Genomic DNA, 67,113 nt, shown 5'->3' with positions numbered 1-67,113 from the left:
TTGGTGTTGAGCTAATATTGTTGTGTTCTGGGAAAATACACAACGAGAACTTGTATTTGAGTTATGATAAGGGTTCAATTTAATCGTAACAGAAGCCAAGTCATCCCAAATTAAAACTTAATGAAGACTGTGATAGCAATGAGGTTGCAGCATGTAGTTCTCAAAGAACATGAGCTAATGTCTAGAGAATGAGAGTGAAGGAATGGCCCGGGATTTTGCTTCTGGCCCAGTCACCAATTCCATTTCTGGCCTCAGACAAATCATGTTAGGTAATATTTGCTATCCTGAAGAAAAAGGAAGCAATGTCCAAGTAAGAGTTGGTTGAAAAAAAAACCAAACTAGAGGATGGTTGCAGAACTTCAGAGTACTTTAGTCTTAAACCATAACATGCACCTAAATGTGGATGTAGAAGAAAAACAGCCAAGTTTGATCCTTCTTCCCTTGAGGTGAGATTTTCAAAGACATTGGACTAAATTAAAAACTCAAATTTCAACATTAATTTCTGGCGACGTTGCTCCTGTTTCACTCATATTTCTGAAAACCTTGCCTGTGATATGTCATTGCCTCAGTTTCCTTCCCTCTGACTTGGGAGAACTTCTATGCCAAAGCAGAGATATGTGTGTAGAAATTATTTATACAACCATTATGACACTAGCACTCTCTAAAAAATTTAATATTAAAACTAGAAAGTAACTTTATATTATCAGACAAAGGTGCTGTGAAGTTTAATTACTGACTTGCAAATACTCTGAGATATAATTTTCAGATCATGTTTATTACTGTTATTTTATTGACATAATTACACAGGTTGAAGTTATAGCCAGTATTTCTAGCTTAATATCAGCCTCTGGTTTTGAAAGGTGAAACATGGTCCTTGTTGCACTGTAGTCCTGAGGGTGTTTTTAGTGTTATAAAAAGGTATGGCAAAATTCAGGGCAATACCTCAGCAAGATCTACATCATACAATGTAATGCATAACTCATTAAAAGGATACTCTGGTGTCCCACTTGATCTGAGATTTCTTCTTCCCTCTTCACGTTGTACAGAACTTTTTATTGTTTTAATTTCAGTTATCCTATCTATATTTTTCTTTTTCATTACTCAAAAGCATTCTGTGTAGTGGCTGTAGACAAAAGACTGCAACATGTTAGTTGCTGAATGTTGTATCAACTCTTCTCTTGAGAGCTGTTATCAAGGAAGAAAAAAGAAGAAATGCTAAAATGTTGCTTTATGAAGTATGTAGTTAGTCTAATTTCCTTCTCTGAGCTGGAAGGATAGAAAAGAAATAGACACCAATAATCATATATTTGAGTATTTAAGATGCCTGACTGATAACACGGTGATCAGGTACTTCTGCCCTATTTGAGCTTTTTGAAGATTTTTAAAATATGTCTCTTACTTTCATAATGTTACAAGTGCTTCAGAGCAGACGAATATACTACTTACGTTGTTTTGCTCTTTTAAATACAGTCTTCAACTCATTCGTGTCCTTTTACAGCTATGCTGGCACTGCTCTGATCTCATGGATGGCTTACAATAAACCATGTTGTATAACAGCTCACTCTCTTCCTTCATAGTTGTTCCTACTCACCCTCTCGAGAATTATTGCTCAAACTCTCATCTTTGGTCACGAGTCTGCCCTTTTGCCTGAGCCAAACAGAATGAACTTCTGACCTTTTCAAATGCCTAGAAGACAGATCCAGTAGTTAGGGACTTGTGCACAGACACGTTCTTGTGAAACTGGGAGGGCTGCAAACTTGTCACCCAACAATAGAAATTGCCCATGTATGCACTGTTAATGTGAGTAAGACGAACACATCAAGAGGTAAGTTGCCTTGTACTCATGGCTGGTGAGAACACATCTACCAGACTGGATCCTGACAAAAGTCAATGAGCACAAGAACCTTTTACCCCATGAACTAGAGCTTGATATGACAACTGAAGTTTGAGAATATTTTGTCTTGAAAACTATGGACTGCAGTTGATTAGTCAGTTTTCACAGAACACTATCAGGGTATTCTGAGATATTCTCACTCAAGGATTAAGAAATGCCTTATGACAGAGCTGGGGGTCAGCGATATGGCCTAAGAGTAAATTTCCACCCTTTTCTATCAATGAAGTGATGTGAAAGCAAGAGGTATAGAGCTGAAAGGTCAGTTGTTGCTTTTGGGGTGGGTCGGGGGGGGGGGGGGGGGGGAGGGGAAGAGATTCCAGAAGAGAGGGGGAAAAAAGAAGATAAAACCCACCTGTTTATTCTATAGCAAGTGGAACATAGATTTAAAAATACCCCAAGCAATACTAGTCACATAGTCTTTCAAAAAAGGTTTATAAAAGGAGTATGGCCAACGCATACTATGGTAACAGCCAAAGATAAAAAATACTACTAATCTTTTAAAGAACCCAAAGTCAAAGAACCCAAACAACCCCCTCTAAGTTAAAAGTTATTGTATGTGTATTGCAGGGTGGAAGCAAACCAACACTAAAATCAAACCCCAAAGCCTTCATCTAGAAGGTTTCCAAAATTTATATTGCACATTTTACCATCTGGAGACAACTTCTTTCTCTGCTTATACTCACTCAGACTTTCAGTAACACCATGTGAATGCGTGTGATCACAGGCAAGCAGCGATCTAATAAACATGATGATATGCCTGCTGTCAACACTGGAGTCTACAGTTCTGCAGACACTCATTCCGGTTGAGACATTCAAGCATCTTGTGTCACACAAATCAAGCTGATCCTGACACTTCATCCTCTTACCCTGATCCAAACTTCAGATCACATAGTCACTTTAGTGTGAAAATTGCACGTAGTTCATGTGTAGGGCCAAGGTGTCAGGGATGATTTCACTACTTGGAACTTCCCGGGAAATGAGGTATGCACAGTGTTGTTAACAGAAATGGTGAATCAGTCTGGAAAGCAGATTTCTGCTTTTTCCTTACTATGCACCTAAGGGGGAAATGTGTGTTTCTTTTCCCTTGTCAGAGCAAAGTAGTACATCTCACTGTAACTGCCAACCATTCAGAATGCTGCTCGTTATTACATAATGAATGATGAATCTTAAATTACTGCAAGTTCACACTGATTACTGCTCCTCATTGCTATGTGTTATGCAATACACAGAAAAATAAGGAAATTTTTGAGCCTTCTTGCTCATCCTCCAAGGTCATTCCAGAGGAGAATAGCTGTTGCTGCAAATTCTGCCATCCCTATATCCTACTGCACCAGCTTCCCAGAAGTGGAATAGATTTATAAATGGTTTCCTGCTTCTGACAAGACTTCTTCGAAAAGTTTACAACTCTGCTTTGTTTGCAGTTTATTTCTTCCTGTACAAGTCTCTGCTCCCACCCTGGTATGGAAGTGGTGTTTTGCTAGCATGTGGGTATCCTGACAGAGGGAGAGGGGAATGAAAGAGGGAAATCACTGCACTTCCCTTTTCTGATCAGGGAACAAACTGGAAGTTTGATGGCTTTTGTTATTTCAGAGGTGAATTGGTCATGCTGCCCATTCCCAGCACTATGGCTCAGTCATTCTCTACCCTCTCCTCTACAAAGCTCAAAAACCCACAAAATCAAGATAATGCCCGTGGGTTGACTTCCCGCAGGCTTTTGATCAGATAGGAGAAAATAATGGTAGAATCCCTTTCTTTACAACACTAGACAACTCATTGACCTGGAAATCCCATAGTTCTGCAAAAACTGATCATTTCAGTGAGCAGGAGGGACCAAGGAGCTGCAGAAAAGCAACAGGCTCAAGTCAGCTGATGGCCACAGTGCTGCAGGTATGGCCAGCTAATCTGCAGATGGGTGCAAACCTCAGATGTCTTAGGGAATGAAATGAGATAAATTTGAGACAAGTTCTTGTAGGTGGAAGATAGAAGCTGATTGATTCTTTACAGGCAAGGTCTTCTCATCCATGCCTTGCCTGGAGAAGTTAAAATGCAATTCAAGTCCCTGCTGGCATAGCTACTGCAGAGAGCAGAACATTACAAGAAATAATAATAATAATAAAAAAAAAAACCTAACAACAAACTGAGGCTATATCTCACTTCCTCTTTTTCAAGCATATCTTTCTCTGCCAGCTTTTGAGACATTTCAGCTGTTACAGATTCAAGTTCACTGACCTTGCATGCCTACATTCATGTGCAGCGCACCTTGAACCCTTGCGTGAACTGCTCTGTGTCTGCTGGGCCAAGGTGTAGCTGCAGTTTGCATTCTGAAATAATGTGTAAAATTCTCCAGGTTGTTTCTTATTCTCTAGCCTACCTTTGGATGAAGCGTCATGGTCATTTTGATCACGTTTAGGTCTTAATGGGAGAGAAGCCTTTGACATAGCATTGGCTTTTACATGGCATTCAAAACAGTTTTTTAAAATTCTAATATTTTTGTCATGATATGCTTATAAACACTGCAAGTTTGCTATTAAGTAAGACAGAGGGACTAGAGGGAGCTCAGAGAAAGCTGCAAGAATGAAGAAGCTGGGCAAGTAAGGTCTCAGATAGAAACCTTAAAGAACTGGGTTGTGATTCCAGAGAGAAAGGGAGATTGGTGATTAACTGAGGATGGCTAAAAAAGAAGTTACATAAGAGACAAGCATCAGTTATTCCTTCTCATCATTATGGGCAGAAGAAATGGGTTTACAAGACAGCAGGGAGGGATTAGATCAAATATTAGGAAAAACTTCATAACCACCAGAAAAACTAAGCTGTGGAGCTGGTTGCCAGGGGAGGATGTGAATCACTATCAGTACCGATCTTTGTAGTTTAACAGCCATCTGTCACAGAATTAAATCCTCATTGCCGTGGTGTTAGATTAGGGTTAACATACTTAGTTGCCTCAGTTATTGTAGCTAGAGCGAGTCTTGCATAACTGGTATTCATAGTTATGAATAATCCAAGAGAAACCTGCTATTTTTTTGTTTATTTGAAGGGTTTTTTTAATGTTTTGTGGGGGTTTTGTTTGTTTTTCTTTTAATGTCCTCTGTCTATGAGGGACCGTGTAATAAAACAACTTTTTTTTCCCTCTTATTTATACATTGTTGAAAGCCATCAAAATATGGCAAATATAATGGAGTAGGAGGAGAATATGCCTCATGGTAATTTCAGTAAACCTCCAAGATCTGTGTACCCCAGTACGCTAAGTAAGCTGATACTCCCTTGTAAGAAAAGAGGTGCAGATATGCCTTGTCAGTCTAAATGACAACAGAAAGAAATGTCATGGTGAGGTGTCCCTTCTCTATTTATCAGTGCTTACCATTCAGTATTATCCAAACTGTTACATTTCAGCACCACCTTAATATATGGTAAAAAAGTGAGGATCTGTAAGGATGATATAGCAACGTGCTAAGAGATACTTCGAAAACATTCATCAGGTGTGGGAGAACTTTTTGAAGAAATTTTCTTACATGTGACAGTCCAATTCTATGAGAAAGACACAAGGCGCAAAACTTGTCCATGGGTAAATTTCTTGAACTAGTTTCACAAGTATCACTATTTGGACAGATATCTCTTCCTTTCTTCTCTGTTGCAAGTATGGATTATTATTTTTTCCCTTATTCAGGGCTTTAGTCCAGAAAGATACATATTTCTGGAAGGTACCAGAAGCTTTGTGGAGTAATCAAAAAGAACAAAGTTGACCAATTCTGATTTTTAAAGATGGTGCTAAAGAGTGGGAAAATAGAGAATTTGTAGGGAAAAAAAATATTTTCTTTACAGAGAAAACCCTTGCGTCTGTGTGAAGTCCTGGTTAAATGATGGAGCTAGACAGGGGTCAGACTCAGTATAACTAATAGACCATAGATATCCTGAACTCTCTGAGGAGGCTGGAATGGCTTTTTGTTTTATTGAGTTAATCTCAACTTTGGTCTTTCTACTAAGATCTGAAGACAGTTTCAGGATTTTAAATATGTAGTCTAAATTTAAAATAAAATCCTGAGCTTTCTAGAAAGACAGTTCAAACCTGTACTTGAAAATACATTGAATCTGATGGCTGGTTGGAAAGCAGCTAGGCAGAATTTATTCTCCCACAAAATCAGAAAATGTAGCATAATTATCATGGTTTAGCCCATTTACATACTCATGTTTACTTTCATATGTATAAATGTCATGTTGTTTTCCTTCAAAAGTTATTATGCCAGTACCTCCCTAAGGTGAAAAAATTGTCTGAGCTGAGAACTATTTCTATAGTACTTAGGTTTGTAAGGAGAGATTGCTTCCATGTTATTATGTCATTTCCTCAAATAAGGCTCTATGTTGCAAGATAGGGTAGTTAATTATGGTTCCCTTTTCTCTTCAGTCGTTCCTGAATTACTATGTTGTGTAATTACTCAGTTACTACTGTGTAATCAAAATAATAATATGTTTCTTACTTTTCTCATTACTACTGTAACCAATGCCACCAGAACCCCTACTTTTTGGTTCAGCATTTTACAGTGTTGAACCATCTGCAGAAAAACCACAGGCACAGGCTTATCCATGGGCCATGGGCCACCAGGAGTGAACACTTGACTTAACTCATCTTGTGCTGCTGCTCACACAGCGTGGTCAACACCATGACAACCACCTGGGTATCACTGACTTAACTATTTGACTGTGCTCAGGGCTAGGTCTTCTTCCAGTTCAAGCTTGGAACTGTGTAAGTATGACAACTAATTTCTAAGTCTCTAGAGATTAAAATCTTGGAGCAAGCAGAATAGGTCATTGAACTCACACAAGGTTTGACCCTTTTTCCAGTGGTTAATAGCTTTCCACTTATTCCAGAAGCAGCATATTGTTAATCTTTTAAGTTGGTGTGGTGGGTTGACCTGGGCTGGATGCCAATGCCCACCAAAGCCCCTGTGTCACAATTACAACAACAGAAATTCCTCATCATCATTCTACATTTCTCTCCCTAGCTATGTTCAGTCCATGTTTTCCTGTTACCTCTCCCAGTTACTATCCCTATCCCAAATTCCTCATGGCCAACACTGGGCACCAGAAAGGGCTGCAGTGGGCTGACCTTGGCTGAACACCAGGTGCTCACCAAGCTGACCTATCACTCCCCTCCTTGGCAGGAAAGGGCAAGAGAAAATAAGATGGAAAAAACTCAAGGGTCAAAATATAGGCAGTTTAATAAAGCAAAAGCAAAGGCTGCATGGAAGCAAAGGAAAATGGAAGATGTTACTCTCTACTTCCCATCAGCAGGCACGGTCCAGCCACTTTCTGAGAAGCAGGGCTTCCGTACGTGTAGCAGTTACTCCAGAAGACAAACATAACAATAAATGCCCCCTCCCTTCTTCAATCTTTTATATCTGAGCAGATGCCATATGATATGGAATATCCCTTGGTCAGTCTGGGTCAGCTGTCCTGGCTGTGTCCCTCCCCCCCAGGATCTTGCCCACCCCCAGCCTACTGGTGAGGGGGGAGTGGTGGAGAGGCAGCCTGGATGCTGGGCCAGCTGCTCCACAGTAGCCAAACCCTGGTGTGTTGTCACCACCTTTCCAGACACCAATATAAAGCACAGCACCATGAGGGCTGCTGAGAGGAAAATTAATTCCATCTCAGCTAGACCCAATACAGTTAAGAACAAGATCTAGACTGAGATCTGAACACCTTATTTTCAGCATCTAAATATTATGTATGCAGAGGAAGAAATTTCTGGGATAGGTGCTTAATTCACTTGTCCTAACATCATGCCCACTGACATTTGAGAAACCTCAGGGTACTGAGGACACCCGTGCTGATGGAGCTAGGGAACACCGGTACTATTCCTGACCAGCTGGAAGTTAAGTAGGATGAACCAGAACTTATCACATATCAATAGTCACATATGGTCCGGTACCAACATCCGAACTCACGTTAAAGTCCATGGAGACCTCTTCAATGTGTCAGGAGGCAATTTTCCATCAGGAAGAAAAAAAAAAAAAAGAAAGAAAAAAAAAAAAAGGCACTGCCAAAAGAGAGATATTCAGCCAACAAGCAAGAGTCCAATCACACTGCAGTTCGTTGCAGATCATGAGACAGCAGAACTCTGTGCATTCACAATAAGATTTGTTAACGGGCAACACACAGAGTAAAACAGAACCACAGCATCGTGCCTTTCCTAGCAGCCATGGTTAACTAAATCCCTTTTTGTATGCATAGTACTCAGGTTCTCCACTTGTCAAGGGGGAAAATATATAAGACCAAAAAAAAAAGCCTCCCAGATGTTGGTATTTGGTCTGCTTTTAGCTCAGCTTCTCCCATGATTAGGCTGATCAGGGCTTTACTTATTGTCTCCACCTGTGGTCAACAATACAATCAAAAGAACAGTTCGTGACCTTCCCAAGGTAAAAATAGGCTATGCAATGGCTTGAAAGAAATAAACATAATTTTTCAAAAGAGTGGGTTATACTTTAGGTTATACATTTCAGTGTGGCTTTAATTGCCCAAACTTCTTCCTGGACAAGAGTAATAACTAACTTTAATAGCGATTAGTGTTGGCTAATGAAATAACTATCCACATGCTTAATGAAATGCAAATTTTTCTTCATCAGTGACTTTTGCTTAGTGTCTGATGAGGAAAGCAGCAGTTTATTAGAGCACAGTTAGGAAAATAATACCTTACTGCTAGCATATATTTTCATTTCTTCAATGAAAATATAAAGGTAACTAATAACTGCTATTGCTGGGCTTTTTAGTTTGTTAACATTCTGTTGCTATATGTGATTATCTGTATTATATGTAATTGTACTAATAATTGTCTTATTCTTTATTAGGGTTTAGCATTCAATACCCAGGACATCTTTTGTTGCATGCTTTTCTGCCATTATTTGATATTAACATTAGACCAAAAAGCCTAACGTAATTGCATTTTTCCTAAATCTACCTCAAATCTATGGGAAATTGTCTTCTTATTTTCCATATTTTCTATTAATAATGTATATAAAGAATCAATAAACCACATACATTAACACAAAAATATCTTGGTCACAGTGTGACATCATGTCTCCTCTACACGTTTCATTTTCACTGTTATTCTCACCATTAAAAGGGAGAATAGAGGCACAGATGTTTTTGATAGCCACCTGAGTCCACTGTGTAAGGGTTTAGGAGCAAGCTCAGTCAGTACATCAACCTGAGCATCCACAAGAATTATTTAGGTTGGAAAAGACCTTTGAGATCATCATGTCCAACCATTCACCCAGCACTGCCAAGCCCACCACTAAACCATGTCCATAAGCACCGCATCTACACCTGTTTTTTAAACACTTCCAGGAATGGAGATTTCGCCGCCTCCCTGGGCAGCCTGTTCCGGTGCTTGACCACCTTTTCAGTGAAGAAGTTTTTCCTAACATCCAATCTAAACCTCGCCTGGTGGAACTTGAGGCTGTTTCTTCTTGTCCTGTTGCTTGTTATCTGGAGGAAGAGACCAACTCCCACCTGCCTACAACCTCCTTTCAGGCAGTTGCGGAGGGTGATAAGGTCCTCCCTAAGCCTCATTTACTCCAGACTAAGCAACTTCAGCTCCTTCAGCTGCTCCTCATAAGTCATGTTATCGTGGCTAAAATCAGAATTCCCCCAAGGACATCACCATCTTCTGTGTCCATGAGCAATATTGTGCCACTGAACCTTTCCAACCAATGTTCTCTTATCCACGTTCACTAAACCAGAGATTAGATGAATCCATATGAGAGAACGGCTCTGGGAGAGGGAACAGTTAAGGACAGGATGCTGCTTTTCAGATTATTCTGTATCAAGTACCCGTGGATTTGCTCCTTACCAAGGGCATAATTGAGATTCTTGTTCCCCCTGACTACCACTTTTTTTTGCCAGGAACTATTCCATTGATTTAGAAAAGTAGTACCATGTTTATACCTTATTCTTATTCCTCTCTTCAGTGAAGACATGTTGTAATTTTACAAGGTTTGTAACATTTGCACAGTGAAGATCATACTGAAGTTCATTGCAAAGGCATGGGAGGTAGTGGCAGCTTTTAATCTGTTTTCTAGAAGAAAAATATAGGAAGAAAATTTGCTCTTTTCTCCCATTAGCTTTTGAACTTCTCAAAAAATAATAAAAGGGGGCAGGAAGTAGAAGAATTAAACCCATTGTTCTTCCCAGTGTGACCAGAAAATTAATTAGTGGTATGGAAAAGAAAATAGCACATTTTTATAAACTATGCTTTTCCCCTCAAATTCTCATTTGTTTCAAAGGCCATTTACTTTGCCCACCCTTGAAGACAGCTCTGTTGGCAGTGCACTTCAAGGATCAATCTCCTGTGACTGCTGGAAATCCACCAAAGTACAGGGGAACAGGACTTGAAGAGACTTCAAGACATCAACTAATCCACTGTCCAGCCCCAAGGCAGTCTCAGTCATCGCTCCCATGGATGTTTGTCTGATCTTTTTCAGAAACCCTCCAAAGATGGAGAATCCACATTTTCTTCATTTGATTTATCAAAGGCTTTTCCAGTCTGAACTGCCAGAAAGATTTTCCCTGACATCCCATGGACAATTTCCCTCTAGCATCTTCAGCCAGAGTCTTTTTGTCCTCTCTGACATGGGAAAAATTATTCCTGACTCTTTTCCAAAGGTCTTTTTATAATATAAGACATGTCATGTACCCCCTTCACCTCTTCTGGCAAAACTATTGCTTTCCTTCTGACCATTCCCCTTACAGTGCTGTTTCCTGGCCTCTCCAAAATCCCTCTGCTTTCCTTTAGAGTATTTCCAGCAGATCTAAAGCTTTCTTGAAAAACACTTCAAAAATAGTCTTCATCACAGACCAGTCAAATTGCTCTGGCAATTTGACTGCTTACCATCATGAAGTATTGCTTCAAGTAAGAAATAAGTAATACCTTTGTTTATACACCAAATAATTTTGCCTTTCTGCAGTACTGTAACATCACTGACATAATTTATCCACCTTGTTAACCACCTTGACCCTAAGATGCTTTCCTGAAGGCCTCCTCTTTAAACAGCAGCCTCATAGTTTGTATTTGTGTGCTTGAGTTTTTCCAGCCCAGTATTGCTTTTTGTAGCTGTTTCTGTTATACTATATCCTAAAATTATTAATGTAGGAAGTGGATTACATTCCTTCTCTGATGTAAGGCACTGGTGGAGTACAACTAGCAGATAATGACAGATGATGAATGTAAAGACCATTTTTAGATCTTGCAAGGTCTTGATGACCAACTGATTAAATGAGAACCCAAAGAGAGTGCTGTTTTGGACCACACAGTAATCACGTTTCTGTAGAGCTGGGAAAAGTAATCAATATATTTTGTGTTAGAAACTGATGTTCTATCTGGCTGAGACAACATTTCACTTAAAAGGGAAATAAAATTTCCTCAACTGAAAAGTTTCAGAACCCTTTATACTGCTTCCAGATGACAACTAGCCTTGGAAATGAGTGTTTGTTATATTCATCTACTGGTGTCAAGCCCAAATAACAGAAATGAAGAGAAACTGGTAAACAATTCAATATATTCATGGCCTGTACCAGAAATCTGGAAATTCTCTTCTGTTCTTCTGCAGAAATCATAAGATACATGGATATGCTTCAAAGCACATTTTTATTGACTTTCTTATTTAAAATTATTTTTTATTTAAATTTAAAATAATTTTTTTGGTATTTTTTGTGATATGATGGACCACCAATAGTGAACATTAGACAATAGTTAACCAATGGACTGGTAAGTCAAATGATCATTCAAAGCTGTTTCAGAGGAGAACAGTGTTCCTACCTTGAAATCCAAAATAAGCCTATCAAAGCTGAACAATGTGTTAATTTTCTAACATCATTAAAAGAAGATCCAAAGCTTCAGTTTATGTTTATGGTCTTTTCTATTATTTTAAAAAAAGTATTTTCATTTTATGTTCAACTGGGTTTTTGTTTGTTCTTTTGGTTTGGTTTGGGGGTGTTTGGTGGTGGGTTGGTTTTTTTTTGTTGTTGTTATTGTTGTTTTTCTTTCCATTTTGCTTTTTCTCTGAAATAGAAAACCACCACTCTCCACAATTTCTGTTGGCCCTATTAAAAGATACAGAAGTGGTTTTTTCCAGCTCTGGGTGATTGTAGAAATGTCTGATACATAACTTCTATGAAATGTGTATCAATAAGGACTTTTGGAGACTACGTGGCAGAATAAAAAAGTTCTTGTTACATTACTCTATGTATACTAACAGCCCTACTACTGAATTGCAGCCTCAGCTTCTAACAAGCAAATGGAAGGGAAGCCTTTTTACCTGTAAATAAGAAAATCAAGTCAAATATCACTGATTAAACCTTTGACCATACCAAAGTTGAAAGCAATAAGTGTGCATGAGAATCCACTTCAATCTATAGTTTTTCAGTAACATGCTGCCATTAAAAAAAAAAAAAAATGCTAATCAACCCATTTCCATAATTTGTAGTGATTGTGTGTATGGATTTATGTCTTCCTACTTCTCCATGCAAAAACTTTTGGTTTTTTTCCTCTTAAGCAAAGTTTTAAATACAGTACTCAAATGACAAGATGTGTGTCTGAAAACATCACCTGATGTTCCCTAGGTAGCCGCAAGACATGGTTTCAGGTTTGTTTCAGTGGCGCCTGCCCTCTCCTAAAACTGGCCCCGGCTCCTCTACCAGGGGCTGCCTTCTCCATTACACTGACAGCATTTACGAGACATGGTGAGGTGGACTGGGAAACTGATTCTCCTGGGGGGCGGGGGGGGGGGGGGGGGGGAAATGTTTATTTCTAGTCTGGATGAGCTCCCTGCTCCAGTTCCCTGCTATGCCCACAAATAGCTCTGGCAGGGAGTAGGCAGCCCAAAGAAAGTTGAAAGGGGAAAGGAAAGAAGTGCTGAAGCTAGCACTGTGGTCAAGTAACTGTGCCATAACCCTACTGCCAAGCTGGAAAATTTATCCCAGTGGAAAAAAAATCAATCAGGCACACTGGTGCAAAACCCTAGTATGCAAGTGCTTAAACAGGTTTTATTTAATTTAATGTGATCAAGGGTTAATGCTCTATGTTTTGTGCTATGTTTAAACAGCTTTAATTAAAATCCATCTGCTCGTTTCATACACGGTGTGAGTGAAATGATCACCCTTTTATACTGCGTTGCAAAGAAAAATTAATTCCACTACATAATTATGACTCTGCGTATTTTTGATCTTCAATATTTAAATGCTAATTCAAGGCCCCATTTATAAAACTTTTTGAAGCTCTGGATTGTCTAAAGTTGCCCTGTTTCAAACATTCCCTTTTTCCTCAGAAACTAAACATTTATCTGTCACGTCTGCACAACAAAATTGCCTATTCTTGGAGCTGTGGTTAAACAACTTAGACCCAGCCTTCCTCCCCCCATCCCCTCCCACACCTTTCCTCTAAATTTCAATAGTTTTAAAGAATTATCACGGCAATAAAAGTCTCTGGTAGACAACGCTAGAGGCTGAAATTTCCCTTTATTCCACAGCAGATTTGCCTTCAGTATTACAAACTCTATCATGGTGTGCTCGTGGGTCTGACCTTGGCAGACCACAGAAGCAGTCCTGACTCAGTTTTCCATTTTGACCCTGCTGATGGGATTAACAAGTTCAAGACAAAATGCTGACTCTAGCCCTTTTCTCAATGCTGAATGCTAATACCTTTTTTTGGGCATGATCTTTGGGAAATATGAAGCTGTAGCAATGTCATCTCAGAAACCTTGACTTTTTAACTCGAATTGTTTACTTTTAACTTTGGAAGCTCCACATGGTTTGGTTTTATTTATTCTTTATTTTAATATCACTATAATAAGTTATTGTTACTTTTTTAGGTAAATGGTAAAATTGTGAAATATTCATGTATAGTATTAAGGTTTCGTCCAGCTTTCCACCATTATTAGATATTGTTAATTGCCGTGGAAATGTTCTTCATAAATTTCAGATAATATTGTGCTGGTTACTGGTTTATACCATGGGTGCAATCTAGCCTTACTACCACCATCCGGCACCTTGTGCTCGAGGAGTCAGTGTCCAGCTGTGCACATTGGTGGGAGAGGGAATTTACTCTCACCTGTTGACATGTAAGTGCAGTGGCATGGTGGGGAAGGTAAAAGGAGATATGAAGCTGAGTCTTGCTTAAGGCAAATCAGGTGTATATGAGCCCTTGTGTTCTCAAGGCTATGAAGAGAAGACAAGGGTGGTCTAAAAATAACTACACCCTTGTTCTTATTGCCTGGGGAAATCCAACTACTCTGTTCAGTGAGGCCATCAAACTTTGATAGTTTATTTCTATTCTTTTGGGTTTTATTCAGTTTATCATAACCTCCAGCAACCAAATTGGATTAACTAGGTCAAAACAATGCAATTTACCACAGACATTTTCAAAAATGGTTTAAATAAAATAAAATAAATAGCCACATTTCAACTGTGCAAGATTAATCTCTGAGTAAACATCCTTGTAGCTGCAATAATGGAGGGGATCTTGCAGAAAGAGAGAAACAGTGGCAGAAAAACCCCAAGAGTTTTAAATAAGTTTTGGGATGCTGTTCTGTGTGTAGGGAGAAGAGTGAAGAAACAGCGGTGGCAGGGCTGGGAGGAGGCAACAAGCTGTTGTGAAATCAGCCGGTGTCTTACAAACTACATGAGTTAGTAGCACAAGATAAAACCGTTCCACAAAAAGCAGCAAAAGAATCCTTGAGAGAGTTGTGAAGATGTCAGACTTTCTCCTTTGGGGAGAGCATGTCTCCCCTGCTGAATATTCAATATCTCCCCTGCAGGACTGCAGTCCTAAAGGCAAGCTGCCAGCACTAGCAACCTGACAAAGGAGCTGCATGCAATAGGGAGTGCATTGGTCATGGAGGTGATGAGTGGAGAGATGCAGTAATTACTGATCTATCAAATGTTTGTCTCTGCTCAGGAGAAGTGTGGGAAGGGGGCTTGCAGGGGTGGTGGTACTCAAAACTTGGGTACAACTGGTGGGAAGTGATAACTTTGTGCCTGTGGAATACTGATCCTTCAGATGTGCTTTTATGGTAAAACTAAGGAGCTCAAAGTTCTGTACGTTATTGAGAAAGCTTTTTTTAAATGAAAAAAAAAATCATTTTTAAGGGAAAATAAGGCCAATAAGATCATTACTTTCTTTTAGACATGTCCTTCTCCTTAACCACAAACAGCTGGAAATTTGCACAGAACAGCGACAGTAGGAAGGAACTCATTTTAATGGAATGTCTGTGCTACAGATCGGCAGAATTAGGCTGAAAATACAGAAAAGCCAGGTTTTCCAAAATGACCCATGGTCATCAGAATCCCTGCGTGGTGGATTTCAGCATGAGATCCCTCCGTACCAATGCTCACTCTCCCTGAAAAATGAAAGCCTTTTCAAATGTCTTACATATGGGTCTGTGCTCTGGTACATTGAAAAGTGGTAAGTAAAGCCTTCTGTGGTTTTTATAGGCATGACTTCAACAACACTGAATAAACACATATAATGGTTAAGATGTGGTGGCTGAAATGGAAAATTCTAATGTGCACACCAAAAGCTTACTCACAGGCAACATATTTTTCTAATATATGGACCAAAAAAGTGCATCTCCATGAAATGTGAGGTGTTGCTCATTTGAAACAGGACTGCTTATGATTCTTTTTCAAACACTGCTTGAAACGGCTGGAGGGTGCATGATTTGTAGAGCATTTGTAGGATAGCCTAAAGACTTTTAACTTCAATAGCACTGATACATTACAGGAAACCTGATGGATGCTCAGCCAAATATTTTTCTTTAATCTGGAATCTCTTTGAGAGGGAAAGGAGAGGGGATGTGTCTGAGTACAGTAACACAGCCTCTGCTGGCATGAGCTTGTGATGACAGCACCAGTCATTATGGTTTTATAAGATTTTTCAAGTAATATAAAAATATTAAGTATTTGTAAGGCAGCTGAAACTCCCTGTTGTAGTCTTACTATTGAAAGCACTTTGAGTACTGTAAATATTCAGGTTGTCTACCTCCTGAAACGGTAATAGGAGCTAATCAACAGAACACTGGTATGGACTGAATACTGTTGCCAGCCATTATTTTGAAGGTATGTGGCATGGTGAATTAAGACTGTGTAGGTTCAAATTCTCTTATCAGCTTTTTTATAACTTTATGAACTGAAAAAGTAAATTTAATACTATGGGATGAAATTTTTCCATGCTATACTTCTGCAGGGAAATCTTTCAATTTTCAAGATTCAGTGGCTTCTGAAATGAGATTAGGGAAAATATCAGAATTTGCCCATGATAAATAGACTTGTAAGTGTTGATTTGCAAGGTCTAGAGCTTCATCCTCTGGAAGCAGATGATGAAAATTGGCAAGAGGACAGCTCCAGTTTTATTTTAGGCATCCCTGTGAAAGCTTGCCTGATTTAGGCAAGGTATAAGGCTTTGGGGGAAATTGAAATAAATCTTTATGCACACACTGAAAGGAAAGCTTGCCAATCTCAGCTCTCCAAAGACACCTTCTTGCATTGCACATACTCAGCTCTCTTGCAAGATCCAAGCTACAACCAAGCGCCCTGTAGACTTCATCCCCACAGATGTTTCCAAATGTAGTCAAGCTCTGCATAAGTACAACTTTAGTTCCTCAAAGCTGTGGTGACCCTAGGAGCTGGAAGGCTCCTTTTCAAGGTCTCAGCATTCCCCTACCCAGCCTGTGTAGGTAAGCTGTAAGGTCATTTGAAATTAACTGCACAAAGATGAGCATGGAAGATAGACAAAGCTGTGTCAGAGGTGCAAACAGGGTTGTAGAATTGATCCTTGTGGGAAGATGGGAGCTGGGGTTACAAACTCATTTTGAGGAATGGCATGATATGAGAACAGAAGAGTGGAGAACAATTTTTTAAAGGTATTTCATGTCTTGTGTCTCTGATTTTGCAATGTTAACATCTGCTTAATGTTGTTATGGAATTTGAAGTCCTTCAAGATAGTATAAATTGATAGACAAGCTTTCATATCCAGACAGCATGGCTGGAGTACAGCCAGCCTTACGACATCTAAACATTGCACATTTAGCTCTGAGTGAGGCTGGGTACTTCCAGAGTGGGATTCATCTGTCCTGTCTTAAACCTTAGGATGAGGGGAATAAACTGAGTGTACATATTTTTATACTTCTGACTAAAGAAGTTTTGTAGTTCAGATTTAGACACTGAACTTTCAGAAGTATTAAGATAATTGAGAAAAATCCCTTTTGAATTTTGCCTTCAAATCAATGTGCAACAGGTTCCCAGCAGAATTTGTGTTCACATGCCTGTGAGTATTTTTTGATCCTATATTTTAAAATATAGGATCACGGTCATTATATGCCATGAAAACACTCACACACAGATACCCAGAAGTCACACTATGAAATGTGTTTTATTAGAATAAATTGACACTAACATTAGCTGTCAGGAGATGGTTTCTCTTATGCCAGACATATTGTTTTAATACAGGATTAGCAACATTTAGATGTGTTCATCCATACTAAAATAATTTTGCATAAGAAAGAAAAAAACAAGGGTCTTGCCAGGAGGTACAGGATTCCCATAATCTTGGGATCAATCACTCAATTCATCCAGTCCAGTCTCTGAGCATGCAGCAAAGTCCAAAATGTAGAAAGCAGGTTACATACAGCTTAGAGAATTATTAATATTTATTTCCCACTTCTCTGCAGTGTTACGTCACTTCTGTGTAAAAAGATAAATGCTTCAAATCAGCAATGGACAGGAGGAAGGGAAGTCAAAAAGCAAGTGAAAGATACTAAGAAAGGCTAAAGAAGTGAAATTTTACTTGTTTTGAAACATGAACTCCAGTGCTTTATACCACTGTGCTCTCTACACCCTGAGTCTGGCACTGCTTGTAAGTAATTGCATGGAAAAAAGCTTTTACTTCTTTGTTTTTCGATATTTGTTCATTTTATTCTTGGAACAGATGGTCAGATACAGTTTTACTTTTTGCATGAGTCTCTCTTTATTTGCTTTGGATTCCAGTTAAACAAGGCAAGACGCTATGAAAAGTGTGAACAGCAGCAGAAGGGGCACACGTTGTAGGATCAATGCATTTCACTGTTTTCTTACTACACGCTCACTAAGGAGAAACAACATAACTGGCAGGACCCCCTTTTTTTTGTGTGTAGGCTTTAGAAGACAGTGATGAAAAAACGGGAGAAGAGCTGTTACATCAGAGCAGCTGAGTTTTGATAGAGTTTTTTTTTTAAATTTCAGATTATGCATTCTTATTAGTTACAGTTTTATCTGCCTTGTTGGTAGCATTGATGTTATTAAATATGTGAGCAGCTGAGATACTACAGGTAACAAATGAGTCAAACTAGCTGGGATGCTTATAGCAGAATTAGAAATATCCAAGTGCATTAAAAAGCCTAGAGGTCTCACTGATATTTTCCTTTGGACAAAGATTAGTATATCACAATTCAGGATTGCACGGATGTCAGGAAAGGTCTGTGAAAAGTGAAGCAAACATATTTTCTTTGCTTTTAAGAGTAATTACATTTTCAGCATCTTCCATTTGTGATTCTTCTGCTATATCCTTTCCTCTTCCCTTGGAATCTCTTCTCTGAAGGAGCATTTCATGAGAGGTGCTACAGCAGCTGGGATTTTATGGGTCAAGAGAAATAAAATAGTGTGAAATGAGAGAAAAAACTTTTTACTGATGTGAAGCTATGGTTTCCTTTGTATCATTGTGTGACAAACTCCACTTCCTTGTAGGGGGAGTAGATAAATATGATTGCTCATAAGTAGAATATCAAGATCCAGTTTAAAATATCACTGAAGTTCTCTGTTAGAACATGTCCCATTTACCCTAAAGAAATAGCACTTTCTTCTATAAAGCTGGATTGGTATTGCACTTTCTAATATAAAGCTGGATTGGTTATAATACAATTATGCACTGATCAAAGACAAGTTTATGTGTTAAGTGTATGATAAAAATCTCCTAGTGTCTATTGCATATTTATTATAATAGAGGATAGGTAAACATTCTTATTTGAGTAGAAACTGGTGGAAGAACAGCTATCTGTTTTCATTGTTGGTAGTAGCTTGATACTGTGCTTTCCCTGGAAGAGTTTAGCTCAGCTTTTAGAGAGGTTTTAAATGCTTAAGAGGCTGACTCTCAGCTTCCATAAACTGAGATTTTTGTTTTCATTTCTTGTGGTACCTACTGTAATGTGAAAAGAATTAAAATATTGATCCATTCTGATGTATATGAGAGAAAACAGGAAAAGCATCGTTCAAGCAGCAAATTTTGCATGGTTACAAAACCAGCAAGAATATTTTTTAAAAAGAGAAGTTTACTTTCCTATGTGTGCATTTCACGTCCCTTTTTAGAGACTCATCTGGAAGAGGGTTTCCTTTTGTTGTTGCTGTTTTATTGTTTTGTCAGATGAACAAGACTTGCAACAGAGGCCCTCGGACAAGGGTAAAGATTTGCTTGATTTCTGGTGGTTGTGTCAACCCACAGTTCCATTTAATACATTATCTGATGGATACGGCAACTGCAAATTCATATTCTATTTGGAACATATCAGGGTTTATTTCATTTGTAGTTTAGCTTTCCTTATCAGCAAGAAGAGTTTTGTATAAAGTTATTCAGGAAGACAAGCTGAAATATTAGCTAAGGTCCTTTCAAAAAGATTTTCTATTTTGCCTCCTGTTGCACAATTCCTATAATTTTTGCCCTTCTAAAAAGAATATTGGGGAAATACCTGTTTCTTATCTTAACTACAAATGGGGTGCAAATATAACCACAAGGAAAACACTTTTTCTAAGCTACATTTGTTCTATAAGTGATAGCCTGACTGGCAGAGCAGGACTTTGCCAGCCAGAGCCCATCCCACCATCACCAGTGAAGGGGCAGGGCAGCCTCAGGGGCATATCAGCCGGTCGGGATTGGGGCTGGTGAGGGGACTCAGGGTCAGACATAGCCCAGGGCCATGGGGACAAGGATGGGCTGAGGCCAGGCTGAGACATCAGCAGGGCCCATGGCTGGGCAGGGCAGGGCAGGGCAGTGGTGGAGCTTGCAGCCACCATCCTACAGCATTGTTAGGCCAGCAACTGAGCTCCTGGGTCCATGGGAAGAGTAGGGGGAGGCCTAGGGCAGGCTGAGCAGGACCACTAAGGCCCGTAAGGGCCCTGACAGCAACTCAGTCCAGACTTAAGTCATTATTCATTTATTTTGTCTCACAGTAGTGGTAGCACCACAAAGGTGTAGCTGACTTCCACATGTTGAAGTCCTTTTGAGATATCTAGTGCCCAGTGAGTTTGCTGTCCAATTTGCTCTGCCTTAGTGAATTGTTATGGATGTTCTGGGAAGGCAAAGATGTTGGAAAATCAAGGCCCACTAACAGGTCCTGTGTTTGCCTATCAGTAACGTCAAAGAGTACTTATCACTGAATCAGTTAAAAGACTGATCCAAAATTAATATCTTCAGGTTGGCATGGACTTGGGAAGATGCATTCCGAAATTGTCATCCATCTGTTCTTTTCTCCTTCCACTTCCTTTTTTTTTCAAGTTCTGCTATCAGTCACCAAAATTCATCAGGCACATCCCATTTTTTTCTGAAAAGTTTCATGTGCAGATGCAGAATGTTTTCAAGCTGTGTGATTAGGAAGCATCTCCCTAAAAAAGCCTTACTGGGATACTGGTTCCCTCAAAAAATGGCAATCAAAAACTTGAAACTTCTCAGGTTTGGCAGGGAATTGAATCTAGGTTTGCTGCACACCACATGAACATTTTAACTAATAGAGTCTCAAAAATGTGAGCAATTCAACTAGTGATAACACAGTTTTAAAAGGAGATATGTATGTTCTGCTCAGCTTTGTGAAACAGTTGTAGCTACTCAGCAAGGTCTACGGAACAGGCACACCTGCAGATCTCACCTGCTGTACATTAAGTGGTTCTCAGGGAAGTGGTGCTTTACATCTGTCTGTCTTCATGGATGTAAATGACCATGAAAAGTGCTAGAACCTCTGCTTCATGTCTCCTCTACTAATTACCAGAATTCAGAAAAAGAAACAAGCTGAGTTTGGATTCCTGTTTTGCCTCATCTACCCAACACAAGAAGCTATCTGTCATCCACCATAATATTAAACATTTTGTTGAAGACCCTAAAGTAAGATGGCAGTTAGCTAGACCTTCTAGTCCATTGCAGGAGGCATTTCTCCTGAGTGCAGCTTAGCTCCTAGGCAATCTGAATGGTCCTCTGGTAGTGGTATGCAAGGAAAAGACAAGAAGCAGTGAGTACAAAATGAAATACAGAAAATTCCATTTAAACACAAGAAACCACTTTTTATTGTGAGGGTAGCCCAACACTGGAAGAATCTGCCCAGAGAGGCTTTGGTGTTCCCATCCTTGCTGAAATCCAAAATCCAACTGGATGCAGCCCTGAGCAAACTACTCTACTTGACCCTGTGTTGAGCAGGGAAGTTGCATTAGATGATCCCCAGAGGTTCCTGCTAGACTCAATCATTCCATGATCTGTGATATGTGAGCTGCAGAGGGAGTTTCTGTAGGGACAATTCTAAGACCAGTGAATTACCAAAGTGGCAAACTAAAATATTTTATGGAGCTTCAATTCTTTAGGATCCCACAAACCAAAACCTCTTGTCTTATTATCAGCTTAGCTACAAGGCAAAATAGCTCTACTATAATGATGTGTGCACAAGCCTGCATAATGTCAGTAGCTGTACTCACTGGCATTCATCTAACCCAGAGCTGAAACCCAAATTCAGAGTAACCATGAATTTAACAGTGAGGGGAATGTGAGTAAATTGAGTCTAAACCATAGCTCATTCCATCCAAAAGTAAATATATAAAATAATTCAACTGATCCATGCACAAAAATGCTAGCTTCTCTCTGTTATCCTCATAAAAGGAATCTAAGAAGACTAGATCAGATAATGATGCCTCTGTAGATGAAGAGACCAAAGGAAACTGAATCACATTCACAGACATTTATTCTTGTGCTAAAGAATGGCTCATACCTCTTTCCTGTTACTTGATGCTTCGAGAAGTGGGCAGAAGGGAAGAAGGTAGAAAATTATTAAACCAGTAAGTCTATAGATGGTTTCAGGGTAGTTTGGAACCTGATTCTACACCTTGGTTGGGAACAGTATTCAGAGCTGTTTGGAAAGTATAAGGGTCTGCTAGATGTAATCAAGTGTTCTAGGGGGTTGAATGTATCTAGAACACAGCCTAGGAGTGGAATCAATCTTTTTAGTTTATTTTAGCTGAGTTTTTGTCATAGCAGAACTTGCACTCAGTGTTTATTCAAGCAGTAACTACTGACTTGAATATAAACTGTAAGAGCACCTCTTAAGGTCAGGTCTTCTGGAAGGAATAGGTAATAACTGACATACGTGGCACTTGATCAGCCTCACCTTTTTATTTGAGATGTGTAAGGTAAAGTGTTCTCATGAGTCTGGAGACATAGAAAAAGAAAAAAAAAAGATTTTCTGAACTGGTCAATAAGCCAAACAAGCTTTGTTCTTGCCATGAACAATGAGCTAAGAGAGTTTTCACAGGCAAAACCTAGTCATCTTTTTGCCAGGAGACATAATTTAGGACCATGCAAATGGGTACATTTCCTGCCTACTGAGGTTTTTCTGGACACAGTTCACCAAACCAATAGAATGTTGTGAAATAGTTTTTCAGTAAATGGGTTGACTGCTTTTTCTACTGACTAATAAAACTACGTTTTGCAACAGCTGCTGTCCATAATGGGTAGTGAGCTTTTCAGCATAGATTGCTTTCATTGTCCAGGGTGAGCATAAGGGGAGAAGAATATATGTTGGCATGAGACACCAAGTGAGCAAAGATGTTCAAGACAGATCCCAATTTTCTGTCATCCTGCCTACCATCGCATATCCTAGTGAAGTGGAGCTGAGGGGCTCCCTAAACCACCTGTTTTTGCTGATCGGGGCTGACATCACTGAGACATCCTACACACCAGATCTCCACCTCCTGGGGCTAAGGCAATGGCTGGCCTCTGCTCCACCCATTCATAGCCATCTTCCTCTCACATATGCCAAACTTCAGTCAGCCTTGAGTACGGGGCCCTCCTTTTCACTGCTGCATTAATCTGATCCATAGCACTGCTGTCGGTCAGTATGGCAGGAAAACCACATCCTCCTAAAAGTGCTGTAAATGGGAAGCAGACTATCTCCTTGAAGCCATACATGTGGATACATGCCATTTTCCACTGCCAAGGTCCAAACCCAAGAAGAGCAAAGGCTGTGCAATTAAACCAGTGTTTTCCAGCAGCCTGAGAGCCTCAAGTTCTTAGTCAATATGCAGTTCAAATGCTCTGCAGACCAACATGAGATACGGACATTAACATGGAGGGGAAACACCAGCTTATTGGAATGGATACGATCTGCCCTCTGAATGAACCGAAAGCCAGCTATTTGTTTTCCAAATTCCCTGAATATTAATCTTCCCTGGGTGGAACACAAGTGATCCATATGCCAGCCACCTGTTCACCATGCAAGTCTCATCCTGAGTTAATTTTCTGTTGTGTGTATCTATGTCTTTATATCTATATTCACACATACAGAGCACACTGGCACCAGTGGCCAGTGTGTAGAGCCAAGATGAGAGTCTGTGATGATAACTGGCCTTCTGGGACTGGGGACAATAGTTGTGGTTGGACAAGGCACATATTGCTTTCTTCGTGAAAAATACATGTAGGTATTTCTGCACAGTGACTACATCCACAGAAGTCATGCTGCAGTCTTTGTCCTTCAGTGGCCAAGGTACTCTGGATGCCTTCTAATTCTTTTGCCGCGTCCATGTAAGCATAAGTCTAAATAAGGACTAAAGCAACTAAAAGGTTCCTGCTCTTAAAACACCAGGAGCCATTTTTTTTCCTTTACACCAGCATACCAAACAAACAAATGCTTTGGTGCAGAGTTGTGGGGTTTTTTTCCAAAGAAAGGAGTTTTGCCTCCCACCCTGTGTAACGAAAGGCAGATGGCAGAAGAGAGAGAACAGATTTGTTCCTTTTGGAGCAAAAAGCACATTCAGAAGACAGCTTTGCAGTAATCGTATGCGGTTTCAAAAGATTTCTTTGGAGGTCGGCAGAGGCACCTCTATGCTGAGGAGCAGGTGGGCTCTGCAGCATGGTCTGCAGTGCTGAGCTCTTCACTGTTAAGAGAATGAGCCTGTCCAAGTGCCCTCTGTCTCCCTGGGCCCAGATTTAGCAGGACTAAAGTCAGGGTGCAAATGAGTCCTGCACTCAAACCCAGGCCATAGCAAAGAGGTCTTTCATTATGAACATAGCCAGACAAATCTCATAAGCTTTCCAGTACAGAGCTGTAGCTACCAGCTTTGGATAGCTATACTGCCTAATGATTTGTTCTGATGTAAAGTAACGCAGCTCAACTGCCTTTGACAGAGCCCAGCTGAGTTCGCCTGCCGAAAGCATTGCAGTTTCTGCAGAGGCAGTGGCACACTTTGACTCTTAAACCCTAAGATAATGTCCCAGGTTCTTAACACAAGCTTGTTAGTTCCAAAAGCAGGTCTGGACTTAATGGCTCATGAGATCCTACCCGACCCCTTCTTACTAATCAGATGAAACTCCTCCCCCTGCAGGTCTCTGGAAATGTCCACCCGGAATGTGATTTTATGACAGAGCTGAAGAAAAAGGAGGCTGAATGTCTGGATGACCCAGAAAAGCATGGAAATGTAACGCCAGCAGGTATCCATATGTGAGAGATGAAAGGAGTGAGAGAGAAGCAACACCCTACCAGAGTCAAGACACAGCCATGCTGCCGATGTGCATGTTTGAGTGTTTCACTTTTTGTCCCAAATCTCTGTTCTCTGGTCGGCTCTTCTTTCATCTACTCCCCGTCCTTTAAGTTCTTATTTTCAACACCATTTTCACATTAAAATATGGATGGTCAATCTATCTGAGTGAAACCTTGTGTCCTTGTCCTATTTCTTCCCCTACTGGATGTTATCATGGCATCATGCTTGCTCTGTGAGGGTGTGTCGACCTTTAAAAATAGGCTAATCTGCTAACCAGTACTGTAATCTGGTCCTTCTTCCAGCATCACTCTCCCTTCTATTCCACAATACATTTTCATTTATTGAATTATGTCTGAAAACGTACCCCAGTCTAACACAGGGGGTCTAACTAAAGCAGATTAAATAGTTCTCTGGAGGTGTTTATTTTTCACTATAGAATAAAAATTGTGGGTAAACTATTTTTATAAGATATGTAAGGGGTGGAGTGGCAAAGTTGAAAAAGGTTTGGCTTTTTTATTTTGCTCAATTATCATTATGCCTAAAAATATATTTCACTTTCTGTCTGAGGTTGCAAGGGAATGTGGGACAAATTACTGTGCTGGCCGGAGGCAGATGCTGGAGAGACTGTTGCCTTACTATGCCCAAATATCCTTTTTCACTTCATGAAGGAGCCAGGTGATGTACTATCCATCAGAGTTGTACTATTGTTGTGTTGCATGCCTGGCAAGCACATTTCTAAAAATGAGGGATGAAGACAGAACATTGCAAGTTCCTGCTCTCTAGTTGGATCAGAGCATTACTGCAAAGATTGCAATAGGATCTAAGGGAGCTTAGCAGTTCTTCTCATATTTTAAACAATAATCATAACTGGATATGATCCTGTAGCCTGTGATGAGGTCCTGATCCAAAGAACACTGAAATCAATAGTGATTTCTATTGGTTTTCATAGGCTTTGGGATCAGCTTGTGCATTAGTTTTCTAAAGAACTCATGTGGTGCTTTCTAGGTCAGAACTTAAGCATGGGGCTTGATGAGATTTATGTTCTGATGAGCTTGGGATGAAAAAAAAGGCAAAGGAATGAATAAGGTGATCGTTCTTTAAGACCAGGGTTGGAGATACAAAACAGAATTTTGTCATGGAATTAGCATATGTGTTGGGTCAAATGCAAGACTGTGCAAACTAATGTCTTTGTGCTGCTTACTTGCTGCGTGAGTATAGCTAGGAATGAACTGCAAGCCCGTAAGGAGGAAACGATCTTCCAGGAAAGACCTAGATTTGGCAGCTCCACAAGAAAAAAAGAAATTGCAAAGCCCAAACTCTACCTCCCCCAGCACATGCTAGTTATAAATGAGGGATAAGGAAAATCCCTTTCATCTGTGCAGATTCATTTCCTGCCCTGGGACTCTCTTACTTATCATTCATCTGACTCATAAATCTTTTTTATGGAAACATGCTATCCTCATAGAACAAACTGCTTATTCCAGCCTCTGATCTGCAAAGAGTGAGCCCCAAGGAAGGTGGGAGTGAGAAGGGAGTAGAACAGTGAGTGTTGAACAAGGCAGAAGTCTGATGGAGCAGTGCTTCCCAGTCTTCTTAAATGGAATTCCATCCCTGGAAGTGTCCAAGGCCAGGCTCGATGGGGCTTTGAGGAACTTGGTCTAGTGGCAGGTGTCCCTGGGAGGGTTGGAACTAGATGAGCTTTAAGGTCCTTTCCAACCCAAACCATTCTGTGATTCTGTGACTTCCTCATCTCTGGTATGATTTCTTCCTTGTTCCTTCCCACCTCTCCCACCGTCACCTCAGTTCTCTCACTTCTTCCCATTGTTTGTCTCCAGATAATGTAAAAAGTTTTGTATCCGACTACCTGAATGTACACATCCAAAATGTCCTCTCAACTCTGTGAGATGCTAATGGAGATGATCCTCTCCTCCTGGTATAACCTTTGTACCAGCAAGAGGTCTTCTGGTTTTTATTTTCCATGTTATGTGGCTCTTCATTAGAAAAAAACAAGTGCTTCTCTTTCAGCTGGGATAGTAAAAAGGAACTGCACAAGGAAAGGCTGGTCTGACCCATTCCCTCCCTACCATATTGCTTGTCCAGTAGAAGATGAGATTCCACTTGAAGAAGTAAGTTTAATTAAACAAATATGTGAGTGGCATGCTGACGTTATAGGATTCCTTTCTATTTCTGAAGACCACTGCAGAGGGCCACTCAGCTGAAGCTGAAATTTCTTACCAAGTAGGGAATACAATTCACTTTTATTCTAGTCACTTATTTTAGAGAATTAGTAAGTATGTTTTATTATTCAGGTGTAAAAGTGTAATAAAAATAGTCAGCTGCAAATTACATACAATCATACAGTTCTGTTGAAGTAGCTCACAATATAACAGTTAGATATATATCACAAATTGTTCACAAAATATGACTTAAGACATTTCAATAATATCAGTCAGAGAGATAGTTTTGTGGCATCACAGCATCAGTACAGCAAATGTGCTGTTGTAACACCGCTATTCCAAACTCAGCAATTTCTAAGGACGAGAGGGGTTTCTGGTTTCTTATCCTGCCTAGCACAAAATATCTAGTTCAACAAGGAACAAAAAAAGTTTCAAAATCTACATCTCTGTAATGCAGATCAGAATTTTATGTATACCTTCAGCTAGATTTGCACAGTTGGTGATATTTAGAGATTATATGTACAGGGAAAATAGAGTGCTTTATCTCTAACTGATAAGGATAGAAATTGTATAGATGTGCTTCTTATAACTCCTCGTCCAGAGAAAAGAAGCAAGCCAAAATTCTATATAATATTTTAATGAAAAATACTACAATCCTGAAGATTATTATGGTTACATAAAATCTCTTTTGTGACCAGGTTTTGCTGTCCTTTTAGCTACTGCAAACAAAATGAGGAGTAACTCAGTGGAAAGACTCTGAAGAAATCCCCACTAAGTTTAAACTGATATAAAGGAGGTAGAAATCACTTTAAGTGATTAAAAATGAATTGTCTAGTCTAAGTCTAGATCTCTACCCTTCCTCTGTACAGGCTAACACTGCACTTTTGTCTTTATTTGTACAAGTCAGGTGAATACTATCCTTTTTTGTTCACTATAGAGAGAATGAAAATAACATTTATACCCTAGTTGATTAAGTCCATTCAACTTGCTGGAAAGAATTTAGTTTGTTTCATCATGGGGAGGTTTCTTTTGTCTTCCCATTACTTTTTTGGCTGACTACTCTCACGCTGTTTAACTCAAACTTCCTTTACAACCTCTAAGTCACAGTACCTGCTGCTCTGTATAAATAAACAATTACACTGAAATGCAACTCTTTCTTTCCTTCTTTCATTGTTTCCTTACATTCCTGGTATAAAAACAATCTTAAATGAGTCTACGGATTCTTTTAGTAGTAACCCACATTCTACCTCAAGGTAAACTCCTCAGTTGTAGGTTTGTCCACTGAAGGATTTGATTATTTTCTGTGGTTTTCATCTCTGATTTGTAAGTGGAGGTTGCCAGCTACTGTCAGCCTGGCATGGCTTCGACAGGTTTCTTACGGAGTGGTGCCTTCCAGACTTAGGGTCTAGCTCTGGAGCTCTGAGGGACTTCTACGAGCTCCTGCTGGAATTGTCTATAGTCAGGTACGTGGGTAATTGGTGCAATTCACATTCATCCACCAGACAGAAAAGGCCACTCTCCATGGTTTTCATGTCATTTCACTTTGTCAGTCTCAAAAAATGATTGTGTAAGTCTGAGTTACTCATTACACAGTGGAGCTATATTAGTGCTTTGGTCAGGATCAGGTGTGAGCCTTGCAAGGAAATCATTTGGTTATGCCCACTTACTGCACTTACACTGAGAGGTGCTCCCAGAAGGCATAATCTGGCTTCCTAGGGATGAAACTAACCTGCAAGGCAAATGCCAGGTGCACCTAGTGTGCTCTGACCATTAATAAAAGTTCAGCCCATGGGACTAGACTATGACTAGTCAGAAATGCACCCAGCATGGGTGTAGGGTCCTCAACACCAAAGGTTTTTCTCCACCCAATCAGCCCTATCAACCCGCACTTGGTAAGGCAGGTGTAGTGATAGATTCGTTTTTTTGCTGGCAGAAAGTGATATGGTCTCATCTAACAATGAGTTGAATTGTCTTCTGGGGTGCTTGTTTCCCCTCATTAACTAGAAAAGAAACAGAATAAGAAGAAACAGGACTGTGTTAACAATTAAACAGTACAATCCTGTGGCCATGCGCTGACACTGCTCCTTTTACTACAGACTTGGCTGCTCATACCTCGGCAGCGAATTTTTAAGCACCTAAAATAAATTAAATAAATCCTACTCAGTGTCAGCTTTATATTGCCTTAAGTTATACATAAGAATAAAAAAAAAAGTATCTTTCCTTCCCCACAGTGAACTGTAGCAGCACAATGTATAGCTGCATAGATTTTAGGATATAGAAACATTGAAATGGAACCCAAGAGACAGACCACGTTATATTGAAGGGAAAGATTTGCAGCCTAGAGCTTATTCATTCTGTTTTCTGCTTCAATGTGTGATAGTTGAAGTCAGCTTACCCTTACTCAGAGATCATATCTGATAGAGGTGCCATTTAGATTGAAATGGTTTTGATTGACGTTCTGACTGAGTAACAATTAAGTTTAGCAGCAAGAAAAAAAGGGGAATAAAAATCAACCCCAGAAAAAAACCTAATCCTGCAACACAATAAAAATGGAAAGGAAGAATGGACGGCAAAGCTGTAAGGAAGCAGAGCAAAGGAAAGTGGAGAAACATAAGGAAGGGCTGACAGAATTCTGTATTTATCATGCAGCTAGCTGCCAGCAGGATTGCCCTGCTGCTGCTGCAGAGAAAAAATGGTATAAAATACAGTGCTTATTAAAATGATAAGAGTTTTTAAAATGCTCTCGTGGAAGACTGGCTTGGTTCTTTATGGTTTCATGAATGCACTTGAAACCATCCTGATCAATACGTTTCTTTATCAGGCTGGTCTGTATCCATGTAGCTATGGAATAGGTCTTCGCAAAAGAAACATAGTAAGTGATTTCAGTTGACTTTTGCTGTGGGATTAAAAGGGGAAAAAAAGGCAGGCAAGGATGTGAACAGATTGGAAGCACCAAACAAAGCAAAGCTTCCAGAATCAGTAAAACAGCTGTCATTTGGCTGCAAATTATGTGACAAATAATTCTATTCTTTTATAGAAATTCTATTTTTCTACTATAAAGATCATCTACACTGTAGGATACAGTGTATCAATCACCTCACTCATTATTGCTGTGACAGTTCTTATTGCATTCAGGTATGTAAAGTTATTGTCTAACCTTAATTTTTTCAACAGTTTTTAGTATCTTAGACTGTATATGACAACATTAGAGATCACAAAGTAATATAGATAGAAATCCAGAAGAATAAAATTTCCAGCCATATGGGTTTAATAATATTAAACTGAGGCTAGAAATGAAAAGTAATCAGAGCAAGGCAGGCATAAGAAGAATCAGAACTGGGAAACAAATCCTGGCTGTCTATTGGCAACACTCAGCAACTCACTTTGATCCTAAATAACCAATAGATAAATTTGCTTCTTTTAGCTGGAATGAAGATAATTTCTGATAAACGATGTGTGCTTGCCTTTCATGGGTTCGCTGAATTTTATATTAATAAGAAGAATATACACAAAGAACTTGATTCTGAATCAATGTTCCTATGGCACTTTATATTTTACTATTGAAAAATTTACAACTAAAACATGTTTTGAAAGTTAGGCTCTGAATTTGGCTACACTTGGTAAGATTTCTTTCCTACTGAACTATGCAGCTATTAGGATTTTCAGGTATAATTTAGAGTATCCAGAGTAAACCTGATTGTTTATTTTCTAATTTACTGTAGATTTGATGTTTGCTACCACGTAAGATTTATTTTATTAATCTTTGTTTATTTCTTGTATTTCTGCAAGACAAAAAAGAATAGAGTTTTATTGTTATGCTGTGAGAATTGAGTTTCCCTGTGGAAAGTTTCTTGACCTCTCTTGGTTCCTACATCACGTCTGGAAATGAAGAGATATGTTTATTGACATCCACTCTGACCTCAGGAAAACAAACCAGCCCAAATAAAGGGAAAGAAAGAAACAATGGACGTAAAGAGACTTAGCAATAGGGAGGAAAAAGTTGTAGTTAACAATGGGGTTGGCATTTGAGTTCAGGAATAAAATTCTGCACACCCTAAGTGAGCTTTAAGATTAGGTGACCCTGAGATTACTGGATCTGGATGGAATTCAGCTTTTAATGCAACTCTTTGTTTAATAGCTAAAATCTTCAGCTCCAATGACAACATAAAATGGAAGCTGTATAACTTTTCCAAAACCCTGTATTTAATAATGGTCAAAAATTAATGTGAATTAACTGAGAATTTAAAGTAGATGTACCAGATTGTTTTGAAGCTCTTATCTGCATTCATTTAATTCTTAAAAATAACTTTGGTAAACTAAGGAAGAGTTCTTTTGCTCTGTATAAGGCTGTCCACACAGGGGTTTAATGCAATTTAACTCACCAATGGCATATTGTATAGAAAATATTGCTAAGCAAACATTACTCTGATTATTAACAAAAATGTCCTGTTAGTCCAGGATATCTCTGCATGCTTGTTCTTAGGAGTGGTTTAGCCATAGCCAGGACTGTTTCAGTAGAGTTCACTCCTCAAACACAGGTTTCTCTTCACCCAAAAATAATGCCAACTGCCAAAATCCTGGCGTAGGTATACCGAACACAAACTAGAACTGAGATTCCTGAAATCTGGCAGACCAGAAACATCATCAGGGCACCACCTAACAAGGCAGGAGGCTAAGATGTAGTCTGTGCATGGATCGCTTTGTATGAGGAAGGCTTCTGTCTCTGCCTCTCTGCAGAGAGAGCTCGCTGAACGAAAGTGTTCTTTCTATATGCACCTTCAAGCATCTCAGATGAAACAAGGGCTTATTGCATATTTTAACTACTGCCAGTGCAAGTCAGTTAACTACCTCAGAAGGACCTCTCTTCTTTTCTTCCAGGAGGCTTCGCTGCCCCAGAAATTATATCCACATACAGCTCTTTTTTACTTTTATCTTAAAAGCTATTGCCGTTTTCGTTAAGGATGCTGTCCTTTTCCAAGAGGAAGACATTGATCATTGCACCTTCTCTACAGTAAGCACACAAAAACCAGGATACTGTGGTACTCGATGTTTTGCGTACAATCTACATATCGTTTCATATTTTGTGGCTTTTTTTTTACTCCTTTCTTTTTTTTCCCTTCTAACCTGGTAATAAAAATTATATATATTCTTTTATTCAGTATGTTTTACCTCCTTAAGTGTGTACTTCATGCACTTCTACTTTCTGATTGCAGCAGTTTGTGATCCTGTAGTACTCTAAATCAGATATAGACTTTGCCATAGAAAAAAGTATTATCATTACACTGTTACACTTCTGTAATCTGAAGCCTAAAATTGAAGATCTCTGACTACCTTATAACACAAGTTTTAAAAGATGTTTCTTCTGGAAATGTTGGATTTCATACTTTGACTGCAAGCTCTGCATTGTAAACCACGAGACACACAAGGTACTAGGCAATCGGCTTTGATCCAGCCACAAATATTGGCAGCATGGCAGTGATTTTCAAACAGAGATTTATGGGATGGTTATTCTGCATTGCTTGTAGCTACACAAGAGTTTAGAACTGAGCATAAGTAGGAAAGTGGATCCTTGATCATTTGCCTAAGGGCTATAGAGCACTTGATTCTACTTGTATAAAGTACACTGAAGGCAATGCATTTGTGGGAGAAATCACACGCTTGGGAGACCAGGCTTTATTTCTAACATAGAGATATAAAGCAAAATACAGCAAAGATTCCAAGGTGTTGTGGTGGAAGCCTTACTATTCAGAAAGCCATTTTACAATTGAAGCTCCCCTTTCAAACATGCATGTAATTGTGAGATCTTGTTCTTTGTATATCTTAGCCACAATTACAGATGCCTACTACATCTGGAAATCAAACACATGTATCCACAAGTAATGCCTAAACTATGACTTTCTTGTTCCCTAGACGGAATGCAAGATCTCAGTTGTTTTCTGTCACTACTTCATGATGACCAATTTCATGTGGCTGCTAGTAGAGGCTCTTTACCTAAACTGTCTACTACTCTCATCCCTTTCTCATGGAAGAAGATATTTTTGGTGGCTTGTTCTCTTTGGCTGGGGTAAGTAAGGTTCTTACATGAAATTAATAAAAGGGAAGATGTTAAACAAGGCTTTATCCATCCCATTAAAAATACCGGATGTGGAATCTAATCTGCTTAACTGAAGAGCCTAACTTGAGCATTACTTTGATTTTAGTTTTACATGCATACTAGTGAGGAGCAATGAAGAATGAAGTTTTTTTAAAAGTCCAGCATTAAAGTCACTATGAAATAAATGGAAAATTAGGTAAATTTGCCAACCCACAGAGAGAGATCCAGATCCAGTCCACTTAACCTTCTTTTTCCCATTGAAAACACAGATACTTTTAAGGAGTTACCACAAACATCAAAGTTAGATGCACCTTGCTCCTGTTTGTGCAGAGTATGAGAATGGGTCCATCTGGAGTCAAGTAGACATTTCTGTAGCCCTGGTATTGCTATTGCCCATGTTTTACATGGGGCAATTGTATGAATAAAGGACCTCTGTCTGCTACATAACGGTGCAAGCATGAGGCAGCAACATTCCCACACCTTTTGGTGGTAGTCTGCAATAAATGTAATTGTTCAGACCTTTGTGGTGACTTAGAAATCAGAAACTAAGTGACTACCTCCATAAAGTGGCTGTGTAAAGGGAACCGGAGGACTCCTGTACGGCAGGTGAATGCACATGCCCAGGGGAAGTTTTGGCATTCCATGCATGTTGTCACCCAAGGTTAAGGTAGCCCTGAAAATTAAGGAAACTGAATTACTTTTGGTGTTTTAGGGAGACTTCAGGTGCCTTTTTAGGAAGGTTTAAGGTAGACTGCATCACGTTCTGTGTTTTTAGAGTGCTAATATTACCATTATTTTAAGATTTCGTAAATGTTATTCCCTAATATTTTGTCATGCAAAAAGCACCCTTAGTACTTTACACCTGGGTTTAATGTACTATTTGCATGCAGGTGCTAGCTTCGGGTGAGATCACACAGCGGAATTGTGGTCATGTTAGTAAGCGGCTGCATGTTCAGACCTCTGTGGCAGAACTATATCATGTGCCAAGTAGCTTCTGTGTCCCTTTGTTTTTTCACAGCAGTGAACCATCACCAAACAGTCAATGCTGTAACTTGTTGTGTTCTATCATGGGTATTAGGGGAGTTCTTTTAGGTTTATGCTGTGAGTTTGAAGTGGTTCCTGTTCCGTGAACAGGCCATGAAAGGTAATTCCACTTCTGAAAATGAGTGATATATATTATCACAGCAGAGTTTCAGTGGGCAAGATTTGGATTAATTGATGAATCTTGACAACCACAGTTTTTGTTTAAATGTCTGACAGGTTTTCCAACAGTTTTCACCCTTGTATGGATATTAGCAAAATTCTACTTTGAAGACACAGCGTAAGTCATTGTTTCCTGCATTATTTTATATTCTTGGGATATATTTTTCATTGATTGTGGTGATTACATACACATCTTTTTCTAAACTACTGTTATTTCCTCAGATGCTGGGATATTAATCAAGGCTCTCCTTACTGGTGGCTAATCAAAGGGCCTATTATAATTTCTGTTGGGGTAGGTACTTCTGAGTTTGCCGACACTAATTAGAAGAAAAAAGGCTTTTAAATTAAAATCTGGTTATTGTTTGCTGAATTACTCTTTGAAGTAAGGAAAAGGAATGGTATAATTTCTACTGTAAACTTGCTTATGTCCAATCTAAACTAAGAAGAGGTAGGAAACTGCCACCTCACCAAAAGCAAACATCCTTCAAACAACTTAAAAATTTCATAGAATTGTCAGTTTGGTTGAAATTAATAGCAAGTAAGTAGCTAAACCATCCTTATAATATTTAAAAACAAGGTTTTAGCCTAAGAGTCCAGAATCACCCAGAAATTTTAATAAAAACTTTCAAGGGCAATAGGTTTTTGTTTGTACGTAATAACAATGATAATAGCTCTTGAACCTGACATTTATTGAATAAACTGATGGGCCTTAAATGGTTATCATGGATGATTACTCCCATATGCCATTAAACCCAAGCAGTGTTTGAGAAAGTGGATGAACTTAAGGGCACCTAGTAAAAGCTTCATTTGATTGGAGGACAAATGCATACAAATAAGGCATATATATGAAAACAGTGTGAATGAATAATCTCAGTTCTGGTAATAGTTCATTGTATTTCAATACAATATCACACTTCCTTTTACCTCCATTATTTTCCCCCTTACTAGTCTAGTGCTCACCTATCATCTACTTCTGAAGTTAAGAGATTTAGGGGGTGATGTGAAAAATCAGTGATGATTTTTCTGCTGGAATGTACTTAAGGCATCACTGATGGTTAAAATGAGATTGGAGTTTCTGGTAAAATATGGATATTCTTAGGCAATATTAAGCATTCAGCTTCACCTAAAGAAGAGCTGGTGTGTAGAGACACATAAAAATGTACAGGGAGAAACCCTCTGATTGTGGAAAACCGAGCAGCTTCACCGGCTTTGGAAAAGCTGTGCCAAATTGCAACTGTAGAAAATTTGATTTGCAAGTTAGGGTGGACCCTAGCTAGCTTTGGAGCTGAGCTAATGCTCCTCAGTTCTCTCCAGAGTAAACAAAGAGAAATAACGCATTTTTGTTTTATGATTCATTTGGCTTATAATAGATGTCTACCTTTGGAGGAGATGACTCATGCCCAACGCCACCTGAGGCTCTGCTGACTCTACTGGCTGGCTCCCCATTGACTACAAAGGGAGAACAGCTCAGATGAAAGCATCTCATTGTAGATACCTATATTTAGTCAGATTAATTCTACTAATGTCTAAAGATATTATCCAGAACTTAATGCAATAGCCATCTTAAAAGAGATTCAAAATTATATGAACTACAAAAAATAAAAAGTATTACACAATCTATTGATTTAAATAGTTTGCTTTACAAATTCAAATTCTCAAGTTTTCATCTTCAGCTATTTCTTTAAGGAGTGCGATCTGTTTAGATGCTTGAATGCTGCCAACAGAAATTACATCAATAATTTTACAATTGTCTCATTGAAACTGCACAAATCACATAATAAATGAATTTTAAACCCAGATTTTTCATTGCAAAGTTCTACATTAGAACATAACCTTTTATTTTTTTCCACCCCCTCGAATATTGTGAACAGGTCAATTTTGTCCTATTTATCAACATCATCAGAATTTTGCTGAAAAAACTAGACCCTAGACAAATCAACTTCAATAACTCTTCTCAATACAGGTAGTGTATGACATAATAATAATAACTTATTTTTTAAAAAATAATAAAATCGTATATAATCTTTTCTAAACAGAGAAGCACTTGTCTGGTTTCAGAGGCAGGCTTGGTTTGACTGGCATTAAGTTTTAGAAATCCCCAACCTTATCCCATTCTCAAGGAAACTAGTCAAAGGAGGAGACTCAATTCAGCTAATCTTGGCTATCTAAACAGGAGGTGTTCAGATCAGTTCAGATGTCTACCGTGCAATTACAGTCAGTGGGGAGACTAGGAAACAATTCATTGAATCCACATTCAATCTCTGATTTAGGGCAGAATAAATTACCCTCTATAGATGACTTTTCCTGTACATGGACAGTGAAGTGAACCTGAATATTACTTTCTTTGTAGCTAGTTACAAAAAAATGTCAAATTTTCAATGGCTCTGATGGGACAAAATATGTTCTACTCCTTTCTGTTTTCCTGAATTGTAATCTCATTCAGAAAGACAGAACAACGAAAGACCACAGAAAAGCTATGAATATGGTGTTGCCAATAAAGCAATAAGCATCAGAAATCTACTTACAGCTAGTATCTCATTATGCTTTCTGACCAGCACTGTAGTCCCAAGAGACGTGACCTTTACATGTAGATGTTTAAATCCTTTTTTTAACTTCTGTTCGTTACTGTGGCATACTGCATGCATTAGTCTTTACTCAGGGAACTATTACCTTACTTCTCATGTCCTGTGCTAGACGTCTCTCAAGGTCAACTCTACTTCTAATTCCGTTATTTGGAACCCATTATATTGTCTTCAACTTTCTCCCGGAATATACCAGCTTGGATGTTCGGCTTTACTTGGAGCTCTGCATTGGATCTTTTCAGGTAAAATGACCACGGAGGCTTCAGGTCCTTCTTTTCTAATTTAGTGTCCACGTGGCAACTAGTATTGTACAAAACATGACTGGATCCTGAAGCCAGTGTCTCTTTACAGAGTCCATGGTTCTTTGCTGAGTTACAGTATCTGAAGATGTGACCTACATCCTACTTGGCAGTAGGGTAGAGTGTACATTTGCAGATTCTGCAAATACAAGACTAGTAAAAACCAGTAGTACTACCACTAGTCTTCCAGATGCATTTGTAAATTGGATGGTGGGTCAAAGTCATGGAAAACCTTCTTTGCGACAAGTGGTAATCCACATACCTTCCCTGACCTCACTAAGAAGACCAAGCTGATTTGGGCTGATGTTTTTACATCAAATTACATAATAATTTTTATTATTATTTATTATTTACATCAAATTACATAATAATAATACACATTTACATAAATTATCCAGGGGCAATAGAAGCTGTAGTTCCAACCCCTTTGTTAATCCTTTGCAAAGAATAAATTGATTAGTAAACATATAAACATCGAATAGTGCCTGGTGCTCGTCAGCCCCATACACACTACTGCCCTGAGGAACTTTACATCAGTTTCCCTCCTGGGTAAGTGAAATGTTTGGTGTACTTTGGATGCCCCCAGCTGCTCTGAATTGGCACACAGGGAGGGCATGGACAGCTTGAGGAGCTTGGTGCCAACTAGAATGCTCTTACATACCCTCCAGCTGAGTTATGAGCAAGACAGCACCCAGCTACCCTTTGCTTTCCTCCCTTTCCCTGCACTGCACCTCAGAGTCTACAGGAAGCAGCTGTGGACAATCCCACCAAACTTCACGAGGGAGCTTATCTCACTCCAAATGGTTGTGTGGCATCATTTGTCAGGGAGCATCACCAAAAATCCGGCAGTTGTGCTGGTCAGTCCTCTTAAGGATTTAATCCATTGTGTCAGTCCTGTCCAATAAACCTTGCACATCTTAGTCCTGACCTGCTGCACTTGGACCTGGCCTTCATTTAGTTAATCAACAATGTGAGGAATAGGTTAACTAAACAAAAGGGTGAGGTGTTTAGCTGGTGTCTGATCATATAGGTCCATTGACCTCCTAGGATTTTCCTAGCTTTATCTCAGTTCAGAACCTTAACAAAAGTATTCAGTAGGCCAAAACCTGATCTCATTTGATAGAGTGCAAAGATACAGAAAGTGACTGGAAAGCTCTGTGAGCTCTGTATGTGGATCTCCTCACAAAGTCTGTCTTTCCTCACTGATTTACACTGTGTAAAGAATTAGCTCACTGTCTGGCTACAGAATGGACCATATCTTTGTAAGCATCACGCAGGAGAAATTCAATTGCCATATAATCTATTCTTGTGAATTCATATTGCATTCCTGACTTTGGTGAAATGCCAACAACTAGTTGATTATCTGGCTGATCAGCTTTGTAGAAGATAGGTAATTTTTTTCCAATTTATAACAATCCTGCAATCTATAATGATACTAATTCACATACACAGTACCATCATGAAGTCAGATAGTGCAAATGGCTTTTTCAAACTGTGCTAACACTCCACACATACTTTTTTTTTTTTTTTTTTGGTCTTTTTCAGGGGTTTCTTGTAGCAGTTCTTTACTGTTTCCTGAACCAAGAGGTAAGGAAACTATATCCTTTACAATATTGCTTCCACTGGCAGATATACAGTGTTAATAATAAGTTTCACACAAACAGATAATCAAATCTTTTATTTTCTTGGGATTGTCTGTTAATATGGGAATCAACGAAGATTAATGTCATTTCAATTATCTTAATGGGAATGAAGCCATCTAGTGGAGAAATGAACTTTTACTACTTTGCTATTCCATCTAGCATTTTTTATCCTTTGTGCACATTTTTGTACTCTAGTGGGACTTGAAAAACCCATGCTAGGTCCAGACAGTGATGCAAAGACATCTTCATTTACTAAAAGTCTATGATTAAATTAGAAATAATTTAAATGTATGCTGATTTCCCAATAGTGAAATATTATTTTGTAATATTTTCAATATGCTCATGAAGCTTCTTAGTATTTCTTCATGTTGATAAATTTGTTTTTCCATTTGAGACATATAAGTAAGGATTTTGATAGGACAGGAATCATTCCATTTAGCTTAGTATCCAGGTCCATTTATATAGTCTAGAGTTTGTGATAAGAATGCATCTTAAATGACTTATATAGGAATCAATATTTTATACTCCGCATTTTAGAATGGGTTGAAACCCTGGAATTTCCCTCTCTTTTCTGACTACAGGGCAGCTGGGACAGCTGTTTTAGAGTATGACTGGGATTCAGTTTCAGAGTACTCTAAGAGTCTGCTGGTTTCTAACCGCAGCTCCTAAAAAGGGAGAGCCCTGATTCTTATGTACCACCCTCCAGGGCATCCCCCAGAGTGTCAAAGATGTGTTTAGGAGGTGAACCCTGCCCCTAATCATCACAGTCAGTGAAATATTCAAATTATGAAGTACAGTTGTCTGTGTTAGAGATAGCTGACCCACTCTAGACTCCCTGGGCTGTACTGACTAAATATCCATTTTCCAAGTTTAAATCCTAGGGCTGAATAGACTTTCAAACAGTATTTAATTTTCTACTTGTGCCATGGTCCACATTGACTTAATTTATCAGAAATTTCTGAAATATTAAATAAATATCTTCAAATATATTAACATTTCATAGCCTTTTGGTTGAGTTTATGGCTACGAACTGTCGATTGCTCTAATGATGCTTGTGATCATTTAACACTCCTATTCACTAGTCTAAATTTTCTGATGGTAGACCATAGTTTTACATTCAGCTTGACATCCCAGACACACAGCATTTCAATATAGAAATTTCCTTCTTGTTAAACATCTGGAAAGGCACATTTCTAATAAGAATCAGATGTGGCTGGTTTAGACCCACTGTGTGTTTCTGTGAACATGCCAATGCATGGAACACACAGTTGTCAACCACAGAAAGCAAATGTCTTCTGAATGCTGATGGCTTTCCCCTCATCATCTTAAAGAGCAGAGCAGTATTATTTCTCAGCCACAAACTGGTGAATGTTGATCAAGATTATTTTGCTGCACATTATAATTTTGTAGAATCAGATGGAAACAAGACAACATGCTTTAGCAACTGAGGAAGAGCAAGCAATGTGAAGCAAATGTGTTGAATTTTGTAGGCAACATCGGCGAGACCATTACTGGAATAAATTCTCAAAGGGATATTAAAAAAAAAAAAAAGGAGAAGATATAAAAAAAAAAGCTGAGAAAATGTTCTAATGGTGGAGAAAATATTTTACAGTGTTATAGTTAGAGACCTCAAGCTCTTTCATTTCTCAGAAGATAATATATATCAAGATGTAACTACTTTGAAGGGACAAAATTACTTAGTGTTGATAGACTTTTCAGTTCAGAAAAGGAAGGTGGACTGAAGACCATCAGGTAGAAATTGAAATCAGGTAAGTTAAAAATGAAGTGTGACTATTTCATTAATTAACTGTGTGACAGCTCTAATAATAAATTTTGATTGTTGGGCCCATAGGAAGACAGGACTGGGTGGACTCACAGAAAGAATGTCCTTACTTCTTGAAAGAAAGAGTGGGGTTCCTTTATGCTTTTCAACATGGCAGGCCAGCTCTGAGCTAGCCACACTGGATGTTTCCATCAGTGCAAAGGGATGGGCATGCTGAGGCAGGGCAGATGAAACATTCTCTGGAGGATCTTACTTTTCTCTATCAGCTAGAAAGGGAGCCAGAGGAACTAACTTGGACTGAGATGTCTAAATTTTACCCTTCTTTAGCCACTGTTTCTGTCTTTCCTCTTTCTCATCACTCTACTCCCAAGCAGTATTTCACCATAAATTAGCATTCTCCTTTCCTTTCGAGGTACAAACGGAAATTGGCCGAAGGTGGCATGGTAAGAAATATGGACTTATGCCAGTGTGGAGAAGGACAAGATGGACTGTGCCATCTAGTTCTGGTGTAAAAATGACCACATCTGTCTGCTAAAGATGACCTCAGGATCTAGAGTAGTAACATATAAAAGCCTGATTAGGGAAAAAAAACCAAAACCCACAAAACAGAACAAAACAATAAAAAAAAAACCACCAAACATAATGGTTGCAGTTTATCCTGAGCAAATTGGAGGAAGATCCACTTCCACAGCAGTTCTGTCCACTGGACATCTTCTGCAGGAAAAGCATTAAAGCATTGCAGTAGCAAACAGACTGGCCTTCTAAATACAAAATAACCCTCTGACTGATATACTGTGCATCACAGCAAACAAAAATCACCTCTTCTTGGTTTGCTTCCCGTATGCTTTCACTGATGAACCATATAGCATCATGTGCCTGGGGAGTGGACACCAGTAGTACTATTACAGGACACCACAGATGACCAGCTCTGGAAAGTGGAGTTCAAGCCTGGTGCAATGGGAGCTAGAGTCTATCCAGCTTGTTCAAGCTTTGTTCATTGTTTTGATTCAGTAGACACACAATTAAGAAGCTAAATGTCTTGCTGAACTGGAACACCATGACTAAGAAGTTATATTATCTTATATTATCTTTTTGGAAGCAAAAAGATTCAAAGTTCACAATAAACCCTGATATGCCTCATGTTCTGATGTTATTTCAGTAGCTAGAGGTTAGCAAATTTCTCATAGCCAAGCAGCAGGAAGCAGAGGTGTTGGAAAGGACAATGCTCCAGAAGATAATCATTAAGGAATAACTGCTCTTTGCAAGCAAGTTTTTTTTTTTTTTTTAAAAAAAAGCAAAGTTTTCCACAGAAAGAGAGACCTAGGAGACTGCTAGGAATACTCAAGTATTTTCTTGTGGGACTGTTTTTGCTCTCCAGTGTTGTAAAATATGCAGAAGCTTGAAAATAAACTTGCATTCCCAGTGTTTGTACTTGAGGGGTTTTGTGTTTGGTTTTGTTGGGTTTGTGTTTTTTTTCCCCCCAATGGTTGTCCTGTAGATTAATGGATTGATTAACCTCTTTGATGGGAACATCAGAGCTTGGAAAGGAGTGAAAAAACCAAACTGTACCAAACAGTGAGGACTATTACACCGATTCACTTTCACCCTGCTCTTCTGGACACTTCAGTGTGCTGCCAAGTCCAATTAAACAACAGAAATTATAACAGAGGAAAGTGGGCTTGCCTTCTTTTTTCCTTTGCTGTACCCATGTAATTAAAGCTAAGTCGAAGATGTGGAATGTTCTGTCATCTAGTTTTCATGCAAAAGCAGATGGCCAAGGAGGCGTCTTTCAATTAAAATAAAAGTGCTTTTCTCCTTGTTTTTCTTTTGTCTGTGAAAAAAAATACCTCAATAGCTGAAATCAGATTTAAGGGTGGGAGAAGAGTCTGAGGGAGCAGCAGGAGGAAGGTGTTTATTTCTATTTCTGCAGTGGCTCTTTGGAACACCTATCGCAATGTGGGGCCCAAGATATTTTTTATGTTGGTTTCCTTCCTTTATCCAGAAGGATTCAGGGTGAGCTGGATGGAAGCACATGTTGAATGGCTGGTGATTTATTGAAAGTAAGAGACTAACAGACAGATGAGTTTATAGGGCTTTCAGTGTCATATAGCATCCGGCTAATGGGCAAAAAATGGCATAACCTGTAAGCGTGAGCGTCAAGGCAGTTGAATGCATCTTCTTTCCGGGAGTTAGATGTTTTTCAGCCTCCAAAAGATCACAGTCTCTATCAGGTAGAACAGAGCCTGGGGTAACAGCTCATCTAAGACCTCTAAATTTTACCCATCTCCACCCATAAATACTTAGATAGAAAATTTCCTACAGCTGCTGCATTTCTGTTGTATAATTAACCATGAAGTGGCAAATTTACTCTGAAGGTCATCATGCTCCGTAACTGGAAGATTAAAAAAGAGGCAATAAAAATCAAATAAAATTCTTTCTTATGCTGGACCAGTTCTGCCTCAGCTGATTTTTGAATGTGTGATGGGACTTTCTTACCTCCATGTCTTGAGCAGTGATGTAACATGTCAAATAAGACTCTTGTTAAGTCTTGACTGTATCAAATGGATTTTCTGGCTTGTAATTAAGTTCTGTGATTCTGAAATGGTGTTACCATGATGACTCTGACATTAAATGGACATGTAACAGACATGAAGGCACATGCATACATGGACTTCTCAGGGCCCTTGCTCTTTGTTTTATAGAAGCCTGCACTAAGGGCTTGGCTCCAGATCCATCTGTATCAAAAATACCAGCAGTCTGTCCAAATAATTACCATTGGCTTTGTGTCTTATATAACAGGGGCAATTATTTGGCTGGATTAAAGTATCTGTGGCATCCATCCTTACCTGAATAGGGGTAACAAATGCTAGGTCTTTGTCCTTTTCTAGTCATCTCAGCTTTTTCTAGCCTGAACAGAGAGTATTTCATTCCTTCCTGAAATAAATAGCTACTACAGGGAGAATACTTTCCTGTGGAATAGCTGAAACTGGAAACAAGTGGCTGAAACCAGAAGACATGACTGTAACTATTTAATTAGAATATTAATATCAGTTATGACTGAGTTATGGCATGGTTATTATGGTTACATTATCTTTTTAGCAAATTCAATCTTGAATATAAAGTGTTAAGCAGAATCTAAAAACTTAGGCAATTCAGCTTTTCAGGAAGGGAATTGCATTGAATTTAGATATATTTTATTGAGCATAATAGTAGCTTAGGAGCATGTGCACACTTATGGCATGAGGTTATGTTTCTGCAAGTCCTTGTCTGTCACATGCAAACTCTGATAAAACAAGTAGGAAAAGCGTGAGTAGCAGAAACTCCTTAACCTTTGAAGAATAAATTTTGCTAAGTATGATTTACTTTCATTTGGAGTAGGGCCAGAGCAATGGAAAATTGACCTGAAGACAGAGAGGCATTCGCAGGGTGTGTAAATTGCTACAGAGTTTACACTGCAATGAGTAAAGACAGAAATAAAACAAAGCTCCCAGGTGCGACGGCTGAGATGATCTCACCACAGGCTGCAGAATAAAAAAGATCAGCAGTTTTAGGTGCAACTGTCAGGTTTCTGCCAGCTTAGGTGCAAGTTAAGTCACTTAGACTTGGCTTTTATGTTTTATCACAATCAATTGTATGGCATTCTTTAACTCTTCTTCTTCTACACTCAAAGACAGCTGCCAGATTCCTAAAAATAAGTAATATTTTTGACAGCACGGCATCGCTAAAGACCTCATCTTCCTTTTTTTTATTTTTTTTTTTAAATAAAAATATCTCACTGTAGAGTATTTAATTAGTTTCTTCTACATTACACATTCAGGCAGTATTTTCTGTTAGGCTCTTATCCATAGTTTTGTTTTCAATTTTTTCTCTTTTCTGTCAGACAATCACCCTTTTTATCCTGTTTTTTTTCTGTCTAGCTTAGTGGCTTACATTGCTTCTGAACACATTATAACTATTAATAACTTCAATGGCAATCAATAGCAATTTCTCCGATCCCCAATGACAATCAAAATCTCTCCTTACTAGCATTATACATTTTATATTTTATATTGACAAAATGAAGTGGTACATCATATAATGACTAACAGTTAACATTTGTGGTTCTTCTGTGTTTATCTAACATCAAGGCAAGGTTATTATTATTGGTTTTACATCATGAAAAAATTTCAGATTTGAGTGAAGCAAGGGCAGCTTTTCAGTGTTTCGCTTTATTTGAATTATAATTTAGGCTGTATTCAGGTTGTAATACAGTGAACACTTGGTACCTCTGTCAAGGGTTGTCCTACAGTGATAATGACATTGACCTTACTGTAGGACACTGTAGGGAAGAGAAAACATACAGCTATTAGAAGTGGCCCAAAGTGTTCAGTGATCTTTAGACTGATTATTCTAGTAAGAAATCTACTGGCAAAATCTGTTATCTAAACCAATTTGTACCTAATAGCCTTCCATGTATTAAGATCTCAGACCTTCTGTGTTGCCTGTACGTATCTGTTGGAAAATGGAGATGTCCCTGTATGTCTATAATAGATTGAGAACAAGCATGAAACATCTTTTAATTATAATGGTACTGTTCCCTGATGAACAAGGAGAGGTCTGGAAATCGAAACTGAGATCAGACATGCGTAATCCACATCAGCTTTGATTGCAAGAGAGACAATTAAATCTACACAATCTCTGTCTCGCTTGAATGGTACTCTCAGTTTATCAAATTAAGATATTGATATGGTATCCTTAAGGTGAATGTCTTGCAGTAATCCATAAAGAATAAGGCTTTTAATCAGATCTTGCCTACTGCAAAATACATCAGAATAATGGTGAAGTTTTTGGTTAGTGAAAATGATTTTCTAAGATACTATGAAAATCTTGTAACTAAAGAGCTTAAAAACAGAATTGTAGTTTCTATGAATATTTCATGATTTTTATGCTTGCAGAACACCAATGTTGTTTAGTCACAAATAAAAAAAATCACGTTCATATTTCCTGACATAATATTAATTGACTGGAAATGCTTATTTCTACTATGTTTTTCTTCAAATGCTATCAATTTTTAGTATATATTAACCTTTTACAATACAAGAAAAGAAAGGTAAAAAATATTTGTAATTTTATGCAGCAATAAGATTTTCCTGTCATTTTGTATATGATTGAACAAAACTGCTATATCAAGTGGACAATAAATACCTTTCTTAAAGCAAGAGGAGCACCTACAATAAATCCTTAATATTGCAGTCTACACACAAACGTCTGCAATAAATTCATGTTTCTTTATTTCTATTATTATGCTCACTTAACTTGACAGACCATTTTATCTGTACCAAAGTCGGCCATGTGCAGAGCTGTCTAGATGATGATGACATTCCTCGCTCCAAGCTGAGTTTATACAGTCCTTTCTTCTGGTCAATTCACTTCCAGATTGGAGGGCTATAGGTATCCATTTCCTTTTCCCAGGTTTGACTCGAGTCAGACCGATCTCTCACCACCTTTTGCATATTTAAAATATGAGAAAAAAGTATTTCTTTCTTGTAGCAGCTATCTGTTACAGCATAGATGGAAAACTGAGACAAGTTTCACCTTGATGTTTGATAGAGCAGTGGTAGGGAGGTGGGACGAAGCACCTTTTCCCCATTTTTCAATAACAATGGATGAAGCAGAAATGACTAAGCTGGATTCCTCGGGATCAGGACAAACAGCTAGAATGGCAACATTACATTAGGAATGGAATTCACCTCTAGCTGTTGCAGCTTAACCAAGGTTAAGAAATGATGAGTGAGTTAGTGCCTCCCTTGCCCTGCCCAAACACAAGCTTTATTTGAACAACTCAGATTGGTTTCTAGCCAGATAAAGTTCCTTGATCCAATGGACTATGTCTGCATGAGTGCTGATACCAGCACACAGGCAGTTGTAGGAACACCTTTTTTGGTAACAGCAATTATTTCTGATGATTTGAAGTGATTTTAGAGACTAGAGAACTATCCACAGCCAACCCACACCGAGTGCATTAAGAGGTTAAGGATTTTCTCTCTCCTTATTGAACCAATAATAATGTGTAAAGCAGATCACCGAGTCCAGATCAGCTTGTTGAGAAAAAGCACATGACATTCTGTTTATGTTGTGTAAACTGTGCTTTTGTATCCAGTGGGGTCTACAAAGTAAAATTTCATAAGGGAACATGAAAGCTTGTTAGAGGAAAACAGTGTCAGTGTGCAGGTGAGAGGTTTTTTTCCCCGAAAGGTTCCCTCACTCCCTGCACAACACTGAAAGCCTTGCCAGCCATGCAAAGTTCATGCGAGTTCAAGACAAGGTTGGAGAAAAGAATAGAAAATTTGGGAAATGCCAAGGCAGCAGGGAGTCTGGGAGGTTCTCAGGGAAGCAGAGCATACACCTGCCCTACACTTGCTCTCCTCCCTAGGTGTGAGTCCTGGCCACCATCAGTGACGAGGTGCAGGCCAGACCTGCTAATGTTCTGACCTGCTAGGAGGGCGAACAAACAGTGCTGGTCAGAGAGTTGTAAAGCGAACTTTCAATGAAAATATCTGCCACCTTTTCTGGCAAAGAAAGGTACAGTTGAGTTGCACAGTGCAGGTGCTAGAAAACAAGCTGGGGTGGGGGAATCAAAATACTGTATTATTACTCTGAAAACAGCTCAAATTTTCTTTAGTTAGGAATGAAAACCCTTGTGTGGCTTTCCACTGAGCAGAGAGAGGTGACACAAACTGTTTTGAAAAGGGTGGGCAAGACAACCTCAGTGTTCCTTGATCCCCTATTTTGTGTGGGCATGATGTGGTTCTGCCCTCACTTTCGTTGGTGTCTAAGCTACTCTAGTTTTGTATGACTTTTTCTCAAGTCATGAGGCTGTTTAACCTACAGGTTACAGGTTAGCTTTCTGTTATTCCCATGTGTACTATTTATATATTTATTTTAATTTAAAGACACATCACGGCTCCACTAGATGGCAGCCAGGACCTTCATAGACCTCAACCCACTGAAACCAGATTATGCTTCTGATGGATTCCCTTGACACATAGCAATTAAGATGTTCTATACAATGGATGAATTATTTCACCATCTTTCCATTGAGACTTTCAGCATTCAGTACAGCAAGAAGGGACTCCACTATGCATCCTACAGCCAGGACATGGCATCTTTCTTTCATAAAGGCACATGGAGGCCATGTGTTTATATGGGATGTCCCTTGGAAAAGCAAGCCCAAGGCACCCCTGAAGCCAGCCTGTCAAGGTTTGTATAGGTTGTGAGATTCTAAGTGTGAATTCACACACAGATGATGCTCATATTCATCCCTGAGCATGGTCTGCAGGCTCCTGGACCACCAAACCCAGCAGGAGAGCAGCCTGCAAGCTGTTTGCAAGGCCAGCGTTGACTGACAGCGAAGTGGAATATGTATCACTTCACTTTCACAGCCGCACTGGTGGGAGCATCTGGGAGGAGAGGGGCTATCCCCTCCCATTTGGACAGATGATGGAGAAGCAGGCAGACTGCAAAGTTGACAAAGCAAAGGCTGAATCATTTGGATTTACTCATTAGTGCCTGGGAACCAGTGTTTAAGTGAAAACAACTCCTGCCAAAAGCAGGGCTCTCAGGCTATACCCCATCAGGCAGCAAACATTGATTTGCTGAAAAGCCTGCACCTCAGGCACAGGCAGAAGTATTGCTGGGGTTGTACAGAGCTCAATTTAGGCTTTAAAAACCACCTGAGATGCCAAGGAAAATACGATGAATTAAGAGCTGGCATGGGTTTAGTGCCACAGCTGCTTGGCTGTTCGCAGTTGTAGGAAACTTGTTTATGGGTGTCCCCATGGTGGCTTGGTCGCTTGGTTGTGACAGTAGTGGGTGCATTTGCAAAGTCAGCTCTAAATATCATGTAAGGTTCCTTTTTCTAATTGTTGTGACAACACCTTTGTAGTTCCCTATCTTAATTTTATTTTACTAGTGCATTTATGGTATTTTAATAATTCATAATGGATTTTAGAGAGAAAACCTTGTAGGCTTGTAGCAACCTCTGTGAGGATCAGTTTGGGTAAAAGGGCTAGACCTGAAATGAGATGGATTCTGATTCTGGTAGGTGGTCGTATAACTGTAGGGTTCATTTAAAAAAATAATAATTTTTTTGAGTGTTTGTGGATAGGTAAAGGAGAAAGAATGAATAAAAAGAAAATTTAATTACTAGATGGATGTTAATAGAATTATTTTCTACATGGCACCATCGCAGATTACAAAGCTGTCACATTTTATGCAGAAGATTAAAAATACCATTCCATTTCTGACTGAAAATAGCTTTCTCACTTTCCTTCTGATAAAGAAAAGGCTGCAACAATGAAGGTATTGGAAACATTAACTTACTATTCATGTCATAAAACAGGGCTAGATGGAATATTTTGAAAACATAAATGTTCTGTTGAAAAGGGAAATTTTTTATAGATTTTACAGTCTCTGTAATGCTTCTGAAAAGTTGTTGCATCCTTTGATGAAAGTCTGCACCAGCTGTGGAAACCGACTCGACCTACTCACACAGTTAATGCTGCACAGATACTTCAGTATCTTCCTGAAAAGGACTATATTAGTTCAAAGCATGGGGGGTTTTGTATCTTTGTTGATATAAAATTTACTCTAGTATCTTTGAGCAGGAAATGCAGAAAACTACCAGAAATAAAATCAGAATACCTTACGTATGGATGTAAGAAATATATCACGGGATTTCCTTTCGTTGACCATCTTTTATTTTCTTTTTTTTTCTTTCTTTCTTTTTTTTTTTTTTCTTCTTGCTGAAGAGGTGTCTGCTGTAGAAGCTGTGTGTCTTACAGTCTTTGTAATAGAAGAATAAAGCTTTTACCATTAGAGAAGCAGTCCCAGTGGAATCATCTGGTCAGCAGCAAACAGATGGCATTCATCTAATATTATATCATTGTCTAAGAGGTAGGTGCCTAAATTCTCGTCAGGCGACCCAAGCTCCTATATAGTCAGAGAGGAAGAGACAATTTTGAGATGCTATTTACCTGATCTGTTTTACACACTCTGTGTCGAAATTAATGGCCCTGCAGACTCCTCTCGCTAGCTGTCCATAGCTTATAAAGGAAGCCCACCTATATCAGCTGTAGATGTACTTTTAGCCTAATGATCCCTCCCCGCATGCTCTTCTGCATACAGACAGGCAGCTGAAACTTGTGAGAGTTGCCTGCACTCACTGTGCTGACACTGTACAAAATTACAGTGTTCAGGACCACTCTGGAGACTCCTCAAAGCTGGTTCTCATCAGGTGTGACCGGTTTTACTATTGTCTTAACCAGACAGCTGTTTTGTTTGGCATCCACGAGGTACCTCATGCTTTCACAAGCCCTTTTGCTGTCCTGCACTAGGACATGTGAAGACCTTGCAGGATATTTCAGGGCTTGTACCCAGAAGCCCTGTGAGACCCACACCCAGAGACCTGTGTGGCTATGCAGACCCCTGGACACATGTTAATATATCTGCCCTAGTCCAATTTCTCTGGCTTTTCCAACAGATATGCCTGCGTGTGCTGGATCCATTGCTGCTCAAAAGTCATCACTTGTGGCAGCTAAATTTGCCACAGATCAGCAAATTTGCTACAGCCCAGCTCTCTGTAGTCTGCTCCTGGTGCTGGAGGTCTTCGGGCCGTGTTAAACATTAAGTTGTAGCCCAAACTCAGTGCAATTGTAGGCATATTAGCAGAGTAAATACACCCAATGCCTTTTTATACCCTGATTTCTCTCACCGAACAGTCCAGAAAATCCCAAATTTTTTGCAGTACTTAAGCAGGTGCTTACTTAATTTGCTGGGATGTGGCATTTGCTCTGCTGTTTCTGGCATTTGCATGGGCATAGGACAAAATACACTAAAGCAACAGGGTGCAAGTGCTGTCTACCCTCATCCCTCAGCTTTTAATGCATCTGTTTTCCTCAGTCCCCTTTCAGAAGCTCAGTAACAAAAGGAAAGTAGCTTTTAACTACTGGTTGGATTCTCGGTCTGTCTCTGCTTTAAAAGCTTTGGGGAAAAAAATAGAGTGGCTTTTAATAAACCAGCAACTATTGAAACACCAGTCATTTTCTTTCCTCCCAGAGACACAGTGGAGAATATATTTTAATTTGATTAATACACAGCTCATATTTAAAATGTTAGGTTCTTTCTTGTTTCTCTATATTTTTCCCCTTTTTCTTTTCCCCCTACTTTCCTTTAGGAACTTGCATTTATCAGCTATTTGAAAACAATTCAGATGCTTTTAGCAGGAAGTGGTTACCTCTGTACCCAGCAAGTAAACTGCCAGAACATTGGTACCTCGACTTCTGATGTGTGGTGGAGAGAAACATTTGGTGAGTCATACAATGACATACTGAGACAAAAGGAATCTAAATTCCTTTGATTTTTCTGCTCTTTCACTTCACAGGTGATTGTTCAGTATTTGGTCAGGTACTACATTTATATTAGTACTTCACTTGTCTTTCTTTATAGCCACATATTTGAGCAATGAAATATTAAAGTTACAGAAAGAAAAATGAAGAATAATTCCATTATGGCTGTCTGGAACATTCTTTTTAATGATGTCTTGGTTGGCTTTGGAGGCCAGTATGTCTGTCAAAAAAATTCTCCCTCAAGGAAAAAAAGATGTTTTGCATAGATTATTGATTTTGAAGAAGGTTCTAATTGAAATGTTTGCTCTATCTGAAGAAGCAAAAGGCAAGCCCAAATATCAGACCTGATCATTTCAATACAATTTGATTCCATGAAATAATTGTGAATGTTTAACTTTTGCATTTTCCTTCAGGTTCCAATGAACCATTGGAATATACATTTGTTTAATACTGCTTTTGCTTATGACATGATGGCAATTCATAAAGGAGGCTGTTCATAAACTACTGAAACTATTTGAAAACATTGATCTACAGTGTAATATCAGGGAGAAGACTTTTGGAGAAATATTAAACTCCTGACTTCCTTTTCCTCAAGAGAAAAAATGGGGCTTTTTTTTTTTAAACAGTATGTCAAAATATTATAGAACCCACATCAACACACATGGACACGCAAACATACAGACACAGACACGCTTTCCAGAACCATCTTGTGTAGTACTTGTGCTGTTTTTCCCTATATAGAGATCTTTTTTTTCCCCCTATGTATTCCTACAGCTCCACCTCTTCCAAATTACTGTTCCCCTGAATGTCTGTTTACCTCAGCATTTATAAAATAGCTCCAGGATTTGTAACCACTGGAAATATCTCGGCAAAGAGATTGTAATCCAAGTCTGTGCCAGGGTGTGGCATCACCAAGAGGGGATACAGGCAATGCTGGAATACAGTCTGATAACAAATTCTCATAAAAAAACGTGTCTCCTCCAACAGGCTTTTGACATCTGGAGCGCTGAAAAGCTGTTTTGATGTGAAAAACAAGGCTTTTAGCAGCAAAATTGGACCAACACCAAGTAGCTGATTTCACATTGGGTAAACATGTGCAGTGGAAAAGGCAGCAGGGGAGTGCATGGCATTTGTGCTTGGTCTGTATTTACCCTGTAAGTGAAGGAGTTGCAGGAATTGACATGTGCCAGCTGAAAACAAAATGTGAGAGCCTATTGCTAGGGGTGTGTGCAATAGGGCAGCCCAAATAAGCAAACACACTGAGTAGTCACAGACTGCTTTGCTGTAAATGCTCAGCTGGAGAGCAGGTACCGGGCTCCCACAGAAGTAGAGCAAGAGGGATTTTGGCAGGGGAAGCACATGGGCTAAACTCATCCGATGGGAAATAGTGCTGGTGAGGAGCTCCCTTCTGCACGGGGTGCTTATATCAAGTTGACTTCTGTCTGAGATATAAGTCAACAAAGCCTCTAGGAAAAAAAGTCCAAGTCTAAAGAGAATGCCTTTGCATTTTTGGTACAGGTGCATCGGAAATCACACAAATGAAGCTCTAAGGTTCAGGTTTAAGCTTTGAGCCCATGTATGAAATATCAATGAGATCAAGCCTAAGAAGCAGAGTGCAAATTGACGACTTCTTGGTAAAAATTAGCCTGATAAGGTAGCTGAAAAATACATGCTATTCTTCCTTTCGTAGGGGTGTGATGTTTAAAAGTTATCATCTAAGACCTCCTGACTCATGCATTCCTTTTTCTGATTTTCCTGTCAATATTTTGGCAAAACTAAACAAAAATGGATAAACTTTGATAACCTTAATAATAATTGTTCTGTTGTGTTTTGGTTTTTGTTTTTTTTTTTAATTGTCTTGGATCAGAAATAGTGTTCCATATTGTTGAGTTTCATCTCATCCAAACTAAGGTGTGTGCCACAGGCTTCCTATGCAGTCACCAGGCTATACTGGCACCTCCAGGGGCTGGTTATTTTTTCCTGAACAGAATATATATAAAACAGAGAGAAGAACTGCACTGCAGATGTGGTATCACCCACCAGTAGCTTTAAGAGGGTTCTATGTCTAAATTAGGAGATTAATTTTTAGGTATCTAACTTTGTGTCTAAATTACAGCATATGAATCCCAATTCAAGAATCAAACTTGAATTCTGTCTCTACTGCATGTATTTGTAAGCATGCCATGCTATTTATCTTTTTTTAAAATTGAATTTCAGCTGGAAGCAGGCTGAATTTTTCTCTGTATCACATTGCTTTTCAAGAAACAAGGCATGTAGGATACCAAAAGTGAGAAGGAAAATTAAAGGAGAAACAGAATGAAAAGCAGCAGTGCTCTGCGAGACACTGCGGGTGCAGAAGCTGAAAAAGATGGCAAGCGGGGCTACCCACAAAAGAAAACCAGAAAGGCCAGATCCTACATGTTAGACAGAAAGTCAGGGCCATAGCTCTGCAGCAGGTGAAGCAAAGTGAACTTGCTGAAGAGTGTCAAAGCTGGTTCGATTGCTGCTCTTGCTTGCTATGCTGCATTCCTCACAGTTCTCTGTAGTAGACACAGGAGACGCCCTTGGACACATTCAACGGGTGAAATGTTTTATTTATTCCCCTTGCTTCTCAGATGTTAGGGCTTTGAAGAGGAGAATCCTGCTGCTGTATGTTCTGATTTTTTCCAGAAAGCAAACTAAAAATACCAAATAGTTATGCGATATGGCCCTTAGAACTGTTTTTTTCCTATCTGCTTTTCTATTCAGTTCTGCTTGGTCAGTGTTCATAAAATGAAGTCTTACATAAAAAACAAAGTCACACAAAACCTTATCATCGGCTCTATTATTTCTTCAGGCATTCAGTTTCAAAGAAAGACATGAAAAAGTGTCAGATTTGCAGCTCTGTGGCTTCTGTTATGCTCTACACTGAACTTGCCTTGTGGCAAGCTTGTTTCATACCAGCTTTCATATTTATCTCAAGTACAAACTGTAGTGACCAACAGTCTAGTAATTTCCATGAGCAAATATATCGGGTTTGCATGGCAAGGTGTTGGCAGTGGGGGCTGCAGGGCAGCGTCTGTGAGAAGGTGCCAGAACCTTCCCCCGTGCCTGAGGAGCCAATGCCAGCCGGCCCAGGCCCAGCCCAGCCACCACAGTGGCAGCGCCAGGGGGAGAAGAGATTTCAGGGGGGAACCTGTGCGATTGCAGCCAGGGCAGCAGCGAGACTGTGTGGGAGCAGCGGCCCTGCAGCCCCCCACGCCAGGGCAGGGGTAGGCAGGGACTCCCCCAGTGCTGCTGGGGCCAGGCTGCTGGCAGGGCTGGGGACCCTGCGGGGACACCTCTGGGGCAAGCTGGGCTTGAGGGACGGCACTCATGGGGGGGACCCCCACTGGGGCAGAGCAGGGGGTGAGGAACCCTGTCCCTGCAGAAGAAGGGGTGGCAGCGACAGCACCTGATGGACGGACCCCAGCCCCATTCCCCATCCCCAGTGCTGCTGATGGGGAGCAGGGAGAGAAATGGGGAGCAAAGTTGAGCCCGGGAAGAAGAGAGGGGAGGGGGGGAAGTGTTTTCAAGATTTGGTTTCATTCCTCATTATCCGGCTGTGATTTGATGGGTAATGAATGAAGCGGTTTCCCCACGCTGAGCCTGTTTTGCCCACAACAGCCATTGCTGAGGGATGTCCCTGCCCATACCCCGGCCCAGCAGCCTGGGGTGCAGTTCCTCTGCCCTGCCCAGCTGAGGAGGGCAGTGATAAGGCAGCTCTGGTTGGTGTCTGGCGGCCCACTACAGCAATTCAAATATTTTTGGTAGGATTTACTTAATACTAGAGTTTAAAAGCTCCACTAATTAAACAAGGCTCCCAGGATATGTGATGGAAAGCAGAAGGCATCTTTCAGAGAGCAGTAGTCACGACCTGAGGTGCACCGTCCTGAAATTAAATAAACTGTTGGCACCTCTCTCTCTCTAAATCCATGAAGGCAGCCAAGAGGACACCTCTGTCAGACTGAGACAGCAGCCTTTCAATATTGTATTAAAGCAGACAAATTCTGTTCTGTGTTCTAGAGCTGCAAAAACTTTTCTTTTTATTAATTATTATTAATATGTTATTAACACTTATATCTAGCTTCACAAAAGAGAGATGGGAGTGGTACCATCTAAACCTAACCTTGTAAAAACCAGCTATATTCAGTAGTTGACAAATGCTTACTGCTGTTTGAGGTGTCCTGAAATACCTTGTACACTTACATCTTGCTGACAAATATAATGTAGGAGCTGCATGAGACCTATGACCTCCTTACAAAAACAGCAAGTGGAAGAGGGAGCTAATCAGGTGGTGTCTTTAAGGTGACGTTCAGTTGCCCATAATCACCTGTTATGATGAACACTATATGAGATGTTCATCATATGAGTTACTTTAGGGTTTCCACAACAGTTATATGGGACTGACAGACAGGATCCAGGTCAGACAACTGACATCTTAAAACAGATCTAAAAAAAGTCTTTACTTCTACAGGCAGCTGACTTAAGCATTTACAACTGACATGTGTCTTAGACACATATTTAAGTGCCTGTATTTAAAGCTAAATCCCACCACTAAGAGTAGGAACATTAATATCAAGGACTTGATCCAGTTGTTCATACACAGGACTTCTGTGTTGTTTGAGATGCCTTGGATTGCTCAAAGTGACAGATATGTCTGAGGTCCTACAGAAGACCTGTGTCCTTCTGAACCATCTGCTAAAGGCATAGTGAGGTAAGAATGACGGATGAAAGACCAATTTCCTGAGCTGCTGTATTGTGTGATAATTTATTCTGTGGATCACGCTGACTACAGTTGAAGCTTCAGTATAATTATTGCTATTGTTTCATAATTTAAGTGTTAGGCTTTACTTTGTGTCCTGTTTATTTTTGAAAGCAGTACCCTAGGAGAGACTGAGTTTACTGACTGGGACTACTGACCTTTGATGTATGACATAATCCCAAACACAGGTGTCAGTGCTCAGACAGTGAAGGTAAATTGTTTAATTAGGTATGCAAACTGCAGAAGAATTAATCAAAATTCATGGCCTCATAAAGCATCACTGTAGTGCTTAGTCCTCTTGATAGAAGGCCTGAAAGCAGAAGGTAGTCTTTGTGTATATTACTATATAGGTGGAGGGAGAGATTTTTCACAAGTGTGTAACAGATTTTGATGCATCAATCTGACTACATTTTTTTTACAATTACTACAATGACTAACTGCTGTGGGCAAGCTTAAAATCCTCAATTTAGGTTGCATTGTAACTTCTAGATATTGCCTCAGAGGAGGCTGTGGGAAATGGGGGCAGGAGAAGTATGAATGTGCAGGACGCCTTCATAGAGATAAAAGACTTAGTAAGTTATGAAAAAAAAATAATCCAAACAAGTAAGCAGGTGAAGTTTTTACCTTTTATTACCTGTCCAGAAGTTAGAAATCAAATCTAAGCTGTTTGTGTAGACCATCTCTTTAGTCAATAACATGAACTTCAATTAAATGAAATCCAGAATTTCCCACATCTAATTCATCTGACTTCTGTTAATCATACCTTAAGGGTGTTTGAATTGACATTTGGAAGTGTCTATGTGTCTCCATTGACCATCTAAAAATTTAGCTTGAACAATGTAATAGAATATTTCCCATTGGAAGGGAACTACAATAATCATCTAGTCCAACTGCCTGATCACTTCAGGGTGAAAGACCTTTGCTTTTAGATAAGATGAATCCAGCTTCATCTGTCTGCCCAAAACAAGGTGTTTATTCCAAAAATTTTTGTTCATCCACATGTGCAGTTTGTAGTGCATGAGAGTGGCACACAGAGAATCTGATTCCTTCTAGGTATCAGAAAGTATGAATGCAGAGATGAACAGGTGACTTCAAGTTCATTAATTGCTTTCACCTTCAGTTTGACATTTTGCCTCTGAGCTTTCCCAGACCTTAAATTTCTATTTTTTCTTAATAAAGAAATCCTTACACTGTATCTAGATTGAGAGTGCTTTAGAAGCCAGGAATTTTTGCCTGCAAAGGACAACCAAAGGAAGATATGTACATAATTTATTTTCCCCTGGGTAAGGGTATGAACCAGATTAATTACTTTTCATGAGCCAGTGCTGGCAGATTGACCCCAGCTATTATAACTGTTAAATATCTAGGAGGAATATAATCAATCAGTCAATCTGTTAGATTTGCAATCTTGGCATCTGAAACAATCAAGGACCAACATATCTATTCCTCTGCCTGCCTGTCTGTATTTTTCCATTTTATTCATATCTTCTAAAGAGTAATATCTATTTATCTATCATCCAGTAGTCACTACTTTGTAAGACACATTCTTAGCTGGTAGCAACATAGAATGTTCAAACCAGTTGAGCACCATCAATTTCCTTTGCCTGTGGGGTCAGCCCAGTGCCATTTCCTTTCTGTAGAGTGAAAGGTGGATAACAACGAAAGCAATTAGCATTCAAATGAGCTGAATCAGGGACAGTGGAATCAAAGAAGCACAACACAATCCCAGAATAGGAGGTGCTCTCTCTCCATTCCCAGAAGATTTTACACATTAAAGCACTTTATTTTTCGTTGTGAGCAGGACTTAATTACAGATGCAGTCACTAATAAATATCATTGCCAACAGCTGCTTCTCTTAATATATTGCATAAATCATCTCTCTACCCATTGATCAAGTGGATGGAGATGTGCTCAGAAGGGATCCTTTCTACCATTTTTCTTCTGCCACTCCTGTCAGACCCATTGTCTACAAGAATGCCTTTTGTGGAATAAGGCAGTCCTCAGTGTAAGGGTGGCCAAAAAGCGGAGAGAAAAACCTCAATAATTATTCACATTCTGGAGTGCCAGCAAAGCTTTTTCCTGAGCTATTAATTCATGAAAGAAAGGAAACACTTACATGCATGTTTATCTATAGCATGTACTGCTCCTGTAAATCAAGCATTTCTCTGTCAAGCATCTTCCAAGTAGTCTAAAAAGAGCCAATTTATTTGTTCTGTACTGTTAAATAATTGGAGACACTAACAGAGGAATAATAACATGAGTTTGGTAGCTCATATAGACATGAAATTTCAAGCTGTAATGATCCTCCAGAATTATTATTGTGCATTTTTAGTCATGTATCAATAACAAGTAATTCAGCTGGCTCTGCTTTGAAGCTCTCTGTGCAGCCTATGTCTTGATTTTCTTCAATTTTCTCTCAATGAAATCCATGTCCTGATAGACATGCTCTCTAATTTTTCATTGCAGCTAAGCCCAAACCCAAAAGATCATTGGAAAAACCTCAAGAGGTTGCCTTGCCAATAGTCTTTCTCCAAGGGAGATCCTGCTTACCTAAAGAACTATTTTATATATTTTTACAGTCTGTTTCTAATGAAATAAAAAAATGAGAACATTGTAATCTGTCTGGAGATAGTTCTTACTAGAATGCTTTATAACTAATTCCTTTATAATTACCTGAGACACCTCTTGCTGAGATTTAACATTGTTTTTGTTTTAGCCACAGTAGACACAAACATGAATGTACAACTTTCTCTTTGACAAACATATTTTATATCTTTAATAGACTTATGTGGGGATTGAGATTGCAAGGGAGTAAATTTTTTACAGGCTTCCTACTCAGAATATAGCAGATGATAGATTTGGGAAATCCTACAGATTAAGACTGCAAATGCCAGAGAGAAACCCAGCTCTCACACACACAAACACCACCAAAAAAACCCCAAACCCAAATAAAAATACATCTGTCTTATGCTGTTCTTTTTAATTGACCACATAAATGATAAAAAATAAAATTGACAAAACTCAAAAGTTTCACATTTGTATTCTTTTCTGTTCTCAGTTATGCCGCTAGATACAAACCACAGTTTATTATGCTTCCTCAAGTTTTACAGAATTATTTGATATGGTAATTGATCACAATTTTATCATAAGAGCTCTCCATTTAGGCCACTTAAATAAACAAAGTGTTTAAAGTATTTTTGCCTGAGGTCCTAACTATAAAACATGCAATTCACCTCACCTTATTATAAATATTTAAAAGTTACATCTTTCAGTTTATGATAGTTTCCTTTTTTTATAGGCAATGGAGTGAAATAGGCACCTAAGGAGGTAATTTTTCTCAGAATTGGACAAATCATCCTATTGCAGTTTTTATTTCTCTCCAGTGAATACAAGGATGACTAGTTACGGCTTTGACAGGTAACCTGCCTACCTTATATAAATAAATCTCACCTAAAATTAAAAAGAGAAACATGGACACAAAGTAAATTAAATTTAATGAGAATTTTCAGCCAACCAAGATGGACTTAAAAGGAAATTTACCCCAAAAAATGCTACAGTTCAATGTCAGACGCAAGAATTAAACCTGGTTCTACAGAGAGTCATCCTGTTGTAATACAGAGACATAACGAATTATAAAACCTAGGCAGCGTCATTAGCTATTTCTCCAGCATAAAAAAAAAAAAAGAGGGAGGATGAAGTGAGAGTGCTAAGCATAAGATTTCAAGAGCAGCTGCCAAAAAGAAAACCACCAAACCCAGAAAGTGAAAACCAGAAAGTGACTGGGGGAGTAGGAGAAATGCTCTCTAAACATCTTATTTGTCTCAAATATTTTTCAGTCATGACATTACCTTCCTTCCTTCACTATTCATTAGAGAAGAGAAATCTTGTAGCCCTCACTGTGATAGATTCTCAGAATAATATAGTCTGAAAGTTACGGTCTGGAATACGTGAAGCAAAGACCTTCAATGCTCACATCCTACCCCTCTTCTAGATAACAGCAGCCATTATCTCGAAATCAGAATGACCTTTTCTTTGTGTACTGTTGGAGAAGGAAATGTTCATTTCAACTCCAAAGAGGCTAATGGTCTGCAAATATTTTCCCAGCTGAGAGCAGACAGGCTGTATTTCTGGACTTCCTATGTATACACAGCATCTTATCTACATGTGTAATCTGTGCCCAGGCCCCCGTTACTGATTCAGTTTTGATAACAGGTGTCAAGTGATACTGGAGATGCCCTAGGATGTCTGAGTCATCTGTGTTGTGACTCACCGGTAGCCCCAAGGGACCAACAGAAAACCAAAACTAACCTGGTATGGTAAGTGCTAGAAAGTATATCCTAATGTACCGTCCTTCATCTGGTGAGTGAAACAGCTCCTTAGGCTCCGCAGCGCTGATCAGTCCTTCACTGACCATAATGACCACTTACATATTTTCCACACATGTAGATATCTATATTTAGCTAATGAAATTGGTGTGTTTTAATCTACCAAATGAGGTCCATCTCTAAGAAGGCATAACTCAACTCATTTGTATGCAGGAAGTGCCTAGGATGCCTAACATGCAGAGGATGAACAGATATACATGTTTGTAACAAGAACATTCCCAACTGTTTGAAAGGAAGAGACAGATCTCTACTTGGCCAAGAAAAGGCTTTTTTTTTTTTTTTTTTTTTTTAAACAAGTCTCACTGTGAATACCATTCACATAATCTCTTGGCAGCTGGACTACAGTCAGTCACTGGCCAGGTTATTTAACTGCCACCCAGACTTGGATCATTCCTCTGTGAAGCAGTTCTTCAAATATCTAAGAAGTTGCTGAGATAATCCACACTAACATTCCACCAATGGTTCCTCACTTCAGTAGAAAAGGGGGTATAAGAAAAGGCATGCATAAATTTTACTTCTTGAAATTTCTTTCCTGCTCCTTCTGCAATGGATCCATTTGCTTTTTGTCTGTTTCCAAATGAGCATGCCAGAATCTAATATTTTCATCTGCAAAAGAACAGGTGTATTTAATGAAATTATTTGAAGATTTAATCCTGTGGATAGAGAGAGTTCTAGCAAGCTTCCTCCAACTAGTTAATGACTTCTCGAGAAATGGCATTCTTAAGATAATTATAGGTAACTATAAGTAACTTAGACTTCTATCACAGGTAACTTTTACTGTACATTAGTCAAAGCAGATTCTGATTTCAATGAACATTTTTTTATTTCTGCATACACACCAAATTCAGGGAAATATGAACAGAAAGTTACTTAAAATGAATTGGTGATGGTACCACTTCATTGTAGCATTTAATATGTAAGTTGACAAATGGTGTCCATAATGCATAAAACTAGAACCTCAGCAAGAACTTCAGATTTGTGACTGTTGTGACCATGCTGCAGTCCTGGCAGAGTGAGGGGAGCAAAGAGCTTTCATACATGGGATGGCTCATTGGGACAGGTCACTGTACCCAACAGCATCACTGCAACATGTATTTCTGCCTTATCAGATCCTAAAAAGTTAAGTGGTCTTCCACCCACCCACCCCCCACCCTCCACATTAGCAAATTTCTTCCTGCATTCCTACAGGTAAAAACCTATATACTATAATTATTATTACTGTGAGGACTGCATAAAGGAAACTGAAAGCCTGCCTGCTGTTCTTAAAATAGGTACCGAATCACTATCATTTGCATCCCTTTTGTTTGTGCAGTAGCTACAGGGTTGTAATATTCTCCTCTTGTTGGCAGATCTTAAGCAGTACATAAAGAACAAGATCTCAGCTTACACAGAGAATAGCATAAACATCTGCTGACAGTCTGATAAATATAGGAGGAATAATGGAGACAAAGGAAAGATTTAGCTTGCTTTAAGAACAGCAAACACTGATTTTATTTTCTGAAAAATTAGGGCTCATTAGGAATTCAACTGCTACTTTTTGCATACTGAGTAAGAGGACAGCTCAATTAAAAAAATCCTTCAAACTTATCCTGAGGCTGTTTTTTATTCCAAAATAAATGTTTATACTTTCTTGCAGATGTTACTGTTGAGTCAGGTTTGCATTGGTGCTTGATCCTCAAGATGGAAATTGCACCTATTAGGATTTGTGAAAGTGACTGCGTATGGTCCTAAAGAGGTGTTAGTGCAGGAAAGCCTAGTGTTGGCCAACAGTAGGAAGACAAAGATAAAATCAAATAAAGTTATGTTTTAATAACGAGGGTAAATAATCTGTGATTTAACTATTGTCTTCCCTCACCACACGCCGTTGGTCTCTCCGGGTTTTGTAAAGAGACTCTTCAAAGCAGAGCCCATTCCAAGATACAAAGATGTCTTCAGCCCCTTGGAAAAGTGATTGAATGAAATTATGAGGCTGGATGGAAGTAGACAAATGACACCAATTTATGATCTTTCCTACCCTTAAGCTTCTGGAAATCTTGAGTTCGGATTTAGGCATGAACAGACTCTCCTTCTGCAAGTCCTTCATTTTTATTTGGCAGCTGCATGACTGGAGTCATCTTCCAGGGGCTTGAGACCTGCCCAGAAATCTGGGAGCTAAATCCAATTCCTTGAGTACTTAAAAAGCTCTGCTCCCAAATTAGGAATCAACTGTCTTGACAGAGCAACACTTTTTTTTTGAGAGAGATGCCAAAAGACAGACAAAAGAGGAAAAAAAGAGCATACAGGAAGGAACTACCCCTTTCCCAGAATAGAGTAGCAATAATTTAAAACTCTTTAATTTATGATGAGGTGACAAGAAGAGGAACAGACTAACCTCTGCCTCCTTTGTAATAACTTCTGCAGGTTGTTGTGCCAAATTCTGGGGGGGTCTCTTACTGGTCTGCAGATAAGCACAACATTACAGAGCTGTACCTGACCCTTAGGTAGAGCTGCCTGCTGACCCAGGACAGCCAGCCATCCCTTTTTGTAAGCTTTCTCAATAGCTACCAATTGCCATCACCTGCCTCTCTAATCACCTTGGCTGCTTAGCAGAATTACAACAGACTATGCACCTCAGAAAAGTATCTCCCTCTCCCCTGCCTCTCATTTAGGGTTTTGGTACTTTAAGGTTACCAGCTATGTAATTCAGCCAGTTTGACTAGATCCATGCAGGGCTGCTTGGTTTGTTCAGACTTATGATAATCATGCTATTTTCTTAAGTGTAGAGTGTCCCTGAGATGTGAGGACTAAACTCTTCCACATAAAATAAAATATAAAATGCAAATAAACTATTTTTTTAGGCATTCCAAATAGTCCTGCTCAGCTACCTTTATTTTCATTGGGGGCCAATAAGCACTACTACTATTCAAACTTACTTTATCATAACCCTGTGGGAGGTACTGCTCCTCTCTTTCAAGCTTCAGCAACCAGAATGACACTTCCCTTGCATGTTATGTTGAAATAACAATAAAAAAGAAGTGGAAAAAAAAAAAGAAAGAAATAATTCCATTTTACTGCATATGAAAAATAATAATCTTTTCAAGTCAAAATAGAAAGAAACCATCAGTACACCAAGCAGGACAGTTTAGTTACATTTCACATAACAAAATGCCTACCCATGAAACATAAAATGAAAAGTCTTTGATTTTTTTTTTTTTTATTGTCTTTGATCCCAGAAATCCGAATTTGACCTGTGCAATATGTGCATGACTGGATCCTGAGACATTAAAATGTAACTGAAGAGCATCTGATTGGTCAGATTTTCAGAAGTTAAACCTTCAGACAAAGAATAATCCAGTAGAGATAAGGTATTACATTAGGATTCAGAGGACAAGTTCAGCCCTGCTGTCCACTGCACGCTTCTTGTGTGAGACTTAATAAATCACTTTAGGTCGAATCTGTGAAGGTGGATAATGTGTCGTAGAGCTACTTGTTACAGTGCCTTCAGGTGCCAACCTGCTGAGTGGAATTCACAGGCATCCAAGATGGAGCTGCAGAGGGAAGAGAGCTGAAACAGCCAGTTCTGTCCAAAGGAAACTGCAGGCTGGGCAATAAGTAATGCAAAAGAGAGGGTTGTGTCTGGAATTCTGCAGCTCTGGAAGATTTCAGTATTTTATTTGGAACTGTAGCGAGCTGCCTTCATAGGGAATTCATAGCTTTATGCACACTCCTGGAATTAAATAACTTTGTCTCCTGTTTACATTAAAAAAACCCCACAAAAAACAAAACCCAAAAACCCCAAAACAGCACACCACCCCTCAAAATACACAGGAGTCTTTTATTCCATGGAGCAAGTGCTGCCACCCTTTACCTGGCAGGATGCTCAGCAGAACCTCCCCTTCAACCCTGAGAAACCTTGATGTGCTTCCAGAGGTTAAACCTACACACTTGCACAGGGTACTCCAGGCAAAAGGCTATCAGCTGCTGTGGACTTGTCAAGCACAGGAGAAGCAGATGTTTTCACTCTCTCCTTAAGCTGCTCCACTTTGCATGAAATAATTCAGTATGAATTGGACCACTGAGAGAGAGATTAGTAAATGTAATTTTGAACCCCAGAGGCTAGTCACTTACTGGAAGGAAGGGAGCTAGACTTCAGTACCACTTCCAATTAATATAAGTAATGTATTCATTCATCAGAGCATGGTGTAAATGCAGCTCCCTGTCTCCTGGGTGCATCAGCTAACCACAAGTCTTGTTCCTTTCTCAAGCTCAGGTAACTGATAATTAGCATGTATAACAGAAAAAAAAAAAAATGGCAAAAGGATTATAGAACTCTACCAGACTGAAGCCTAATGGTTAGGACAAATTTATGTGGGTTTAGGTCTCCTTGGCTGAGAGACAGACTTAAAATCTCTGAACAGGAGTTACTTGATAAAAAGAAAAAAAGGAAAAAAAAATGCTTTAATTTGCTGAGCCTGCAGTTGGTGCAAAAGTTTTCTGTGTGTCTCTTAACTGGATTCAGAGAAATGACTGGGTTTTAAATCCTGACAGTGCATAAATATGAATTACATGCTTAGCTGCTCAGTGCCATCAAAATGTACATGGTTCTGGGCATGCCCCAAAGGAAACATTTATCTGTTCATGGAAGTTGACTGGTGGAAGTGCAATCACTTAAGGAACCTTTTCTGTTAATGTGCAGGCTGCCACTGATCGCTGCCTGTGCCTGCCTTCCTGCTGTAAAGCCTGATGGGGAGCCAGATAACTGGCTGATTTTGAGTGTGAAGTGCTGGGTTTATATGACAAAGTGTAGATGTTTATAACATAGAAATCTTTAGGTAACCCAGTATCTTTGACTGACTCTCTATAGAGTAGAGATTTAGTCAATATAGTCAGTGGATTGTACAACCAACTCACTCCTTGCCAAATAAACATCTCAAATAGGTTATTTTTGTGTATATATATATATATACACATATGTAAAGATATATATCTCATTCCATTAATTGTTAAGGAAGCCAAATAGATCTTTTAAAAAAAGAAAAAAAATCTTCACATGAGTTCTAGCCATCAGTTCCCATCAGGTCTTGCTCCATATATTGACTGTCATTCACATCTCAGCACAGAAGTTGCTTAACATTGTGGTTCAGACTTCCCAGTATATTATAGAGCCAGGTGGCTGCCACTAAAAGTTTGGATATTATGAAGAGTTACCACCAATTGGTAGGGTGCTGCTGCTTCTCACGGGAAAACTGCAAGGGATTCTGAAACTTTATTAACTCATTTGTTTCACTTCACGGCACAACTGATAAGCAGCTTATGCGTGGTCAACCAGCACTTCTTGACTAAAGGGCAATACTGTATGCTTGCTCATCTTCATGTTCCAGTAGGGAAAAAAAATCTTCAAAAAGATTCAGGGGAATAGAATCTAAACTTCTGTCCTAAAAATTAGGAACATTAAATTGGCTAAGTCTACTTCTTCTTTGTTACACGGTCCTGTAGCATATCAAAGGTGTTTTAGAAGAGAGTCTAATGAGTATTAAGTCATCGTGTGATGGTCCAATGCTTTCAGGTGTCAGGAAAATTAATATGGCTTTGTGGTTACTGTCAGACAGCTCTTTAAAATAGCCCAGCTACTACTGCCAAAGAGCTATTACATGTTATTCATTTTAAGAGTGATGGAGCTCAATTAAAGACCTTGATATATTCCTGGTCCTTTTCACACAGTCTGTCACCAGCATGTTCCTCCACATCTATTTGCCTATTATTTTTTTTTTTTTTATAAGAGAGACCTTAGCTTTCTGATTCTGGGTGAATATTAAAATATTCTGCTGTCTGGTTTCAGGCAATCTTCACAGACAATAACTGTATCAGAAGATGCTGTGTCACTGAAAAATCCACAGCATTTTATTAAATGAACACAGTATGCAGTGTAGGTTTGACCATTTGTTTGCAGCAACTGTTCATTTAAATTATTATTCTTCAGATGTTATCGAATTTAATAAAGTTTTAGAGGAAATCCCCCAATCCATACTCTTATCTTTCTTCCTTTAGCCTTTAAATGCTATGATTGAATTGTCCAGTCTCTAAGATTTTAAGATCTTTAACTGAGACTGAAAGGAAATGTCTTCCTGGGAAAAAAGGGACAGATCACTTATTGCAGGAGCTATGGTGTGTATTTTTAGGTACACAGTTCATGTCCTCTAGCTTAAGGCTCCAGACTCAGACACCTAAATTTAGGTGTTGCAGTCTAGACCTCCACACGAGTTAGGTGCCTGAGCTCCTTTCCAGGTACTCATATAGAGACGATTATTGCAATGTAAGTTGTCACAGGGTATCCAAAACACCTATGGAGTTGGCAGATATAACACAGAAACAGTGTGCAACCTATTGTCTTCTGGAATGCCAGGCAAGACCCTTTAGGGAGTCTTTGATGACACTAGGGAGTTCTGTGTGAGCAACTGAGGTGTCTAGGGAGGGATCATCCCCCTGTACTCAACACTGATGAGGCTGCACCCCAAATCCTATGTTCAGTTTTGGGCCACTCATTTCAAGACAGATGTAGAGCTGCTGGAGCTTGTCCAGAGAAGGGAAGAGAGGCTGGTGAAGGGTCTGGAGCACAAGTTTTGTGAGGAGCAGCTGGGGGAACTGGGGGGCTTTAGCCTGGAGAAAAGGAGGCTCAGGGGGGACTGTATTGCTCTCTACAGGTGCCTGAAAGGAGGTTGTGGTGGGGTGGGTGCGGGTCTGCTCCCAAGTAACAAGCAATAGGACTAGGAGGAAACATCATCAAGTTGACCCAGGTGAGGTTTAGATTGGATATTAGGAAAAATATCTTCATTGAAAGGGCTGTCAAGCACTGGAACAGGCTGCTCAGGGAAGTGGTACCTGGAGGTGTTTGAAAGACATGTGGATGTGGCACTTAGGGACATGGTTTAGTGGTGTGCTTGGCAGTGTTAGGTTAACAGTTGGACCTAAGGATTTTAGAGGTCTTTTCCAACCTAAATGCTTTGATGTTTCTATGAAACCCCAATGTGGGTGGGATGAGCCATCCTCTGGAGATCCCCTTCCCTTTGCAGTTACTTTTACTGAGACAGCTTAGATGCTATGAGTAG

The 67,113-nt window shown here is 39.3% G+C and overlaps 1 protein-coding gene across 1 annotated transcript; it reads left to right on the top strand.

Moving 5' to 3' along the window:
• The first annotated feature begins 17,735 nt into the window (after nucleotides 1-17,735).
• GHRHR (growth hormone releasing hormone receptor) lies at nucleotides 17,736-40,867 on the top strand. Its single transcript, XM_055709544.1, has 13 exons — nucleotides 17,736-17,792; nucleotides 24,539-24,644; nucleotides 25,262-25,369; nucleotides 26,720-26,820; nucleotides 29,909-30,006; nucleotides 31,750-31,882; nucleotides 32,782-32,935; nucleotides 34,226-34,286; nucleotides 34,391-34,460; nucleotides 36,040-36,131; nucleotides 36,863-36,992; nucleotides 38,595-38,637; nucleotides 40,836-40,867. The coding sequence occupies exons 1-13, from the start codon at nucleotides 17,736-17,738 to the stop codon at nucleotides 40,865-40,867; spliced, it is 1,185 nt and encodes a 394-aa protein (XP_055565519.1).
• The last annotated feature ends 26,246 nt before the right edge of the window (nucleotides 40,868-67,113 follow it).

Source organism: Falco cherrug, chromosome 4, assembly GCF_023634085.1.
Source record: "Falco cherrug isolate bFalChe1 chromosome 4, bFalChe1.pri, whole genome shotgun sequence".
Classification (NCBI taxonomy): domain Eukaryota; kingdom Metazoa; phylum Chordata; class Aves; order Falconiformes; family Falconidae; genus Falco; species Falco cherrug.
This window is presented reverse-complemented; position numbering and strand designations above follow the sequence as displayed.

What these genes read in the sequence shown, in the direction of transcription:
- GHRHR (XM_055709544.1), top strand. Translation starts at nt 17,736, where the DNA reads ATGAACTCCAGTGCTTTATACCACTGTGCTCTCTACACCCTGAGTCTG. An exon ending in TCTGCATTGGATCTTTTCAG is followed by an intron (nt 36,993 to 38,594) that starts GTAAAATGACCA and finishes GGTCTTTTTCAG; the next exon opens with GGGTTTCTTGTAGCAGTTCT. An exon ending in CTGTTTCCTGAACCAAGAGG is followed by an intron (nt 38,638 to 40,835) that starts TAAGGAAACTAT and finishes TTTCTCATCACT; the next exon opens with CTACTCCCAAGCAGTATTTC.